This window comes from Salvelinus alpinus, chromosome 13, assembly GCF_045679555.1.
Source record: "Salvelinus alpinus chromosome 13, SLU_Salpinus.1, whole genome shotgun sequence".
In the NCBI taxonomy this organism is placed as follows: Eukaryota; Metazoa; Chordata; class Actinopteri; order Salmoniformes; family Salmonidae; genus Salvelinus; species Salvelinus alpinus.
The window spans coordinates 57,445,177-57,517,265 of record NC_092098.1 but is presented as its reverse complement, the minus strand read 5'-3'; the positions used below and the strand labels follow the sequence as shown (position 1 = coordinate 57,517,265).

General features: G+C 42.3%; 1 protein-coding gene across 4 annotated transcripts; it reads right to left on the bottom strand.

Annotated features, from left to right (window-relative positions):
• Positions 1–24,427: 24,427 nt before the first annotated feature.
• Positions 24,428–64,724, bottom strand: slc47a1 (solute carrier family 47 member 1). 4 transcript variants are annotated; one of them, XM_071339885.1, is made up of 18 exons: positions 64,663–64,724; positions 61,708–61,911; positions 59,220–59,335; positions 58,778–58,846; positions 57,618–57,766; positions 57,404–57,446; positions 55,242–55,286; positions 52,976–53,073; positions 50,342–50,439; positions 50,120–50,233; positions 49,166–49,233; positions 48,457–48,565; positions 43,277–43,352; positions 41,087–41,156; positions 39,443–39,575; positions 34,819–34,913; positions 33,724–33,837; positions 24,428–25,262 (listed from the first exon to the last, which is right to left on the bottom strand). In XM_071339885.1, exons 1-18 carry the CDS (start codon positions 64,670–64,672, stop codon positions 24,951–24,953), a joined length of 1,923 nt encoding a protein of 640 aa, XP_071195986.1. In that variant the 5' UTR covers positions 64,673–64,724; the 3' UTR covers positions 24,428–24,950. The 4 variants fall into 4 exon arrangements, with proteins under 4 accessions (XP_071195986.1, XP_071195985.1, XP_071195987.1 ...); XM_071339884.1 differs by lacking the exon at positions 64,663–64,724 and having other exon boundaries at positions 61,708–62,071; XM_071339886.1 differs by lacking the exon at positions 64,663–64,724 and having other exon boundaries at positions 59,220–59,321; positions 61,708–62,069.
• Between the last annotated feature and the right edge of the window lie 7,365 nt (positions 64,725–72,089).

The following is a 72,089-nucleotide window of genomic DNA, read 5'->3' as shown; positions in this document are numbered from 1 at the left end:
TGCAGGTGTAGAAGCACGGTGGCTCGGAAAAACTCCCTAGAAAGGCCAAAACCTAGGAAGAAACCTAGAGAGGAACCAGGCTATGAGGGGTGGCCAGTCCTCTTCTGGCTGTGCCGGGTGGAGATTATAACAGAACTATGCCAAGATGTTCAAAAATGTTCATAAGTGACAAGCATGGTCAAATAATAATCATGAATAATTTTCAGTTGGCTTTTCATAGGCGATCATCAAGAGTTGAAAAACAACAGGTCTGGGACAGGTGGCGGTTCCATAACCGCAGGCAGAACAGCTGAAACTGGAATAGCAGCAAGGCCAGGCAGACTGGGGACAGCAAGGAGTCACCACGGGCGGCAGTCCCGACGCATGGTCCTAGGGCCCAGGTCCTCCGAGAGAAAGAAAGAGAGAAGGAGAAAATTAGAGAGAGCCAAGATTTTCAAAATGTTCATAAATGACAAGCATGGTCAAATAATAATCAGGAATAAATCTCAGTTGGCTTTTCATAGCCGATCATTAAGAGTTGAAAACAGCAGGTCTGGGACAGGTAGGGGTTCCATAACCGCAGGCAGAACAGTTGAAACTGGAATAGCAGCAAGGCCAGGCGGACTGGGGACAGCAAGGAGTCACCACGGCCGGTAGTCCCGACGTATGGTCCTAGGGCTCAGGTCCTCCGAGAGAAAGAAAGAGAGAAGGAGAAAATTAGAGAGAGCCAAGATTTTCAAAATGTTCATAAATGACAAGCGCATGGTCAAATAATAATCAGGAATAAATCTCAGTTGGCTTTTCATAGCCGATCATTAAGAGTTGAAAACAGCAGGTCTGGGACAGGTAGGGGTTCCGTAACCGCAGGCAGAACAGTTGAAACTGGAATAGCAGCAAGGCCAGGCGGACTGGGGACAGCAAGGTGTCATCATGCCCGGTAGTCCTGACGTATGGTCCTAGGGCTCAGGTTCTCAGAGAGAAAGAGAGAACGAGAGAATTAGAGAGAGCATACTTAAATTCACACAGGACACTGGATAAGACAGGAGAAGTACTCCAGGTAACCAACTGACCCTAGCCCCCCGACACATAAACTACTGCAGCATAAATACTGGAGGCTGAGACAGGAGCGGTCAGGAGACACTGTGGCCCCATCCGAAGAAACCCCCGGACAGGGCCAAACAGGAAGGATATAACCCCACCCACTTTGCCAAAGCACAGCCCCCGCACCACTAGAGGGAAATCCTCAACCACCAACTTACAATCCTGAGACAAGGCCGAGTATAGCCCACAAAGGTCTCCACCACAGCACAAACCAAGGGGGGGCGCCAACCCAGACAGGAAGATCACGTCAGTAATTCAACCCACTCAAGTGACGCACCCCTCCTAGGGACGGCATGAAAGAGCACCAGCAAGCCAGTGACTCAGCCCCTGTAACAGGGTTAGAGGCAGAGAATCCCAGTGGAGAGAGGGGAACCGGCCTGGCAGAGACAGCAAGGGCGGTTCGTTGCTCCAGAGCCTTTCCGTTCACCTTCACACTCCTGGGCCAGACTATACTCAATCATATGACCTACTGAAGAGATAAGTCTTCAGTAAAGACTTAAAGGTTGAGACCGAGTCTGCGTCTCTCACATGGGTAGGCAGACTGTTCCATAAAAATGGAGATCTATAGGAGAAAGCCCTGCCTCCCGCTGTTTGCTTAGAAATTCTAGGGACAATTAGGAGGCCTGCGTCTTGTGACCGTAGCGTACGTATTGGTATGTACGGCAGGACCAACTCGGAAAGATAGGTAAGAGCAAGCCCATGTAACGCTTTATAGGTTAACAGTAAAACCTTGAAATCAGCCCTTGCCTTAACAGGAAGCCAGTGTAGGGAAGCTAGCACTGGAGTAATATGATCAAATTTCTTGGTTCTAGTCAGGATTCTAGCAGCCGTATTTAGCACTAACTGAAGTTTATTTAGTGCTTTATCCGGGTAGCCGGAAAGTAGAGCATTGCAGTAGTCTAACCTAGAAGTAACAAATGCATGGATAAATTTTTCTGCATCATTTTTGGACAGAAAATGTCTGATTTTTGCAATGTTACGTAGATGGAAAAAAGCTGTCCTTGAAACAGTCTTGATATGTTCGTCAAAAGAGAGATCAGGGTCAAGAGTAACGCCGAGGTCCTTCACAGTTTTATTTGAGACGACTTTACAACCATCAAGATGAATTGTCAGATTTAACAGAAGATCTCTTTGTTTCTTGGGACCTAGAACAAGCATCTCTGTTTTGTCCGAGTTTAAAAGTAGAAAGTTTTCAGCCATCCACTTCCTTATGTCTGAAACACAGGCTTCTAGCGAGGGCAATTTTGGGGCTTCACCATGTTTCATTGAAATGTACAGCTGTGTGTCATCCGCATAGCAGTGAAAGTTAACATTATGTTTTCGAATAACATCCCCAAGAGGTAAAATATATAGTGAAAACAATAGTGGTCCTAAAACGGAACCTTGAGGAACACCGAAATGTACAGTTGATTTGTCAGAGGACAGACCATTCACAGAGACAAACTGATATCTTTCCGACAGGTAAGATCTAAACCAGGCCAGAACTTGTCCGTGTAGACCAATTTGGGTTTCCAGTCTCTCCAAAAGAATGTGGTGATCGATGGTGTCAAAGGCAGCACTAAGGTCTAGTAGCACGAGGACAGATGCAGAGCCTCGGTCTGACGCCATTAACTTTTACTGCCTCAGAAACCCGGATCCGGGAGCACCCCCCACCCCCCACACACTGATTAGCATAGATAGCATAGCTTCAGAAGTAGATAGTAGCATCTAAATATCATTAAATCACAAGTCCAAGACACCAGATGAAAGATACAGATCTTGTGAATAAAGCCACCATTTCAGATTTTTAAAATGTTTTACAGGGAAGACAAAATATGTAAATCTATTAGCTAAACACGTTAGCAAAATACACCACTATTCTAACTCCATCAGTTTCTTACTCCTTCAGGTGCTATCACCAATTCGGCTCAACTAAGATATTGATAGCCAATAACCTATAAAAAAAACCATCAGATGACAGTCTGATAACATATTCATGGTATAGGATAGTTTTTGTTAGAAAAAAGTGCATATTTCAGGTAGAAATCACAGTTTACAATTGCACCGACCATCACAAATCCACTAGAATTACTAGATAGAGCAACGTGTATGACCAATTTACTCATCATAAAACATTTCATAAAAATAGACAAAGCATAGCAATGGAAAGACCCAGTTCTTGTGATTTCAGACCATATTTCAGATTTTCTAAGCGTTTTTCAGCGAAAACACAATAAATCGATAAGTTAGCATACTACATGTTCCAACGTTACCAGAGCATCGATTCCAGCCAAAGAGCGCTATAACGTAACCACCGCCAAAAGATATTAATTTTTTCACTAACCTTCTCAGAATTCTTCCGATGACACTCCTGTAACATCATTTTACAACATACATATACAGTTTGTTCGAAAAGGTGCATATTTAGCCATACAAAACCGTGGTTACACAATGAAAATACTAGGAAATCAAGCCTCAATATGTCTGACGTCATCTATCAGAGTGATCTAGTTTAATTAAAAGCTAATCATATACTTGACTAAAAAATACAGGGTTGACAGGAATCGAAAGACAAATTAGTTCTTAATGCAACCGCTGATTTACATTTTTTAAATTATCCTTACTTTTCAATACAGGGTTGGCCAAGTGAAGCTATACCAAACAAAATGGCGATGTATGCGTTTAAAATATTTCGACAGAAACACGGTTTATCATATTAAATATTGCTTACTTTGAGCTGATCTTCCATCATATTCTTGGGCAATGTATCCTTTCTATGTTATAAACGTCTTTTGGTCGATAGATGTCCTCTGTCCTTCGAAATGTCCATCACCAACGACCGACACCCTAAAGCGTGTCCAAACTTTCAGAGTGCACGACAAAGAAATTCCTCAAAATCGCACTAAACGGATATAAATTGATATAAAACGGTTAAAATTCACTACATTATGATGTTTTTAACAACTATAACGACTGAAAACATGACCGGAGAAATACTGCTGGTTAGAAAACGATTTGGAACGAGGCAGGTCCGATGGCCTTCACGCTTGAGGCGCACGTTGAGAAAGAGGGGTCTCTGTACATTTTTGTCATTTATAATGGCTGTGAACGTCCCATAGACTTCATTGAAAACGTGATGACGTACAGACACCCAGAGGAAGACGTAGGTAGTGTCGGTTTCTTCATAGCATTCACTGTGGCCTTATAAACAGACCCCAGATCAGAGGTAAAAATTTCTGAAATCTGAACCCTGTCATGAAAAGTGCTGTAGAAATTGTTCTGTACCACTCAGAGACAAAATTTCAACTCCTATAGAAACTATAGACTGTTTTCTATCCAATAATAACAATAATATGCATATTGTACGATCAAGAATTGAGTACGAGGCAGTTTAATTTGGAAATGTAAAAAAAAAAATAATGCTAACAGCTCCCCCTATTGACAAAAGGTTAAAAGGTCATTTACCACCTTCACAAGTGCAGTCTCAGTGCTATGATGGGGTCTAAAACCAGACTGAAGCATTTCGTATACATTGTTTGTCTTCAGAAAGGCAGTGAGTTGCTGCGCAACAGCTTTTTCAATTTTTTTTGAGAGGAATGGAAGATTCGATATAGGCCGATAGTTTTTTATATTTTCCGGGTCAAGGTTTGGCTTTTTCAAGAGAGGCTTTATCACTGCCACTTTTAGTGAGTTTGGTACACATCCGGTGGATAGAGAGCTGTTTATTATGTTCAACATAGGAGGGCCAAGCACAGGAAGCAGCTCCTTCAGCAGTTTAGTAGGAATAGGATCCAGTATGCAGCTTGAAGGTTTAGAGGCCATGATTATTTTCATCATTGTGTCAAGAGATATAGTACTAAAACACTTAAGTGTCTCTCCCGATCCCAGGCCTTGGCAGAGCTGTGCAGATCCAGGACAGCTAAGCCCTGGAGGAATACGCAGATTCAAAGAGGAGTCCGTAATTTGCTTTCTAATGGTCATGATCTTTTCCTCAAAGAAGTTCATGAATTTATTACTGCTGAAGTAAAAGCCATTCTCTCTTGGGGAATGCTGCTTTTTAGTTAGTTTCGCAACAGTATCAAAAAGAAATTTTGGATTGTTCTTATTTTCCTCGATTAAGTTGGAAAAGTAGGATGATCGAGCAGCAGTGAGGGCTCTTCGGTACTGCACGGTACTGTCTTTCCAAGCTAGTCGGAAGACTTCCAGTTTGGTGTGGCGCCATTTCCGTTCCAATTTCCTGGAAGCTTGCTTCAAAGCTCGGGTATTTTCTGTATACCAGGGAGCTAGTTTCTTATGACAAATCTTTTTCGTTTTTAGGGGTGCAACTGCATCTAGGGTATTGCGCAAGGTTAAATTGAGTTCCTCAGTTAGGTGGTTAACTGATTTTTGTCCTCTGACGTCCTTGGGTAGGCAGAAGGAGTCTGGAAGGGCATCAAGGAATTTTTGTGTTGTCTGAGAATTTATAGCACGACTTTTGATGCTCCTTGGTTGGGGTCTGAGCAGATTATTTGTTGCGATTGCAAACGTAATAAAATGGTGGTCCGATAGTCCAGGATTATGCGGAAAAACATTAAGATCTACAACATTTATTCCATGGGACAAAACTAGGTCCAGAGTATGACTGTGGCAGTGAGTAGGTCCAGAGACATGTTGGACAAAACCCACTGAGTCGATGATGGCTCCGAAAGACTTTTGGAGTGGGTCTGTGGACTTCTCCATGTGAATATTAAAATCACCAAAAATTAGAATATGATCTGCTATGACTACAAGGTCTGATAGGAATTCAGGAAACTCAGAGAGGAACGCTGTATATGGCCCAGGAGGCCTGTAAACAGTAGCTATAAAAAGTGATTGAGTAGGCTGCATAGATTTCATGACTAGAAGCTCAAAAGACGAAAACGCCATATTTTTTTTTGAAAATTGAAATTTGCTATCGTAAATGTTAGCAACACCTCCGCCTTTGCGGGATGCACGGGGGATATGGTCACTAGTGTAACCAGGAGGTGAGGCCTCATTTAACACAGTAAATTCATCAGGCTTAAGCCATGTTTCAGTCAGGCCAATCACATCAAGATTATGATCAGTGATTAGTTCATTGACTATGACTGCCTTTGAAGTGAGGGATCTAACATTAAGTAACCCTATTTTGAGATGTGAGGTATCACGATCTCTTTCAATAATGGCAGGAATGGAGGAGGTCTTTATCCTAATAAGATTGCTAAGGCGAACACCACCATGTTTAGTTTTGCCCAACCTAGGTCGAGGCACAGACACAGTCTCAATGGGTATGGCTGAGCTGACTACACTGACTGTGCTATTGGCAGACTCCACTAAGCTGGCAGGTTGGCTAACAGCCTGCTGCCTGGCCTGCACCCTATTTCATTGTGGGGCTAGAGGAGTTAGAGCCCTGTCTATGTTTGTAGATAAGATGAGAGCACCCCTCCAGCTAGGATGGAGTCCGTGACTCCTCAGCAGGTCAGGCTTGGTCCTGTTTGTGGGTGAGTCCCAGAAAGAGGGCCAATTATCTACAAATTCTATCTTTTGGGAGGGGCAGAAAACAGTTTTCAACCAGCGATTGAGTGCTGAGACTCTGCTGTAGAGCTCGTCACTCCCCCTAACTGGGAGGGGGCCAGAGACAATTACTCGATGCCGACACATCTTTCTAGCTGATTTACACGCTGAAGCTATGTTGCACTTGGTGACCTCTGACTGTTTCATCCTAACATCGTTGGTGCCGACGTGGATAACAATATCTCTATACTCTCTACACTTGCCAGATTTAGCTTTAGCCAGCACCATCTTTAGATTAGCCTTAACGTCGGTAGCCCTGCCCCCTGGTAAACAGTGTATGATCGCTGGGTGATTCGCTTTAAGTCTAATACTGCGGGTAATGGAGTCGCCAATGACTAGGGTTTTCAATTTGTCAGAGCTAATGGTGGGAGCCTTCGGCGTCTCAGACCCCGTAACGGGAGGAGTAGAGACAAGAGAAGACTCGGCCTCAGACTCCGACTCGCTACATAATGGGGAAAACCGGTTGAAAGTTTCTGTCGGCTGAATGAGCGACACCGGTTGAGCATTCCAACAGCATTTCCCTCCAGAAGCCATGAGAAAGTTGTCCGGCTGCGGGGATTGTGCGGGGGGATTTATACTAACGTTACTATCTGTACTTACTGGTGGCACAGACACTGTTTCTTCCTATCCTACACTGAAATTACCCATGCCTAACGATTGCGTCTGAAGCTGGGCTTGTAGCACAGCTATTCTCGCCGTAAGGCGATCGTTCTCCTGTATATTATGAGTACAGCGACTGCAATTAGAAGACATCATGTTAATGTTACTACTTAGCTTCGGCTGTTGAAGGTGTTGACGAACCATGTCCAGATAAAGCGTCCGGAGTGAAAAAGTTGAATGAGGGAAAAAAGTTGCGATGGAAAAACTAAAAATATAAACGGTAATTAAAAACAAAACAAAAAAAACGTATGTTGTCAGCTAGCAAAGTAAAGTAAAGTTGGCAGCAAAACGCACAGCAACTGCAGATTCAACAGGAAGTGACTTAGGTGAGCTGGTTGTAATGTCCCTAGCATGGGTTTATATATGATGCTAATGTCCCTAGCATGGGTTTATATAGGATGCTAATGTCCCTAGCATAGGTTTATATATGATGCTAGTCCCTAGCATGGGTTTATATAGGATGCTAATGTCCCTAGCATGGGTTTATATAGGATGTTATTGTCCCTAGCATGGGTTTATATAGGATGCTAACGTCCCTAGCATAGGTTTATATAGGATGCTAATGTCCCTAGCATAGGTTTATATAGGATGCTAATGTCCCTAGCATGGGTTTATATAGGATGCTAATGTCCCTAGCATGGGTTTATATAGGAAGCTAATGTCCCTAGCATGGGTTTATATAGGATGCTAATGTCCCTAGCATGGGTTTATAGGATGCTGATGTCCCTAGCACGGGTTTAAAGGATGCTAATGTCCCTAGCATGGGTTTATATAGGATGCTAATGTCCCTAGCATGGGTTTATATAGGATGCTAATGTCCCTAGCATGGGTTTACAGGATGCTGATGTCCCTAAAACGGGTTTATAGGATGCTAATGTCCCTAGCATGGGTTTATATAGGATGCTAATGTCCCTAGCATGGGTTTATATAGGATGCTAATGTCCCTAGCATGGGTTTATATAGGATGCTAATGTCCCTAGCATGGGTTTATATAGGTTGCTAATGTCCCTAGCATAGGTTTATAGGATGCTAGTCCCTAGCATAGGTTTATATAGGATGCTAATGTCCCTAGCATAGGTTTATATAGGATGTTAATGTCCCTAGCATAGGTTTATATAGGATGTTATTGTCCCTAGCATGGGTTTATATAGGATGCTTATGTCCCTAGCATGGGTTTATATAGGATGCTAATGTCCCTAGCATGGGTTTATATAGGATGCTAATGTCCCTAGCATAGGTTTATATAGGATGTTAATGTCCCTAGCATAGGTTTATATAGGATGCTAATGTCCCTAGCATGGGTTTATATAGGATTGTAATGTCCCTAGCATGGGTTTATATAGGATGCTAATGTCCCTAGCATAGGTTTATCAAGGATGCTAATGTCCCTAGCATGGGTTTATATAGGATGCTAATGTCCCTAGCATGGGTTTATTTAGGATGCTAATGTCCCTAGCATGGGTTTATATATGATGCTAATGTCCCTAGCATGGGTTTATATAGGATGCTAATGTCCCTAGCATGGGTTTATATAGGATGCTAATGTCCCTATCATGGGTTTATATAGGATGCTAATGTCCCTAGCATGGGTTTATATAGGATGCTAATGTCCCTATCATAGGTTTACATAGGATGCTAATGTCCCTAGCATGGGTTTATATAGGATGCTAATGTCCCTAGCATGGGTTTATATAGGTTGCTAATGTCCCTAGCATAGGTTTATATAGGATGCTAATGTCCCTAGCATAGGTTTATATAGGATGTTAATGTCCCTAGCATAGGTTTATATAGGATGTTATTGTCCCTAGCATGGGTTTATATAGGATGCTAATGTCCCTAGCATGGGTTTATATAGGATGCTAATGTCCCTAGCATGGGTTTATATAGGATGTTAATGTCCCTAGCATAGGTTTATATAGGATGCTAATGTCCCTAGCATGGGTTTATATAGGATTTTAATGTCCCTAGCATGGGTTTATATAGGATGCTAATGTCCCTAGCATAGGTTTATCAAGGATGCTAATGTCCCTAGCATGGGTTTATATAGGATGCTAATGTCCCTAGCATGGGTTTATTTAGGATGCTAATGTCCCTAGCATGGGTTTATATATGATGCTAATGTCCCTAGCATGGGTTTATATAGGATGCTAATGTCCCTAGCATGGGTTTATATAGGATGCTAATGTCCCTATCATGGGTTTATATAGGATGCTAATGTCCCTAGCATGGGTTTATATAGGATGCTAATGTCCCTATCATAGGTTTACATAGGATGCTAATGTCCCTAGCATGGGTTTATTTAGGATGCTAATGTCCCTAGCATGGGTTTATATAGGATGCTAATGTCCTTAGCATGGGTTTATATAGGATGCTAATGTCCCTAGCATAGGCTTGTATGTATGTATGTATGGTATTATTATTATGAACAAAACAAATACAAAAACAGAAATATACAAACAGGTGTATAATAATCCTATTACATATCGAGATATATTTTCAATTTGTCAAAACGTTTTATGGTATGTATGACTTTTGTCTTCACACTTACTGATCATTTCAAAGTAATATTCCAATATCTTCAACAATGTGAGGGGTTTGTTTTACATTTACATTTAAGTCATTTAGCAGACGCTCTTATCCAGAGCGACTTACAAATTGGTGCATTCACCTTATGATATCCAGTGGAACAACCACTTTACAATAGTGCATCTAACTCTTTTAAGGGGGAGGGGGGGGGTTAGAAGGATTACTTTATCCTATCCTAGGTATTCCTTAAAGAGGTGGGGTTTCAGGTGTCTCCGGAAGGTGGTGATTGACTCCGCTGACCTGGCGTCGTAAGGGAGTTTGTTCCACCATTGGGGTGCCAGAGTAGCGAACAGTTTTGACTGGGCTGAGCGGGAACTGTACTTCCTTAGAGGTAGGGAGGCGAGCAGGCCAGAGGTGGATGAACGCAGTGCCCTTGTTTGGGTGTAGGGCCTGATCAGAGCCTGAAGGTACGGAGGTGCCGTTCCCCTCACAGCTCCGTAGGCAAGCACCATGGTCTTGTAGCGGATGCGAGCTTCAACTGGAAGCCAGTGGAGAGAGCGGAGGAGCGGGGTGACGTGAGAGAACTTGGGAAGGTTGAACACCAGACGGGCTGCGGCGTTCTGGATGAGTTGTAGGGGTTTAATAGCACAGGCAGGGAGCCCAGCCAACAGCGAGTTGCAGTAGTCCAGACGGGAGATGACAAGTGCCTGGATTAGGACCTGCGCTGCTTCCTGTTTGAGGCAGGGTCGTACTCTGCGAATGTTGTAGAGCATGAACCTACAGGAACGGGTCACCGCCTTGATGTGAGTTGAGAACGACAGGGTGTTGTCCAGGATCACGCCAAGGTTCTTAGCACTCTGGGAGGAGGACACAATGGAGTTGTCAACCGTGATGGCGAGATCATGGAACGGGCAGTCCTTCCCCGGGAGGAAGAGCAGCTCCGTCTTGCCGAGGTTCAGCTTGAGGTGGTGATCCGTCATCCACACTGTTCTCCGACATCTTCATTTTATGGATAAAGAACTTGTCATGAAAGATAAACAAATGAAACAATGAAAAGTTAAATCAGGGTCCATATCATTTGGATCAAAATAAAACATAATATCAGAGTCTTTCAAATGAACAATAAAAGTAGTTTCTTTTAAAATAAAATGTTCTAACTCCAAAATCTTCTGACATAAGAGCAGTCCCAAAATAAATGGTCAAGAGTCTCTGGGTCACAACCACAAGATACACATTTGTTATCAATAGCTATTTTGAATCTGTGTATAATAAAGGTCTTTACAGGGTAAATGCATGAGTTTGTATGATACTTCTTTCCCCCTTATTAGATTTAAAATATTTGCCAGACAACAACAAAACTTTGTTCCAGTTCACTTGTCCTAGGGCTGCATTCCAGTACATTCTAGCAGAGGGAATAGTAACATCTTGACATAGTATTTATATATGTTCTTACATTTATAGTTTATAAAATGCCTTCTAATTGTATTGAGGCTACAAAATCCTCAACAGTTGGAGTATTGTTATATTCTCCTAAGAGAAGAATAGCACCTTTAGGCACAGATCTAACAACTATTTGATACTCCTATATTCTATATTCTATATTCCTATATTCCAAATGCAATCCTTATTTCTTCAATTCGTTTTGTATCCATTTCATTTTAAATATTATATTAGAGGTTTTAAAATCCAGAGCATTCAACCCTCCCTCACTTTGGGTACTACATATTACCATTTCAAAAAATATATAAATATGTTTATTCCTCCATAATTGAATATCAACCATTTTAGTTCCTGATAGAGGAACAAGACAAGGGAGGTAATACACTAATCTGGACCTTCAGATTGTAACGGTAGCTCTCCTCCTATTCGTCTGAAGAGGAGAAGCAGGGATCGGACCAATACGCATCGAGGTATTCTGACATAATGAATTTATTGACAAGACGAACACTGATGTAACGGATGTGAAATGGCTAGCTAGTTAGCGGGTATGCGCTAGTAGCATTTCAATCAGTTACGTCACTTGCTCTGAGACTTAAGTAGGGTTTCCCCTTGCTCTGCAAGGGCCGCGGCTTTTGTGGAGCGATGGGTAACGATGCTTCGTGGGTGTCAGTTGTTGATGTGTGCAGAGGGTCCCTGGTTCGCGCCCGTGTCGGGGCGAGGGGACGGTACTAAAGTTATACTGTTACACTGACACGATCTACACTTGAATGATACAAAATAACAAAACGACGTAGACTGACCTAAACATGAGAACTTACATAGACACGAAGAACGCACGAACAGGAACAGACTACATACACGAACGACAACCGAAACAGTCCCGTGTGGTGCGACATACACAGACACGGAAGACAATCACCCACAAACAAACAGTGAGAACATCCTACAGGTTAACCTGTCTAGCCCCTGCGTTCCGCTAGCGGAACTCCTCCCACATTCCACTGAAAAGCCAGAGCGCGAAATTCAAAAAATATTTTTTGAGAAATATTTAACTTTCACACATTAACAAGTCTAATACAGCAAATGAAAGATACACCTCTTGTGAATCCAGTCAACATGTCCGATTTTTAAAATGTTTTACAGGGAAAACACAATATATATTTATGTTAGCTCACCAACAAATAGAAAAAAAGCACAGACATTTTTCACAGCACAGGTAGCATGCACAAAATCAACCAAACTAACCTAGAACAAACCAAAGAAACCAAGAAACAACTTAATCAGATGACAGTCTTATAACATGTTATACAATAAATCTATGTTTTGTTCGAAAAATGTGCATATTTCAGGTATAAATCATAGTTTACATTGCGGCTACAATCAGAAATTGCACCGAAAGCAGCCAGAATAATTACAGACACCAACGTGACATACCGAAATACTCATCATAAAACTTTTCTGAAAAATACATGGTGTATAGCAAATGAAAGACAAAGATCTTGTGAATACAGCCAATATTTCCGATTTTTTAAGTGTTTTACAGCGAAAACACAATATAGCATTATATTAGCTTACTACAATAGCCTACCACACTACCGCATTCATTCATCAAGGCACGTTAGCGATAGCAATAGGCACGTTAGCGTTAGCGAATAAACCAGCAAAAGATATTAAATTTCACTAACCTTCATAAACCTTCCTCAGATGACAGTCCTATAACATCAGGTTATACATACACTTATGTTTTGTTCGAAAATGTGCATATTTAGAGCTGAAATCCGTGGTTATACAACGTAGCATAACGTAGCATAACGTGCTAACGTAGCATCTTTTTCCCAGAATGTGCGGATATTTCTATTAGACTCTCACCTATTCTGACCAAATAGCTATTCATAAACATTACAAAAAAATACATGTTGTATAGAAAACGATAGATCCATTAGTTCTTAATGCAATCGCAGTGTTAGAATTTCTAAAAATATCTTCATTACGACATAAGACTTAGTTATGGTAAGGGAATAACCAAAACCTGAGCGCAAAGCTACTAGTACACAGTTCGACAGATATATGAAATAGCATCACAAAATGGTTCCTACTTTTGCTGATCTTCTATCAGAATGTTGTACAAGGGGTCCTTTGTCCAGAACCGTCGTTGTTTTGGATTCAGAACGTCCTCTTTCCCTCTTGAATTAGCAAGCACACTGGCCATGCAGCGCTAAGCTCTCCAACGTCAACAAAGTCGAACAACGCAACACGCCGAACGTCCCGAATAAAGTTCAATAATCTAATGAAACTATATTGAAAAAACATACTTTAGGATGATATTGTAACATGTATCAAATAAAATCAATGCCGGAGCTCATATTCGCACATAACGACAGGTTTCCAGTAGGCAATAACAGGTCCCCCCACGCGCCTTGCAGAAAACAGAAAATGGGTGACACGTTGTTCCAAGAGGGCTTATTCAACGTCAGACAGAGATAATCAACTCATTTTTCCTCTCACTTCCTCTTGACATCCAGGGGAAGGTGTATGACGTGCACGTATAGTCATACGTATAATGCCCATTTATAGGCAGCCACTTGAACACAGCATCGATTTCAGACTTTCCACTTCCTGGTCACAAAGTGTACTGCCAAATGAGTTGTGTTTGACCCACAGACAAAATTCAAACGGTTTTAGAAACTAGAGAGTGTTTTCTATCCAATAGTAATAATAATATGCATATTGTACGAGCAAGAATTGAGTACGAGGCCGTTTAAATTGGGAACGATTTTCCCCAAAAGTGAAAACAGCACCCCCTATCCTCAACAGGTTTTAAAATGGTTCTCAATCAGAGGAAATGTAAAACACCTGCCTCTAATTGAGAACCATATCAGGCAACCCATTTAAATCAACATAGAAACACATAACATAGAATGCCCACCCCAACTCACGCCTTGACCAACTAAACACATACAAAAATAAGAGAAAACAGGTCAGGAACGTGACACAGATTTTGATTAACGCACACGTCCAGATAAAGAAAGATCTCGTAATAACCAGGAATTAAATCTCTTTCCAATTTTCTCGACAGTAGGAGAGACATTTAAATTGCCCCTTTATTGCTGATCTTTGCTCACTTTAATACCAAAGATATGTTAAACTTGAGTTTAAGTCACATCTTTTCAATGCAAATAATTCACATGTCCTAACATTCAGAGATAAACCTGATACATGTGAGAAGGCATTAATACACTCAACAGCTTTCCTGACGTCATTATGATTTTAAAAATGGTGATGTCGTCAGCCAATTGTGAACATTTTATCTATTTCTCTTGTCTCTGAATACCTCTAAAACTATCCTTATGATAGGAAGTGCCATAACTTGTGTGACCAATAAGAAAGGAGAAATTGGGCATTCTTGTTTAATTACGCGTCTAATGTTGAATCTCTGAAGTTCCATAGGATACTTTAACAGAGCTGTTACTATTACTGTAAAGTGTCTTAATTACACTGTAAAGGAGTGTGTAACCAGCTGCAGGGAAGACAGGCGCAGGAGAGCAGAAATGGGTAGCAAACAGAGCCCTTTATTGAGGCGAACAAAACACGGCACTCAGAAAACTACACACACAGGTTACAATAACCCGGCGCAAACCAGCCTGGAGTACACATACATTTACACAAAACAATTCCACACACAGACCCAATGAGGAAGAGACTGATTCTCTCCTTGTGACCCCCCTGCGTCACCATGCCCAGGAGAGCGGTGGCCTCCCTAATTAAGCCTGACCCTATTGGTTGACTGTCTAAGGCGTGAACTGGGAAGGGTATAGCCACTGGAACAATGGGGATCCCAACACTATGGGTGAATGATCTGTCTATGAAATTCCCAGCCGCGCCTGAATCGACGAGCGCTTTATGCTGGGAATGCGGGGAAAACTCAGGAAAAGTAACATACAAAAACAGGTGTGCAACAGAGGGCTCTGGGTGAGAATGGTGCCTTCTCACCTGGGGTGATGCCAGAGTGCACTGCCTGCTGCCTCGACCCCCAGAGGAACCAACCCGACACCGACCCTCTGCGGCCACAGATGGTGCATGTGAAGGAACCTCCTCCGGTCCCCCTGCGCACCGTCCCTCCCAACTCCATGGCTATAGGAGAGAGGGTACGGGAGGATGGAACAACCAGACCTCGATCTAGACGTCCACGAGTAGCCAGCATGTTGTCTAGCCTGATGGACAGGTCCACCAGCTGGTCGAAGGTGAGGGTGGTGTCTCTGCAGGCCAGCTCCCGACGGACGTCCTCACGTAGACTACAGCGGTAATGGTCGATCAGGGCCCTGTCGCTACATCCAGCAAAGCAGCCAGGGTCCTAAACTCCAGAGCAAACTCCTGGGGGCTCCTCGTCTCCTGCCTCAGATGGTAGAGGCGCTCACCCGCCGCTCTGCCTTCGGGTGGGTGGTCGAATACTGTCCTGAAATGGCAGGTGAACTCCTCAAAATGGTCCAACGCCGCATCCTCCTCTCTACACACAGCGCTGGCCCACTCCAGGTTCTTTCCCGGTGAGGCACGAGACTAGGGCGCAACTCTTGGAGCTGAGTGGACCGTGGCCAGATATAAGCTTAGTTTGAGGAGGAAACCCTGGCAGCCGGCAGTATCTCCGTCGTACCCCTGTGGCAGGGATAAATTGATCCTGCTGTGTTCAGGCGGGGAAGGGGCGCTCAGAGGAGACCCCGGTTGTGCTGGTGGAGGTGCTGGAAAAACTCCCTGTGTCTCCCAGCGGTCCATATTCTGGACAACGCGATCCATGGTGGCGCTCAGATTGTCAATCATCTCCGTTTGTTCCATGACGCGTTCCTCCACCTCCATGGCCGGGGTACTTTCTCCTGCTGACTTCATGTTTGGTCAGAGATTCTGTCAGAGTCGTGTGTATAGATGGCAGGGAAGTCAGGCGCAGGAGAATCAAACTTAATGAAATGGAGTTGTTTAAAAGAGCAGAGGTAAATTCAGATTTTTTTTTTCTCTCTAAATTGTAAAGGTATTTTGTGTATTTTTCACCTTCCTCCAACCATCTCCTTGATTTTACAAATGCCCCTTTTGCTCTCTCTTCATACATTTGGTCCATTTCTAGAAAATAACTGACCCTTTCCTTCTTCATCAAGGTCCTCCATAGAGATTAGAGAAAGTTTTTCCTTAACAAGTTTATCTTCCCTCAATCTTTTAAGTTCAGCAATTTCATTACCTCTCTTCTTGGCTGTTTGTCTTATTTCATACTTCATTAATTCCCAATATTTCCCATAAGATTTAAATAGTTGGACTGTCCTCCAATTGTTTTGTATAATATCTTTGGCATCCATCTTGAAATGATCATCTTCCAACAGTCTCCAATTGAGTTTCCAATAACTCTGATTTGGTTAATTAAGTTCAGATCCATTCATATTTATTGATACGAATATAACTTTATGATCAGTAAGAATTGATGGTTTAATGGATACCTTGACTACAGTATTATCTAATGAATTAGAAATCAACCAGAAGTCAGTTCTTGACTGTCTGGACATGTCCTTGTTACTCCAAGTCCTTTTTAATCAGGATATTGATTAAATATCGACTAATCCAAGACGAAGACATAGGTTATTAAACTCAGGATTAACTGGATCTGTTAGGAGGGGGATATCTGTCAATCAGCACATTAGATACAGAATTAAAATCTCCACATCATTTTGATATCCTGAAATACACCTATAATCTCTTTTTTCAAATTATTGAAAAAATATCCTGCTGTTTTGTTTGTTGTTGGATGCATAGATATTCCCTAATAAAAAACATTTCACTGTTCAAATTTACTCTTCAAATTAACCAACGTCCAGAGTGGTGAGTCTTACTACTGATGACCTTCCCTCTTAAAACTGCTACACCTGCAGAGTGGTTGTTGCCATATGATAACCAGATATCGTTACCCCATTGATTTTTCCAAAAAAGCTAGATCGGAAGAACAAGCATGAGTCTCTTGTAGAAAGTAGACGTCTGCGTTAAACCGCATGCAATAGAGGAAAATAACGTTAAATAATAAATAAATAATAAATAAAATAAAATAAATAATAAAATAAAAAATAAATAAATAACGTTTGAGTAAATTACAAATATCCCTGACATTAATTGAACAAAGAGATAAAGACATAAGCTTCATCCATCAATCTTGTTATGCTAATATCAGCTTTTCCTAAGGATATGTAACTCTAAAGGATTCCATCCCATTATTAACCCCTCCAACAAAAAACTAAGAAATACTGGTCATAAAGTAAACAAAGTATTCTTACCCCCACAAGAGGGAGACATTGTGTAGACCTTACAATAAGCAGTTATTCACCCACAGTTAGTTTTTAGTTTAACAGTTTTCAGATCAGCCTTTTCTCATTCAAGGATGCTTTACACCTGGCAATTAGGCAGTTTTTTGGCCTGACAGTTCTGTCCGAGTTAGAATCTGTCTCTCTCTCAATTGTTCTGATTTTGCCGCATTTCTTTCACTTCGATGATCACTCTTGCACAGATAAAAAAATTATGTTTCCCCTGCCTTTCGAGCTACAGCCACCATCGGCCATAGTTTCTCCCGTGTCACTTTGTCCGTTGAGGTCAAATCCTCCGTGAACCTCAATTTTTGCTTGATGAGTTCTTTGCTCGCTCGTTCTTTGCTAGTTGAGTTATTTGTTCTTTGCTCAGTTCTGTGCACGCCTCCAGAGAAGATCCCGTGTAGATCTGTTGTCTTCTGTGTCTTGAGTTTTCCCAAACGATGAACGATGTCCACATTTTCCTGAAGTTTGGCTTTTGATTCGGGAATAACAGCTCCACAGATGTCAACTACTCTGCGTTTGATGTCCTCACCCACCAGCTCTGGAATTCCATGGAGCCTCAGGTTCCACCTGCGCTGGTATCTCTCCACCACATTCACCTTTTGCTCGAGTTCAGCCACCTTCTTTTCATTTTCCTGGCAGATAACTTGCACTTTCTTCCTGTCACTTTTGAGGGATTTCACATCTCCATAGACAAAGTCAACAGATATGTTTATGGCCTCAACTTTCATCGTATTCTCCCTAACCATGTCCTCCAAACCATTTGCCGTTTATTCTCTCTTTGCTGTCAAAAGCTTCACAAAATTGTTTTGTATCTCAAGAAGTGAAATACCCTCTTGCCCTCTCATCTTTTTCCCCTGGGGCTTGAATGGAGTGTCTTGGTTGTAGAGTAACGGCCTGAGCTGGGGACAAGTCCAAGTTGTCAGCATTGTTGTCCGTGCTCACCAAATTTTCATCACCCACAACAGTATTTCCCCCCCACAGTTACAGTGCCTTGCAAAAATATTCATCCACCTTGGCATTACCAATTTTTTTGCATTTACAACCTGTAATTTAAATTGATTTTTATTTGGATTTCATGTAATGGACATACACAAAATAGTAAAAATTGGTGAAGTGAAATGAAAAAAATAACTAGTTTCGAAAAATATGAACAAATTAAATACAGACAAGTGGTGCGTGCATATGTATTCACCCCCTTTGCTATGAAGCCCCTGAATAAGATCTGATGCAACCAATTACCTTCAGAAGTCACATAATTAGTTAGCTTGCACACAGGTGGACATTATTTAAGTGTCACATGATGTGTCACATGATCTCAGTATATATAAATCTGTTCTCAAAGGCCCCAGAGTCTGCAACACCACTAAGCAAGGGGAAACACCAAGCAAGCAGCACCATGAAGACCAATGAGCTCTCCAAACAGTTCAGGGATAAAGTTGTGGAGAAGTACAGATCAGGGTTGGATTATAAAAAATATGAGAAACTTTGAACATCCCACGGAGCACCATTAAATCCATAATTAAAAAATTGAGAGAATATGGCACCACAAAAAACCTGCCAAGAGAGGGTCGCCCACCAAAACTCACAGACCAGGTAAAGAAGGCATTAATCAGAGAGGCAACAAAAAGACCTAAGATAACCCTGAAGGAGCTGGAAAGCTTTAATTGGCTACCTGCCGCCCGACTAGGTACCTGCCACTACCTGCCACAATGTCTGATTTACAATAGGCTTTACAGCGAAAGCTTGCCATGCGATTGTTTGAGGATGGTGCCCCACATCAACATATTTATCCATCGGAACAGGTTTCATAAAATCACAAAGAGCGATTAAATATTCAATTACTTTTTTGAAATCTTCCTCTGATTTGTCATCCAAAGGGTCCCAGCTATAACGTGAAGTGTCCTTTTGTTAGATAAAATCCTTTATGTAGCGACCCGCACAGACAACTGTGTTATGTGTTATGCGTTAGGCTATTAGTTGGTTGTGTTGTACTTACCAGTACCCAGTGTTCGCGGGGTCCGCAATGCCAATCAACCTGCTATCTGCCAATCATGGGAATGCCTGGAATGTTCTGATGCCGGGCATCCTGGTGGTTGGCAGAGTGGCGTGTGGGGGGGTTGGGTAGGGGGATGGAGCATTGGAGGTTAAGACCAGGTTTAGCCTTTGTCCTCTCTCTTACGTCTGGGCTTCACAAGAGAAGGTCACGGTTGTTTTATAGGGTATCATTCATTTATTTGGCGTGGGCTATGGCCAAACAGTAGCCTGTGTGAAGTTGGGTTAATAAACCGTAAATTCGAAAAACTCAATCCTCTGACTGGACAATTGTTCCTTTATGATCTAGTCAGGTCATTACATTTATATCCCAAAAAGTCAATTTAGTTGGCGCCATCGATTTGAGTAATCCACTCGTTCAACCTGCAAAGAATCCGAAAAACTACACCTAAACTTTGTTTCAACAAGTCAAAATACGTTTCTAATCATTCCTCAGGTACCCTAAAATGAATTAAACTATAATATTTCATACAGAAAGAAGTATGTTCAATGTTCAATAGAAAAACAAAATAAGCAGGTGTGCGTCCTCTTCACAGCACGCGCACAGACTGATTTCCAACTCTCCCAGTACCAAAACTCATATTTCTTCTTCATTATTCAAGTTACAAGCCTGTTGACATAGGAATTGAAGCCATAGGAATTGCAATCTGGGAGCTGGAATTGCATATGCTCCATAGCTTTCCATTATAACAGCATGGGCTCTCAAAAAACAATGTTCCGGGTGTCTTTTCTTTGGATTTTCTCCTACCATATCAATTGTGTTATAGTCTCATACATCATTTTAACATTTCTACAAACTTCAAAGTGTTTTCTATTCAATGGTACAAATTATATGTATAAAGTACAAAGTAACAGGCAGTTTACTCTGGGCACGTCAGTCAGGTGAAATTCTTAATAGTTTTAGAGGTGAATTACTTGCTGAAAGTAATCATTTACTTTGGTAAACAAACTAAAACATATTCACAAGGGGTTTTATGACCTTATAAATAACCAAGTGGTCATATTTGGGTGAGAAAATCCAATAATTCCTTCAGTTACCAAAAAACAAATCTGCACTGACTGGCATCTTGCACGCGCCTCCTGGCAAAGGTTTATATATGATGCTAATGTCCTTAGCATGAGTTTATATAGGATGCTAATGTCCTTAGCATGGGTTTATATAGGATGCTAATGTCCTTAGCATGGGTTTATATAGGATGCTAATGTCCTTAGCATGGGTTTATATAGGATGCTAATGTCCTTAGCATGGGTTTATATCGGATGCTAATGTCCTTAGCATGGGTTTATATAGGATGCTAATGTCCTTAGCATGGGTTTATATAGGATGCTAATGTCCTTAGCATGGGTTTATATATGATGCTAATGTCCTTAGCATGGGTTTATATATGATGCTAATGTCCTTAGCATGGGTTTATATATGATGCTAATGTCCTTAGCATGGGTTTATATATGATGCTAATGTCCCTAGCATGGGTTTATATATGATGCAAATGTCCTTAGCATGGGTTTATATATGATGCTAATGTTCCGAGCATGGGTTTATAAAATATGCTAACGGCCCCAGCATGGGTTAATATACAATGCTAACTCTCTCCCTAACATGGGTGTATGTACAATGCTAATGTCCCCAGCATTGGTTTATATTATATACGATACTAATGTCCCTAGCATGGGTTTACTTTATATAAGATGCTAATGCACCCAGCATCGGTGTATATACAATGCTAACTCTGTCCCTACCATGGGTTTATATATGATGCTCATGCTAACGCCCCTAACATGGGTGTATATATATATATATCCACTACCGTTCAAAAGTTTTTAGAAATATCCTTGTTTTCTTTTAAATAGCAAAAGAAATTGTCCATTAAAATAACATCAAATTGATCAGAAATACAGTTTAGACATTGTTAATGTTGTAAATGACTATTGTTGCTGGAAACGGCAGATTCTTTATGAAATATCTACATAGGCGTACAGAGGCCCATTATCAGCAACCATCACTCCTGTGTTTCAATGGCACGTTGTGTTAGCTAATCCAAGTTTATAATTATTATGATGCTAATAATTTTAAAAGGCTATTTGATCATTAGAAAACCTTTTTTGCAATTATGTTAGCACAGCTAAAATCTGTTGTCCTGATTAAAGAAGCAATAAAACTGGCCTTCTTTAGACTAGTTGAGTATCTGGAGCATCAGCATTTGTGGGTTTGATTACAGGCTAAAAATGGCCAAAAACAAAGACCTTTCTTCTGAAACTCGTCAGTCTATGCTTGTTCTCAGAAATGAAGGCTATTCCATTTGAGAAATCCCAAGAAACTGAAGATCTCGTACTGCGCTGTGTACTACTCCCTTCACAGAACAGCACAAACTGTCTCTAACCAGAATAGAAAGAGGAGTGGGAGGCCCCGGTGCACAACTGAGCAAGAGGACAAGTACATTAAATCAAATCAAGTTTATTTTATATAGCCCTTCGTACATCAGCTAATATCTCGAAGTGCTGTACAGAAACCCAGCCTAAAACCCCAAACAGCAAGCAATGCAGGTGTAGAAACTCCCTAGAAAGGCCAAAACCTAGGAAGAAACCTAGAGAGGAACCAGGCTATGAGGGGTGGCCAGTCCTCTTCTGGCTGTGCCGGGTGGAGATTATAACATAACTATGCCAAGATGTTCAAAATATTCATAAGTGACAAGCATGGTCAAATAATAATCATGAATAATTTTCAGTTGGCTTTTCATAGCCGATCATTAAGAGTTGAAAATAGCAGGTCTGGGACAGGTGGCGGTTCCATAACCGCAGGCAGAACAGTTGAAACTGGAATAGCAGCAAGGCCAGGTGGACTGGGGACAGCAAGGAGTCATCATGCCCGGTAGTCCTGACGTATGGTCCTAGGGCTCAGGTCCTCCGAGAGAGAGAAAGAAAGAGAGAATTAGAGAGAGCCAAGATTTTCAAAATGTTCATAAATGACAAGCATGGTCAAATAATAATCAGGAATAAATATCAGTTGGCTTTTCATAGCCGATCATTAAGAGTTGAAAACAGCAGGTCTGGGACAGGTAGGGGTTCCATAACCACAGGCAGAACAGCTGAAACTGGAATAGCAGCAAGGCCAGGCGGACTGGGGACAGCAAGGAGTCATCATGCCCGGTTTGCCGTGACGTATGGTCCTAGGGCTCAGGTTCTCCGAGAGAGAGAAAGAAAGAGAGAACGAGAGAATTAGAGAGAGCATACTTAAATTCACACAGGACACTGGATAAGATAGGAGAAGTACTCCATGTATAACCAACTGACCCTTGCCCCCCGACACATAAACTATTGCAGCATAAATACTGGAGGCTGAGACAGGAGGGGTCAGGAGACACTGTGGCCCCATCAGAAGAAACCCCCGGACAGGGCCAAACAGGAAGGATATAACCCCACCCACTTTGCCAAAGCACAGCCCCCACACCACTAGAGGGATATCTTCAACCACCAACTTACAATCCTGAGACAAGGCCTAGTATAGCCCACAAAGATCTCCACCACAGCACAAACCAAGGGGGGGCGCCAACCCAGACAGGAAGATCACGTCAGTAACTCAACCCACTCAAGTGACGCACCCCTCCCAGGGACGGCATGAAAGAGCACCAGTAAGCCAGTGACTCAGCCCCTGTAATAGGGTTAGAGGCAGAGAATCCCAGTGGAGAGAGGGGAACCGGCCAGGCAGAGACAGCAAGGGCGGTTCGTTGCTCCAGAGCCTTTCCGTACGAAGGGCTATATAAATAAATAAAATAAACTTGATTTGATTTGATTTGACATTAGAGTGTCTAGTTTGAGAAACAGAGAGCCTCACAAGTCCTCAACTGGCAGCTTCATTAACTAGTACCCACAAAACACCAGTCTCAACGTCAACAGTGAAGAGGCGACTCCGGGATGCTGGCCTTCTAGGCAGAGTTCCTCTGTCCAGTGTCTGTGTTCTTTTGCCCATCTTAATCTTTTCTTTTTATTGGCCAGTCTGAGATATGGCTTTTTCTTTGTAACTCTGCCTAGAAGGCCAGCATCCCAGAGTCACCTCTTCACTGTTGACGTTGAGACTGGTGTTTTGCGGGTACTAGTTAACAACGTCTACACTGTATTTCGGATCAATTTGATGTTATTTTAATGGACCCAAAAAATGTGCTTCTCTTTAAAAACAAACATTTCTAAGTGACCCCAAACTTTTGAACTGTAGTGTATATATATACAGTACCAGTCAAATGTCTGAACACATCTACTCATTTAAGGGTTTTTCTTTATTTTACTATTTTCTACATTGTAGAATAAAAGTGGAGACATCAAGACTACGAAATAACACATATGGAATGATGTTTCACCCCAAAAAGTGTTAAATAATTCAAAATATATTTTATATTTTGCACACTCTTGGTATTCAAATGCCCCTAGCATGGGTGAATACTGTATATGATGCTAATGCTATATGATGCTAATGCCCCTTGCATGGGTTTATACTGTATATGATGCTAATGCTATATGATGCTAATGCCCCTTGCATGGGTGAATACTGTATATGATGCTAATGCTATATGATGCTAATGCCCCTTGCATGGGTGAATACTGTATATGATGCTAATGCTATATGATGCTAATGCCCCTTGCATGGGTGAATACTGTATATGATGCTAATGCTATATGATGCTAATGCCCCTTGCATGGGTGAATACTGTATATGATGCTAATGCTATATGATGCTAATGCCCCTAGCATGTTTCCAGTGAATACTTAGACAGACAATGTACCTGACATCTCACCCATATAGAATTTTTTTTATTGATCTGACCGCCGGTCATTTGGCTGGACATTTCATTGAGAACTCAATGTTAGTCTTTTTTTTGACAATTTGAAAGCACTGTTTCAACTGGTAATAGGCCAAGTGCAGTGACTTTACACAGTAGAAACAAGTACACTCACATCAACATACAATAGGAAATAATCTCATAAATTGGAAATCAGACATTTACACTAATTTCACACTTCCAGATTAAAACTGTTCTACATTAGACTGAGTAGACATCGCAGTGAAAGACAAATATAATGGAAACATGTTAGGAGACTAAAAATGTATCTTCAGAAGGAACAGTAGTATAGAAGCAGAGAGGACAGCAGTGCAGACGGCCACGGGGGGAGAGGAGATGGGGGCAGCTGTTCCTCTGATCAGGAGAGTCTCAGGACCCCAGCACTGTGCTGTTCAGTTCATACAGACACCATTGGTCCCTGCAGAGAGACTCAACCCAGAGCCTCTACCCCTCTCCTCTCTCCCCTCCTTCTCCTGTCTCAGAGGGGTGAGGTGAGCTCCAGGGGGGTTGTGGGGGTAGAAGAGTTGGTCCAGTCCAGGGTGAGGTTGGAGAGGCTGTGGATGGAGGGTGCAGGAGGGGGACAGGCCAGGTGAACAGCGACCCCTGTGGCCAGGAGGAATAATGCAGTCAGCAGAGTGAAACCTCTCCTCAGGACCAGCTGGGAGGCAGACAGCAGACCTTTGGACTGGACACCTGGGCCCTCCTGCTGTTCCTCTCCACTTGCTACTCCTCCCTGGGTGCTGACTGGCGTGTAACCAGGCGGTTTGGATTCATCGCTCTCTGGCTGGGCCTGGAGATGTACACAAAACACAGCATTAACACAGCATACCACCCTGCATACCACTGCTGGCTTGCTTCTGAAGCTAAGCAGGGTTGGTCCTGGTCAGTCCCTGGATGGGAGACCAGATGCTGCTGGAAGTGGTGTTGGAGGGCCAGTAGGAGGCACTCTTTCCTCTGGTCTAAACAAAGATCCCAATGCCCCAGGGCAGTGATTGGGGACACTGCTCTGTGTAGGGTGCCGTCTTTCGGATGGGACGTTAAACGGGTGTCCTGACTCTCTGAGGTCATTAAAGATCCCATGGCACTTATCGTAAGAGTAGGGGTGTTAACCCCGGTGTCCTGGCTAAATTCCCAATCTGGCTTCAACCATCACGGTCACCTAATAATCCCCAGTTTACAATTGGCTCATTCATCCCCCTCCTCTCCCCTGTAACTATTCCCCAGGTTGTTGCTGCAAATGAGAACGTGTTCTCAGTCAACTTACCTGGTAAAATAACGGATAAATAAATAAAAAATAAAAGGTGATACAGGACACATGGCATTAAGATGAGATACAGGACACATGGTATTAAGATGAGATACAGGACACATGGTATTAAGATGAGATACAGGACACATGGTATTAAGATGAGATACAGGACACATGGCATTAAGATGAGATACAGGACACATGGTATTAAGATGAGATACAGGACACATGGCATTAAGATGAGATACAGGACACATGGCATTAAGATGAGATACAGGACACATGGTATTAAGATGAGATACAGGACACATGGTATTAAGATGAGATACAGGACACATGGTATTAAGATGAGATACAGGACACATGGTATTAAGATGAGATACAGGACACATGGTATTAAGATGAGATAAAGGACACATGGTATTAAGATGAGATACAGGACACATGGTATTAAGATGAGATACAGGACACATGGCATTAAGATGAGATACAGGACACATGGCATTAAGATGAGATACAGGACACATGGTATTAAGATGAGATACAGGACACATGGTATTAAGATGAGATACAGGACACATGGTATTAAGATGAGATACAGGACACATGGTATTAAGATGAGATACAGGACACATGGTATTAAGATGAGATACAGGACACATGGTATTAAGATGAGATACAGGACACATGGTATTAAGATGAGATACAGGACACATGGTATTAAGATGAGATACAGGACACATGGCATTAAGATGAGATACAGGACACATGGCATTAAGATGAGATACAGGACACATGGTATTAAGATGAGATACAGGACACATGGTATTAAGATGAGATACAGGATACATGGCATTAAGATGAGATACAGGACACATGGTATTAAGATGAGATACAGGACACATGGCATTAAGATGAGATACAGGACACATGGCATTAAGATGAGATACAGGACACATGGCATTAAGATGAGATACAGGACACATGGCATTAAGATGAGATACAGGACACATGGCATTAAGATGAGATACAGGACACATGGTATTAAGATGAGATACAGGACACATGGTATTAAGATGAGATACAGGACACATGGTATTAAGATGAGATACAGGACACATGGTATTAAGATGAGATACAGGACACATGGTGTTAAGATGAGATACAGGACACATGGCATTAAGATGAGATACAGGACACATGGTATTAAGATGAGATACAGGACACATGGTATTAAGATGAGATACAGGACACATGGCATTAAGATGAGATACAGGACACATGGTATTAAGATGAGATACAGGACACATGGCATTAAGATGAGATACAGGACACATGGCATTAAGATGAGATACAGGACACATGGTATTAAGATGAGATACAGGACACATGGCATTAAGATGAGATACAGGACACATGGCATTAAGATGAGATACAGGACACATGGTATTAAGATGAGATACAGGACACATGGTATTAAGATGAGATACAGGACACATGGTATTAAGATGAGATACAGGATACATGGCATTAAGATGAGATACAGGACACATGGCATTAAGATGAGATACAGGACACATGGTATTAAGATGAGATACAGGACACATGGTATTAAGATGAGATACAGGACACATGGTATTAAGATGAGATACAGGACACATGGCATTAAGATGAGATACAGGACACATGGCATTAAGATGAGATACAGGACACATGGTATTAAGATGAGATACAGGACACATGGTATTAAGATGAGATACAGGACACATGGTATTAAGATGAGATACAGGACACATGGCATTAAGATGAGATACAGGACACATGGTATTAAGATGAGATACAGGACACATGGTATTAAGATGAGATACAGGACACATGGCATTAAGATGAGATACAGGACACATGGCATTAAGATGAGATACAGGATACATGGTATTAAGATGAGATACAGGATACATGGCATTAAGATGAGATACAGGATACATGGCATTAAGATGAGATACAGGACACATGGTATTAAGATGAGATACAGGACACATGGTATTAAGATGAGATACAGGACACATGGTATTAAGATGAGATACAGGATACATGGCATTAAGATGAGATACAGGACACATGGTATTAAGATGAGATACAGGACACATGGCATTAAGATGAGATACAGGACACATGGCATTAAGATGAGATACAGGACACATGGTATTAAGATGAGATACAGGACACATGGCATTAAGATGAGATACAGGACACATGGCATTAAGATGAGATACAGGACACATGGTATTAAGATGAGATACAGGACACATGGTATTAAGATGAGATACAGGACACATGGCATTAAGATGAGATACAGGACACATGGTATTAAGATGAGATACAGGACACATGGTATTAAGATGAGATACAGGACACATGGTATTAAGATGAGATACAGGACACATGGTATTAAGATGAGATACAGGACACATGGCATTAAGATGAGATACAGGACACATGGTATTAAGATGAGATACAGGACACATGGTATTAAGATGAGATACAGGACACATGGCATTAAGATGAGATACAGGACACATGGTATTAAGATGAGATACAGGACACATGGCATTAAGATGAGATACAGGACACATGGTATTAAGATGAGATACAGGACACATGGTATTAAGATGAGATACAGGATACATGGCATTAAGATGAGATACAGGACACATGGTATTAAGATGAGATACAGGACACATGGCATTAAGATGAGATACAGGACACATGGCATTAAGATGAGATACAGGACACATGGCATTAAGATGAGATACAGGACACATGGCATTAAGATGAGATACAGGACACATGGCATTAAGATGAGATACAGGACACATGGTATTAAGATGAGATACAGGACACATGGTATTAAGATGAGATACAGGACACATGGTATTAAGATGAGATACAGGACACATGGTATTAAGATGAGATACAGGACACATGGTGTTAAGATGAGATACAGGACACATGGCATTAAGATGAGATACAGGACACATGGTATTAAGATGAGATACAGGACACATGGTATTAAGATGAGATACAGGATACATGGCATTAAGATGAGATACAGGACACATGGTATTAAGATGAGATACAGGACACATGGCATTAAGATGAGATACAGGACACATGGCATTAAGATGAGATACAGGACACATGGTATTAAGATGAGATACAGGACACATGGCATTAAGATGAGATACAGGACACATGGCATTAAGATGAGATACAGGACACATGGTATTAAGATGAGATACAGGACACATGGTATTAAGATGAGATACAGGACACATGGTATTAAGATGAGATACAGGACACATGGCATTAAGATGAGATACAGGACACATGGTATTAAGATGAGATACAGGACACATGGTATTAAGATGAGATACAGGACACATGGTATTAAGATGAGATACAGGACACATGGTATTAAGATGAGATACAGGACACATGGCATTAAGATGAGATACAGGACACATGGCATTAAGATGAGATACAGGACACATGGTATTAAGATGAGATACAGGACACATGGTATTAAGATGAGATACAGGACACATGGCATTAAGATGAGATACAGGACACATGGTATTAAGATGAGATACAGGACACATGGTATTAAGATGAGATACAGGACACATGGCATTAAGATGAGATACAGGACACATGGTATTAAGATGAGATACAGGACACATGGCATTAAGATGAGATACAGGACACATGGTATTAAGATGAGATACAGGACACATGGTATTAAGATGAGATACAGGATACATGGCATTAAGATGAGATACAGGACACATGGTATTAAGATGAGATACAGGACACATGGCATTAAGATGAGATACAGGACACATGGCATTAAGATGAGATACAGGACACATGGCATTAAGATGAGATACAGGACACATGGCATTAAGATGAGATACAGGACACATGGCATTAAGATGAGATACAGGACACATGGTATTAAGATGAGATACAGGACACATGGCATTAAGATGAGATACAGGACACATGGCATTAAGATGAGATACAGGACACATGGTATTAAGATGAGATACAGGACACATGGCATTAAGATGAGATACAGGACACATGGCATTAAGATGAGATACAGGACACATGGCATTAAGATGAGATACAGGACACATGGCATTAAGATGAGATACAGGACACATGGCATTAAGATGAGATACAGGACACATGGCATTAAGATGAGATACAGGACACATGGTATTACGATGAGATACAGGACACATGGTATTAAGATGAGATACAGGACACATGGTATTAAGATGAGATACAGGACACGTGGTATTAAGATGAGATACAGGACACATGGCATTAAGATGAGATACAGGATACATGGCATTAAGATGAGATACAGGACACATGGTATTAAGATGAGATACAGGACACATGGCATTAAGATGAGATACAGGACACATGGTATTAAGATGAGATACAGGACACATGGTATTAAGATGAGATACAGGACACATGGCATTAAGATGAGATACAGGACACATGGTATTAAGATGAGATACAGGACACATGGCATTAAGATGAGATACAGGACACATGGTGTTAAGATGAGATACAGGACACATGGCATTAAGATGAGATACAGGACACATGGTATTAAGATGAGATACAGGACACATGGCATTAAGATGAGATACAGGACACATGGCATTAAGATGAGATACAGGACACATGGTATTAAGATGAGATACAGGACACATGGTATTAAGATGAGATACAGGACACATGGTATTAAGATGAGATACAGGACACATGGCATTAAGATGAGATACAGGACACATGGTATTAAGATGAGATACAGGACACATGGTGTTAAGATGAGATACAGGACACATGGTATTAAGATGAGATACAGGACACATGGTGTTAAGATGAGATACAGGACACATGGTATTAAGATGAGATACAGGACACATGGCATTAAGATGAGATACAGGACACATGGCATTAAGATGAGATACAGGACACATGGTATTAAGATGAGATACAGGACACATGGTATTAAGATGAGATACAGGACACATGGTATTAAGATGAGATACAGGACACATGGCATTAAGATGAGATACAGGATACATGGTATTAAGATGAGATACAGGACACATGGCATTAAGATGAGATACAGGACACATGGTATTAAGATGAGATACAGGACACATGGCATTAAGATGAGATACAGGACACATGGTATTAAGATGAGATACAGGACACATGGTATTAAGATGAGATACAGGACACATGGTATTAAGATGAGATACAGGACACATGGTATTAAGATGAGATACAGGACACATGGTATTAAGATGAGATACAGGACACATGGTATTAAGATGAGATACAGGACACATGGCATTAAGATGAGATACAGGACACATGGTATTAAGATGAGATACAGGACACATGGTATTAAGATGAGATACAGGACACATGGTATTAAGATGAGATACAGGACACATGGTATTAAGATGAGATACAGGACACATGGTATTAAGATGAGATACAGGACACATGGTATTAAGATGAGATACAGGACACATGGCATTAAGATGAGATACAGGACACATGGTATTAAGATGAGATACAGGACACATGGCATTAAGATGAGATACAGGACACATGGTATTACGATGAGATACAGGACACATGGCATTAAGATGAGATACAGGACACATGGTATTAAGATGAGATACAGGACACATGGCATTAAGATGAGATACAGGACACATGGCATTAAGATGAGATACAGGACACATGGCATTAAGATGAGATACAGGACACATGGCATTAAGATGAGATACAGGACACATGGCATTAAGATGAGATACAGGACACATGGCATTAAGATGAGATACAGGACACATGGTATTAAGATGAGATACAGGACACATGGCATTAAGATGAGATACAGGACACATGGCATTAAGATGAGATACAGGATACATGGTATTAAGATGAGATACAGGACACATGGTATTAAGATGAGATACAGGACACATGGTATTAAGATGAGATACAGGACACATGGTATTAAGATGAGATACAGGACACATGGTATTAAGATGAGATACAGGACACATGGTATTAAGATGAGATACAGGATACATGGTATTAAGATGAGATACAGGACACATGGTATTAAGATGAGATACAGGACACATGGCATTAAGATGAGATACAGGACACATGGCATTAAGATGAGATACAGGACACATGGCATTAAGATGAGATACAGGACACATGGTATTAAGATGAGATACAGGACACATGGTATTAAGATGAGATACAGGACACATGGTATTAAGATGAGATACAGGACACATGGTATTAAGATGAGATACAGGACACATGGTATTAAGATGAGATACAGGACACATGGCATTAAGATGAGATACAGGACACATGGTATTAAGATGAGATACAGGACACATGGCATTAAGATGAGATACAGGACACATGGTATTAAGATGAGATACAGGACACATGGTATTAAGATGAGATAAAGGACACATGGTATTAAGATGAGACACAGGACACATGGTATTAAGATGAGATACAGGACACATGGTATTAAGATGAGATACAGGACACATGGCATTAAGATGAGATACAGGACACATGGTATTAAGATGAGATACAGGACACATGGCATTAAGATGAGATACAGGACACATGGTATTAAGATGAGATACAGGATACATGGCATTAAGATGAGATACAGGACACATGGTATTAAGATGAGATACAGGACACATGGCATTAAGATGAGATACAGGACACATGGTATTAAGATGAGATACAGGACACATGGTATTAAGATGAGATACAGGACACATGGTATTAAGATGAGATACAGGACACATGGCATTAAGATGAGATACAGGACACATGGTATTAAGATGAGATACAGGACACATGGCATTAAGATGAGATACAGGACACATGGTATTAAGATGAGATACAGGACACATGGCATTAAGATGAGATACAGGACACATGGTATTAAGATGAGATACAGGACACATGGTATTAAGATGAGATACAGGACACATGGTATTAAGATGAGATACAGGATACATGGTATTAAGATGAGATACAGGACACATGGCATTAAGATGAGATACAGGACACATGGCATTAAGATGAGATACAGGACACATGGCATTAAGATGAGATACAGGACACATGGTATTACGATGAGATACAGGACACATGGTATTAAGATGAGATACAGGACACATGGTATTAAGATGAGATACAGGACACGTGGTATTAAGATGAGATACAGGACACATGGCATTAAGATGAGATACAGGATACATGGCATTAAGATGAGATACAGGACACATGGTATTAAGATGAGATACAGGACACATGGCATTAAGATGAGATACAGGACACATGGTATTAAGATGAGATACAGGACACATGGTATTAAGATGAGATACAGGACACATGGTATTAAGATGAGATACAGGACACATGGCATTAAGATGAGATACAGGACACATGGTATTAAGATGAGATACAGGACACATGGTATTAAGATGAGATACAGGACACATGGTATTAAGATGAGATACAGGACACATGGCATTAAGATGAGATACAGGACACATGGTATTAAGATGAGATACAGGACACATGGTATTAAGATGAGATACAGGACACATGGCATTAAGATGAGATACAGGACACATGGCATTAAGATGAGATACAGGACACATGGTATTAAGATGAGATACAGGACACATGGCATTAAGATGAGATACAGGACACATGGTATTAAGATGAGATACAGGACACATGGTATTAAGATGAGATACAGGACACATGGTATTAAGATGAGATACAGGACACATGGCATTTAACACAGACTACAGAGCACACACACACACATATATTCCCTCACCGTGTCAGTGCTTCGAGAACCTTCTGGAAGCAGAGTTTTAATCAGCGGCTGTCCAATAGGAGGCTTCGCTGGAACACACGTTACCAGCCCACTCTTCCCAGCACGCACCTGGGCCTGAGGAATCACATGGTTGTTAGTCAGTAGAACTGCTTTGTTTTTGTTTTTTTTAGGTGGTCAGCGTTTTTATTGCAGATAGATTGTATTTTCAATCAATGTAATTGACTGCATCATTTCCAATGCCCCATATATATATAAAAAATATGTATATTTTCCATCTTTATTATTGTCCCCCTAACCCTACCACCCCTAATTGGAGTAAACTAATGAACAATGCCACTTAGGCTTCTACTTCCAGTTTATACATACTATATACATTTTACAGACACAATGTATTTTACAATAGTTAACTTATGTTTGTTTTTTTAATCCCATCCTACAGCTATCATCAACCCCTTCCATCCATATCTGAAGACCATCCAGTTTGATTTATATTTGCCATATATGTTTAACTGTACTCTTTCACAAAAGTTCTGAACCTATATACATTTTACGGACACAATGAATTTTACAAAAGTTATCTTGATTTTTTTAGTCTCATCCTTCAGCTCCCCTCAATCCCTCCCATCTATCTCTGAACACCATCCAGTTTGGACTTTTATTTGCCATATATAGACAGACAGACAATACCAACAACAAGAGAAAAATAGACAGACACAGACAGACAGACAGACAATACCAACAACAAGAGAAGAACAGACAGACAGACAGACAGACAGACAGACAGACAGACAGACAGACAGACAGACAGACAGACAGACAGACAGACAGACAGACAGACAGACAGACAATACCAACAAGCAGAGAACAACAGACAGACAGACAGACAGACAGACAGACAGACAGACAGACAGACAGACAGACAGACAGACAGACAGACAGACAGACAGACAGACAGTACCAACAAGCAGAGAACAACAGACAGACAGACAGACAGACAGACAGACAGACAGACAACAAGAGAACAGACAGACAGACAGACAGACAGACAGACAGACAGACAGACAGACAGACAGACAGACAGGGAGGTCAGGGTACCTCCTTGGCGACCTGCTGCCAGTTGAGTTTGAAGATGATGACAAGGAAGAACCCAGTCTGGAGGATGACACAGAAGAAGAGACCTACCCACAAACCTGACAGGGAGAGCACACACACACACACAATCACAGAGTTGTCACACACTAGATCAGTGTCTAACAAAGACTGAGGTAGTAATAGAGATAGAGAGATGGAGGTCAAATAACATTTTATAGAGAGATGGAGGTAGTGATAGATGTAGAGATAAAGGTAGAGCTAGAGATTAAGATGGAGGTAGTGATGTATTTATTATGGATCCCCATTAGCTGCTGCCAAAGCAGCAGCTACTCTTCCTGGGGTCCAGCAAAATTAAGGCTGATTATACCATTTTAAAACATTACAATACATTTCCAGATTTCACAACACACTGGGTTCCCTCAGGCCCCTACTCCACCACTACCACATATCTACATTACTAATTTACAGTCTAGCCAGACACCTAGGTATTTGTCGTTGTCCACATATTCCATGTCCGAACCGTCCAGAGTAGTGATGCTAGTCTGGCGGGCGGATGCGGGCAGTGAACGGTTGAAAAGCATGCATTAGGTTTTACTAGTGTTTAAGAGCAGTTGGAGGCCATGGAAGGAGTGTTGTATGGCATTGAAGATCGTTTGGAGGTTAGTTAACACAGTATCCAAAGAAGGGCCAAATGTATACAGAATGGTGTCGTCTGCGTAGAGGTGGAACAGGGAATCACCCGTTATATACAGAGAAAAGAGTCCGCCTGAGAATTGAACCCTGTGGTACCCCCATAGAGACTGCCAGAGGTCCGGACAACAGGCCCTCCGATTTCACACACTGAACTCTGTCTGAGAAGTAGTTGGTGAACCAGGCGAGGCAGTCATTAGTGAAACCAAGGCTGTTGAGTCTGCTGATAAGAATACGGTGATTGACAGAGTCGAAAGCCTTTGCCAGGTCGATGAAGACGGCTGAACAGTACTGTCTTTAATTGATGGAGGTTGCATCAGTTACTTGATGTGGAATAGAGTTCCATGTAGTCATGGCTCTATGTAGTACTGTGTGCCTCCCATAGTCTGTTCTGGACTTGGGGACTGTGAAGAGACCTCTGGTGACCTGTCTTGTGGGGTATGCATGGGTGTCTGAGCTGTATTCCAGTAGCTTAGACAGATAGCTCGGTGCATTCAACATGTCAATACCTCTCATAAATAAAAGTAGTGATGAAGTCAATCTCTCCTCCACTGTCAGCTAGGAGAGATTGACATGCATATTATTAATGTTAGCTCTCTGTGTACATCCAAGGGGCCAATCGTTCTGCCCTGTTCTGAGCCAATTGCAATTTTCCTCAGTCCTTTTTTGTGGCACTTGACCACACGACTGAACAGTAGTCAAGGTGCGACAAATCTAGAGCCTGTAGGACCTGCCTTGTTGATAGTGTTGTTAAGAAGGCAGAGCAACGCTTTATTATAGACAGACCCATCTTCAGCTACTACTGCATCAATCTCTTTTGACTATGACAGTTTACAATCTAGTGTTACTCCAAGCAATTTAGTCTCCTCAACTTGCTCAATTTCCACATTATTTATTACAAGATTTAGCTAAGGTTTAGGGTTTAGTGAGTGTTTCGTTCCAAACTCAATGCTTTCAGTTTTAGAAATATTTAGGGCTAACTTATTCCTTGCCACCCACTCTGAAACTAACTGCAGCTCTTTGTTGAGTGTTGCAGTCATTTCAGTAGCTGATGTGTATAGTTTTGAGTCATCCGCATACATAGACACTCTGGCTTTACTCAAAGTTAGTGGCAAGTCGTTAGTAAAAATTTAAAAAAGCAAGGGGCCTAAACAGCTACCCTGGGGAATTCCTGATTCAACCTGGATTATATTTGATAGGCTTCCATTAAAGAACACCCTCTGTGTTCTGTTAGACAAGTAAGTCTTTATCCACATTATAGCAGGGGGTGTAAAGCCATAACACATACGTTTTTCCAGTAGCAGACTATGATCAATAATGTCAAAAGCTGCACTGAAGTCTAACAAAACAGCCCCCACAATTATTTTAGCATCAATTTCTCTCAGCCAATCATCAGTCATTTGTGTAAGTGCTGTGCTTGTTGAGTGTCCTTCACTATAAGCGTTCTGAAATTCTGTTGTCAATTTGTTTACTGTAAAATAGCATTGTATCAGGTCAAACACATTTTTTCCCAGAAGTTTACTAACGATTGGTAACAGACTGATTGGGCGGTTATTTTAGACAGTTAAGGGAGTTTTACTATTCTTGGGTAGCGGAATGACTTCAGCTTCCCTCCAGGCCTGAGGGCACACGCTCTCTAGTAGGCTTGAGGTAGAGGTTGAGATTGAGGTAGAGGATGAGGTAGAGGTTGAGGTAGAGGTTGAGATAGAGTTTGAGGTAGAGGTTGAGATACAGGATGAGGTAGAGGTTGAGATACAGATAGAGGTTTAGGTAGAGGTTGAGATAGAGGTTGAGATTGAGGTAGAGGATGAGGTAGAAGTTGAGGTAGAGGTTGAGATAGAGTTTGAGGTAGAGGTTGAGATACAGGATGAGGTAGAGGTTGAGATAGAGGTTGAGATAGAGGTTGAGGTAGAGGTTGAGATTGAGGTAGAGGTTGAGGTAGAGGTTGAGGTAGAAGTTGAGTGGTTGAGTTAGAGGTTGAGATGTTGAGTTACAGGTAGATATGTTGAGTTAGAGGTAGAGATAGAGGTAGGTATAGAAGTACAGATAGAGGTACAGATAGAGGTAGAGATTGAGGTAGATGTAGAGATGTTGAGGTAGAGGTAGAGGTAGAAATGTTCAGGTAGAGATAGAGACAGAAGTTGAAATGTTGAGGTAGAGGTAGATATAGAGGTATAGGTAGAGAGAGTGTGAGATAGAGGTACAGATAGAGATAGAGATGTTGAGTTACAGGTAGAGATAGAGGTTGACATGTTGAGGTAGAGAGATAGAGAAAGAGATAGAGTTAGAGGTACAGATAGAGGGAAAGATAGAGGTAGACATAGAGATAGAGGTTGAGCTCTTAAGGTTAAGGTAGAGGTGGAGATAGAGACAGAGATTTTGAGGTAGAGATATATGTTGAGATGTTAAGGTAGAGGTGGAGATAGAGATAGAGGTAAGCTAGAGGTAGAGATAGAGGTTGAGATGTTGAGGTAGAGATAGAGGTAGAGTTTAGAGATGTTTAGGTAGAGATGTAGAGGCAGAGATAGAGGTAGAGATGTTGAGGTAGAGATATAGATAGAGGTATAGATAGCGGTAGAGTAGGAGGTATAGAGATATAGATAGTGGTAGAGATAGAGGTTGTGGTAGAGGTAGAGATAGAGATAGAGGTAGAGATAGAGGTAGAGATAGAGGTAGAGATAGAGGTAGAGGTAGAGGCAGAGATAGAGGTAGAGATGTTGAGGTAGAGATATAGATAGCGGTAGAGTAGGAGGTATAGAGATATAGATAGTGGTAGAGATAGAGGTTGTGGTAGAGGTAGAGATAGAGGTAGAGATGTTGAGGTAGAGATAGAGGTAGAGGTAGAGATGTTGAGGTAGAGATAGAGATGTTGAGGTAGAGATGTTGAGGTAGAGGTGGAGGTAGAGGTAGAGATGTTTAGGTAGAGATGTTGAGGCAGAGATGTTGAGGTAGAGGTAGAGGTAGAGATGTTGAGGTAGAGATGTTGAGGTAGAGATAGAGGTAGAAGTAGAGGTAGAGGTAGAGATGTTTAGATAGAGATGTTGAGGCAGAGATAGAGGTAGAGATAGAGGTAAAGTTTAGAGATGTTTAGGTAGAGATAGAGATGTTGAGGTATAGATAGTGGTAGAGTAGGAGGTATAGAGATATAGATAGTGGTAGAGATAGAGGTTGTGGTAGAGGTAGAGATAGAGGTAGAGATAGAGGTAGAGATAGAGGTAGAGGTAGAGATGTTGAGGTAGAGATGTTGAGGTAGAGATGTTGAGGTAGAGTTTAGAGATGTTTAGGTAGAGATTTTGAGGCAGAGATAGAGGTAGAGATAGAGGTAGAGATAGAGGTAGAGGTAGAGGCAGAGATAGAGGTAGAGATGTTTAGGTAGAGATAGAGGTAGAGATAGAGGTAGAGGTAGAGGTAGAGATAGAGGTAGAGATAGAGGTAGAGATAGAGGTAGAGATAGAGGTAGAGATAGAGGTAGAGATAGAGGTAGAGGTAGAGGCAGAGATATAGATAGAGGTATAGATAGCGGTAGAGTAGGAGGTATAGAGATATAGATAGTGGTAGAGATAGAGGTTGTGGTAGAGGTAGAGATGTTGAGGTAGAGATATAGATAGAGTTTAGAGATGTTTAGGTAGAGATTTTGAGGTAGAGATAGAGGTAGAGTTTAGAGATGTTTAGGTAGAGATTTTGAGGCAGAGATAGAGGTTGAGATGTTGAGGTATAGATAGCGGTAGAGTAGGAGGTATAGAGATATAGATGGGGGTAGAGATAGAGGTTGTGGTAGAGGTAGAGATGTTGAGGTAGAGATATAGATAGAGGTAGAGGTAGAGGTAGAGTAGGAGGTATAGAGATATAGATAGTGGTAGAGATAGAGGTTGTGGTAGAGGTAGATTTAGAGGTAGAGATAGAGGTCAGGATAGACGTAGTTGTAGAGGTAGAATACCTAGTATCCTGAGTTTAGCAGCGAACATCAAAGCGATGCCGACCGGAAGGCCAACGCAATAGTATGAGACCAGGTTAGACAGCGCAGCTATCTTCTGTTTACCTGCTCCAACCAGGATACCTGAACAAACACACTACACACACACACACACACACACACACACACACACACACACACACACACACACACACACACACACACACACACACACACACACACACACACACACACACACACACACACACACACACACACACACACACACACACACACACACACACACACACACACACACACACACACACACACACACACACACACACACACACACACACACTAACTGGTTAGACTCACCAGTAGAGATAACTGTATGAATGTGTAGAGACCCAGGTACTCACCAGTAGAGATAACTGTACGACTGTGTAGAGACCCAGGTACTCACCAGTAGAGATAACTGTACGACTGTGTAGAGACCCAGGTACTCACCAGTAGAGATAACTGTACGACTGTGTAGAGACCCAGGTACTCACCAGTAGAGATAACTGTACGACTGTGTAGAGACCCAGGTACTCACCAGTAGAGATAACTGTACGACTGTGTAGAGACCCAGGTACTCACCAGTAGAGATAACTGTACGACTGTGTAGAGACCCAGGTACTCACCAGTAGAGATAACTGTATGAATGTGTAGAGACCCAGGTACTCACCAGTAGAGATAACTGTACGACTGTGTAGAGACCCAGGTACTCACCAGTAGAGATGACTGTATGAATGTGTAGAGACCCAGGTACTCACCAGTAGAGATAACTGTATGAATGTGTAGAGACCCAGGTACTCACCAGTAGAGATAACTGTATGAATGTGTAGAGACCCAGGTACTCACCAGTAGAGATAACTGTATGAATGTGTAGAGACCCAGGTACTCACCAGTAGAGATAACTGTATGAATGTGTAGAGACCCAGGTACTCACCAGTAAAAGGTACTCACCAGTAGAGATAACTGTATGAATGTGTAGAGACCCAGGTACTCACCAGTAAAAGGTACTCACCAGTAGAGATAACTGTATGAATGTGTAGAGACCCAGGTACTCACCAGTAGAGATAACTGTATGAATGTGTAGAGACCCAGGTACTCACCAGTAGAGATAACTGTATGAATGTGTAGAGACCCAGGTACTCACCAGTAAAAGGTACTCACCAGTAGAGATAACTGTATGATTGTGTAGAGACCCAGGTACTCACCAGTAGAGATAACTGTATGAATGTGTAGAGACCCAGGTACTCACCAGTAGAGATAACTGTATGAATGTGTAGAGACCCAGGTACTCACCAGTAGAGATAACTGTATGAATGTGTAGAGACCCAGGTACTCACCAGTAAAAGGTACTCACCAGTAGAGATAACTGTATGAATGTGTAGAGACCCAGGTACTCACCAGTAGAGATAACTGTATGAATGTGTAGAGACCCAGGTACTCACCAGTAAAAGGTACTCACCAGTAGAGATAACTGTATGAATGTGTAGAGACCCAGGTACTCACCAGTAGAGATAACTGTATGAATGTGTAGAGACCCAGGTACTCACCAGTAGAGATAACTGTATGAATGTGTAGAGACCCAGGTACTCACCAGTAAAAGGTACTCACCAGTAGAGCATCAAAGAACTGTATGAAGGTGTAGAGACCCAGGTTCACTGACACGTTGTCCACTATGGCTCTGGAGATGACAGGACAGGACTCAGGAGGAGGTCTATTAACTACTGAGAGATCACTTAGGTCCTGTCTACACTTGACACTTACATGCGACTTCATTATATCAGAACATGAAGATCACATTTGGAAAGACGGGTCTAGACGCTCAAACGTCACTTTGTGGTCTGATTGTGTTCAGATCTGCTGACCACTTCAGGTGCTGGTCAGGGATGCATCGTGTGCAGGATTTCTTCTCAGTCTGGACACAATCAGGCTACCAAAAGCTCTCAGTCTGGACACAATCAGGCTACCAAAAGCTCTCAGTCTGGACACAATCAGGCTACCAAAAGCTCTCAGTCTGGACACAATCAGGCTACCAAAAGCTCTCAGTCTGGACACAATCAGGCTACCAAAAGCTCTCAGTCTGGACACAATCAGGCTACCAAAAGCTCTCAGTCTGGACACAATCAGGCTACCAAAAGCTCTCAGTCTGGACACAATCAGGCTACCAAAAGCTCTCAGTCTGGACACAATCAGGCTACCAAAAGCTCTCAGTCTGGACACAATCAGGCTACCAAAAGCTCTCAGTCTGGACACAATCAGGCTACCAAAAGCTCTCAGTCTGGACACAATCAGGCTACCAAAAGCTCTCAGTCTGGACACAATCAGGCTACCAAAAGCTCTCAGTCTGGACACAATCAGGCTACCAAAAGCTCTCAGTCTGGACACAATCAGGCTACCAAAAGCTCTCAGTCTGGACACAATCAGGCTACCAAAAGCTCTCAGTCTGGACACAATCAGGCTACCAAAAGCTCTCAGTCTGGACACAATCAGGCTACCAAAAGCTCTCAGTCTGGACACAATCAGGCTACCAAAAGCTCTCAGTCTGGACACAATCAGGCTACCAAAAGCTCTCAGTCTGGACACAATCAGGCTACCAAAAGCTCTCAGTCTGGACACAATCAGGCTACCAAAAGCTCTCAGTCTGGACACAATCAGGCTACCAAAAGCTCATACAGTAGGCGACTCATCAGCACTCTTCCCACAAGTCTCCAGAAAATGTGCGTTTTCAATCAAATCAAATCAAATGTATTTATAAAGCCCTTCTTTACATCAGCTGATGTCACAAAGTGCTGTACAGAAACCCAGCCTAAAACCCCAAAACAGCAAGCAATGCAGGTGTAGAAGCACGGTGGCTGGGAAAAACTATTATCTATCCTTTACCCTTACCTACAGTATACTGCTGTTACTGTCTATTATCTATCCTTTACCCCTACCTACAGTATACTGCTGTTACTGTCTATTATCTATCCTTTACCCCTACCTACAGTATACTGCTGTTACTGTCTATTATCTATCCTTTACCCCTACCTACAGTATACTGCTGTTACTGTCTATTATCTATCCTTTACCCCTACCTACAGTATACTGCTGTTACTGTCTATTATCTATCCTTTACCCCTACCTACAGTATACTGCTGTTACTGTCTATTATCTATCCTTTACCCCTACCTACAGTATACTGCTGTTACTGTCTATTATCTATCCTTTACCCCTACCTACAGTATACTGCTGTTACTGTCTATTATCTATCCTTTACCCCTACCTACAGTATACTGCTGTTACTGTCTATTATCTATCCTTTACCCCTACCTACAGTATACTGCTGTTACTGTCTATTATCTATCCTTTACCCCTACCTACAGTATACTGCTGTTACTGTCTATTATCTATCCTTTACCCCTACCTACAGTATACTGCTGTTACTGTCTATTATCTATCCTGTTGTCTGGTCCCTTTACCCCTACCGATATGTGCATATCTCCATTACCCTGTAGACCTTCACATCCACATATTCCTCCTGTCTCTGTTTACATGTTTTTTTATTTTCTCTCTCTCTGCATTGTTGGAAAGGGCTGTAAGCATTTCGCTGTTTGTTTACACCTGTTATTTACCAATCATGTGATTAATAACGTTTGATTTAAAAATACTATAATCTCCCACATTTTTTGGTGCATACTATATAGCTAAGTAATTGAATTCTAGATTTTAAATAATGAGTTTTTACTCATCTTTCTCAAAGGTTTCAATCCTTTCATACCACACTGTCTATTAATAATAAATGATATATTGTCCAACACTCACTGGTCTGAGGTGAAGATGTAGCCTAACACATGCCTGGAGCTACCGATGGCAATACCCTGGAACACAGCCAGCACTCCTGCAGCACAAACAACACATACAACTAAATTAATAATATATATAACAATATATAAAACAATATACAGTACCAGTCAAAGGTTTGGATACACCTACTCATTCAAAGTTTTATTTTTACTATTTTCTATATTCTGGAATACTAGTGAAGACATGAAATAACACATATGGAATCATTTAGTAACCAAAAAAGTGTTAAACAAATACAAATATATTTTATATTTGAGATTCTTCAAGTAGCCACCCTTTGCCTTGATGACAGCTTTGCACACTCGTGGCATTCTCTCAACCAGCTTCATGAGGTAGTCACTTGGAATGCATTTCAATTAACAGGTGATAAAAGTTAATATGTGCAATTTCTTTACTTCTTAATGCATTTGAGCCAATCAGTTGTGTTGTGACAAGGTAGGGGTGGTATACAGAAGATAGGGCTATCTTTTTTTGGTAAAAGACCAAGTCCATATTATGGCAAGAACAGCTCAAATAAGCAAAGAGAAACGACAGCCCATCATTACTTTAAGACTTGAAGATCAGTCAATACGGAACATTTCAAGAACTTTGGAAGTTTATTCAAATGCAGTAGCAAAAACCATCAAGCGCTACGATGAAACTGTCTCTCATGAGGACCGCCACAGGAAAGGAAAGACCCAGAGTTCATTAGAGTTACCAACCTAAGAAATTGCAGCCCAAATAAATGCTTCACATAGTTCAAGTAACAGACACATGTCAACATAAACTGTTCAAAGGAGACAGCGTGAATCAGGCTTTAATAAATATATATTTTTTAAACCTTTATTTAACTAGGCTAGTCAGTTATTAAACAAATCTTATATACAACGACAGCCTACTGGGGAACAGTGGGTTAACTGCCTTGCTCAGGGGCAGAATGACATATTTTTACCTTGTCAGCTCAGGGATTCGATCCAGCAACCTTTCAGTTACTGGCCCAATGCTCTAACCACTAGGTTACCTGCCACCCCCTTTCATGGTCGAATTGCTGCTAAGAAACCACTACTACGGGACACCAATAAGAAGAAGAGACTTGCTTGGGCCAAGAAACCTGAGCAATGGACATTAGACTGAAGGAAATCTGTCCTTTGGTCTGATGAGTCCAAATTTGAGATTTTTGGTTCCAACCGCCGTGTCTTTGTGAGACGCAGTGTAGGTGAATGGATGTTCTCCGCATGTGTGGTTCCCACCATGAAGCATGGAGGAGGAGGTGTGATGGTGCTTGGCTGGTGACACTGTCAGTGATTTATTTAGAATTCAAGACACACTTAACCAACATGGCTACCACAGCATTCTGCAGTGATACGCCATCACATCTGCTTTGCGCTTAGTGGGACTAAAGTTTGTTTTTTCAACAGGACAATGACCCAAAACACACCTCCAGGCTGTGTAAGGGCTATTTGACCAAGAAGGAGAGTGATGGAGTGCTGCATCAGATGACCTGGTCTCCACACGCACCCAAATTCAACCCAATTGAGATGGTTTAGGATGAGTTGTACCGCAGTGAAGGAACAGCAGCCAACAAGTGCTCAACATATGTGGGAACTACCTCAAGACTGTTGGAAAAGCATTCCAGGTGAAACTGGTTGAGAGACTGCCAAGAGTGTGCAAAGCTGTCATCAAGGCAAAGGGTGGCTACTTTGAAGAATCTAAAATCTAAAATATTAACACTTTATTGGTTACTAAATGATTCCATATGTGTTATTTCATGGTTTTGATGTCTTCACTATTATTCTACAATGTAGAAAATAGTAAAATAAAGAAAAACCCTTGAATGAGTGGATGTGTCCAACTTTTGACTGGTGCTGTATATAACTATATCAATAATATATACAATAATATATAAAACCACATATAACTATATTAATAATATATACGACAATATATAACACAATATATAACTATATTAATAATATATACGACAATATATAAAACTATATACATAACTATATTAATAATATATACAACAATAATAACTATATTAATAATATATACAACAATATATAAAACAATGTATACATATACATACACTACCGGTCAAAAGTTTTAGAACGCCTTGTTAAAAGTTAGTTTGTGGAATTTCTTTCCTTCTTAATGCATTTGAGCCAATCAGTTGTGTTGTGACAAGGTAGGGGTGGTATACAGAAGACAGCCCTATTTGGTAATAGACAAAGTCCATATTATGGCAAGAACAGCTTAAATAAGCAAAGAGAAGCGACAGTCCATCATTACTTTAAGACATGGTCAGTCAATACGAAAACTGTTTTGTGCTGGGGACAATACAAGGCCACTTTAAAATGTGCAGTTTTGTCACACAACACATTGCCACAGATGTCTCTAGATTTGAGGGAGCGTGTAATTGGCATACTGACTGCAGGAATGTCCCCCAGAGCTGTTGCCAGAGAATTAAAACGTTAATTTCACCACCATAAGTTGTTTTAGAAAAGTTGTTAGTACGTCCCTGTTTCAGCATGATAATGCACAGCCCCATGTTGCAAGGATCTGAACACAATTCCTGGAAGCTGAAAATGTCCCAGTTCTTCCATGGCCTGAATAGTCACCAGACATGTCACCCATTGAGCATGTTTGGGATGCTCTGGATCGACGTGTATACGGCAGCGTGTTCCAGTCCCTGACAATATTCGCTTTTAACAGTACCAAGAATTAGAACAGGTCATGGTAGAAATAGTTTAAGTTACTCAGCTCTGTGGTCCTGGAATTCTCTCCTGAACATGTTTAAATGTTATGATCTAGTCACGTTGGTGCAGTTTAAACACTTGATTGATGTATATATTATAGAAGAGTGTCTTTAGGACAGCTGTTTTTAAGTCATGACATTCGTGTTTTTTTAACGTGATATGTAATTGTTGTGTGTCTATGGTTTTGTTTAATATTGTGTTAGTGTATGTAAATTGTTTTGTCTGAAACCTTGTTCCCCCTGCTGCTTTTAGACCAGTTCTCTCTTGGAAAAGAGGTGTTATCTTAATAAGAAACACCTGTATAAAAAAGGTTCAAAAAAGTATATATAAAAAAATTATATCCAGCAACTTAATAATATAATCCTAAGCATGGTCTGACCTGAGAGCACCAGAGCTATAATGCTAAGCATGGTTTTACCTGAGAGCACCAGAGCTATAATGCTAAGCATGGTCTGACCTGAGAGCACCAGAGCTATAATGCTAAGCATGGTTTTACCTGAGAGCACCAGAGCTATAATGCTAAGCATGGTTTTACCTGAGAGCACCAGAGCTATAATGCTAAGCATGGTCTGACCTGAGAGCACCAGAGCTATAATGCTAAGCATGGACTGACCTGAGAGCACCAGAGCTATAATGCTAAGCATGGTTTTACCTGAGAGCACCAGAGCTATAATGCTAAGCATGGTTTTACCTGAGAGCACCAGAGCTATAATGCTAAGCATGGTTTTACCTGAGAGCACCAGAGCTATAATGCTAAGCATGGTTTTACCTGAGAGCACCAGAGCTATAATGCTAAGCATGGTTTTACCTGAGAGCACCAGAGCTATAATGCTAAGCATGGTTTTACCTGAGAGCACCAGAGCTATAATGCTAAGCATGGTTTTACCTGAGAGCACCAGAGCTATAATGCTAAGCATGGTTTTACCTGAGAGCACCAGAGCTATAATGCTAAGCATGGTCTGACCTGAGAGCACCAGAGCTATAATGCTAAGCATGGTTTTACCTGAGAGCACCAGAGCTATAATGCTAAGCATGGTTTTACCTGAGAGCACCAGAGCTATAATGCTAAGCATGGTCTGACCTGAGAGCACCAGAGCTATAATGCTAAGCATGGACTGACCTGAGAGCACCAGAGCTATAATGCTAAGCATGGTTTTACCTGAGAGCACCAGAGCTATAATGCTAAGCATGGTTTTACCTGAGAGCACCAGAGCTATAATGCTAAGCATGGTTTTACCTGAGAGCACCAGAGCTATAATGCTAAGCATGGTTTTACCTGAGAGCACCAGAGCTATAATGCTAAGCATGGTTTTACCTGAGAGCACCAGAGCTATAATGCTAAGCATGGTTTTACCTGAGAGCACCAGAGCTATAATGCTAAGCATGGTTTTACCTGAGAGCACCAGAGCTATAATGCTAAGCATGGTCTGACCTGAGAGCACCAGAGCTATAATGCTAAGCATGGTCTGACCTGAGAGCACCAGAGCTATAATGCTAAGCATGGACTGACCTGAGAGCACCAGAGCTATAATGCTAAGCATGGTTTTACCTGAGAGCACCAGAGCTATAATGCTAAGCATGGTCTGACCTGAGAGCACCAGAGCTATAATGCTAAGCATGGTTTTACCTGAGAGCACCAGAGCTATAATGCTAAGCATGATTTTACCTGAGAGCACCAGAGCTATAATGCTAAGCATGATTTTACCTGAGAGCACCAGAGCTATAATGCTAAGCATGGTTTTACCTGAGAGCACCATACATTTACATTTAAGTCATTTAGCAGACGCTCTTATCCAGAGCGACTTACAAATTGGTGCATTCACCTTATGACATCCAGTGGAACGGCCACTTTACAATAGTGCATCTAAATCTTTTAAGGGGGGGGGGAGTGAGAAGGATTACTTTATCCTATCCTAGGTATTCCTTAAAGAGGAACCAGAGCCAGAGCTATAATGCTAAGCATGGACTGACCTGAGAGCACCAGAGCTATAATGCTAAGCATGGACTGACCTGAGAGCACCAGAGCTATAATGCTAAGCATGGTTTTACCTGAGAGTACCAGAGCTATAATGCTAAGCATGGTTTTACCTGAGAGCACCAGAGCTATAATGCTAAGCATGGTCTGACCTGAGAGCACCAGAGCTATAATGCTAAGCATGGTTTTACCTGAGAGTACCAGAGCTATAATGCTAAGCATGGTTTTACCTGAGAGTACCAGAGCTATAATGCTAAGCATGGTTTTACCTGAGAGCACCAGAGCTATAATGCTAAGCATGGTTTTACCTGAGAGCACCAGAGCTATAATGCTAAGCATGGTCTGACCTGAGAGCACCAGAGCTATAATGCTAAGCATGGTTTTACCTGAGAGCACCAGAGCTATAATGCTAAGCATGATTTTACCTGAGAGCACCAGAGCTACTTTGCAGGTGAGTAGAGCCCTGGAGGTGTCTCCTGCTCCCAGAGCGTTCCCTACCCGCACACAGGCAGCTGCATGGACACCTAGAGGGAACTGGACAAGGACCCCACAGTTAGTTATCATACAGGCAGCCACATGGACACCTAGAGGGAACTGGACAAGGACCCCACAGTTAGTTACCATACAGGCAGCCACATGGACACCTAGAGGGAACTGGACAAGGACCCCACAGTTAGTTACCATACAGGCAGCCACATGGACACCTAGAGGGAACTGGACAAGGACCCCACAGTTAGTTACCACACAGGCAGCCACATGGACACCTAGAGGGAACTGGACAAGGACCCCACAGTTAGTTACCACACAGGCAGCCACATGGACACCTAGAGGGAACTGGACAAGGACCCCACAGTTAGTTACCACACAGGCAGCCACATGGACACCTAGAGGGAACTGGACAAGGACCTGGCTGTGTGCTCGATTTTATACACCTATCAGCAACAGGTTTGGCTGAAATTGCCGAATCCACTAATTTGAAGGGGTGTCCACATACTTTTTGTATATATGGTTGTATCACACTGAGACAGAAGGGCAGTGGGAGGTGGGGGGAGGAGGTGATCTTGGAGTTCAGGGTGAGGAAGGGGTGAGAAGAGTTATGGGGAAGAGGTAACTAGGCAGGCGTGTGTTTCTCACCATGTAGGTAATGGCTCCTATCTCCAACAACACATGCTGTGCTGCAAGATCCACCTCTCCAAGCACACCTAGAGAGAGAGAGAGAGAGAGATGTGCACTCCTAGAAAAAAGGGTTCTTCCCTATAGGATAACCCTTTTTGCTTCCAGGTAGAACCCTTTTGGATCCCATGTAGAACCCTTTGTGGAAAGGGTTCAACATGGAACTCAAAAGGGTTCTACCTGGAACCAAAAAGAGTTCTTGGAAGGGTTCTCCCATGGGGACAGCCGAAGAACCCTTTTAGATTCTATGGTGTGGGGAGAGAGCACGTCTTTTTAACCCTTTTACCACACGGAATTAACCCTTTAACCACACAGAATTAACCCTGTAACTACACGGAATTAACCCTTTAACCACACAGAATTAACCCTTTAACCACACAGAATTAACCCTTTAACCACACAGAATTAACCCTTTAACCACACAGAATTAACCCTTTAACCACACAGAATTAACCCTGTAACTACACGGAATTAACCCTTTAACCACACAGAATTAACCCTGTAACCACACGGAATTAACCCTTTAACCACACGGAATTAACCCTGTAACCACACGGAATTAACCCTGTAACCACACGGAATTAACCCTGTAACCACACGGAATTAACCTGAATGCATCAAAAATAGATGTTCATCCATGATATATCGAATTTCAAAGGGAAACAATGAGGGGTTGTTGGAGAGAGGGGAAAAAGGATCGGAATTGTTTTGAATTCCTATTAGTTTAGTGTAATTGTCGACCCACACACACACACACACACACACACACACACACACACACACACACACACACACACACACACACACACACACACACACACACACACACACACACACACACACACACACACACACACACACACACACACACACACACACACACACACACACACACACACACACACACAGACTGACCAGCGAGGAAGCCTCCTATCTCCCAGACCCACCACTCGAAGCAGACCATCAGGGTACTGGGGATGGCCAGCTGCATGTAGGAACCCCACTCCTGGAGGGCCTCCCTGGACCAGCCTGGAGGAGCACCCACACATCAGTCATCGCTAAAAAAAAACTAATATCTATTGACATCAATAACCACATTTGGCCAGCAGAGGGAGGGACAAAGCGTGTGTGTCTGACCTGCCCATGTGTTCTTGTGGAGGCCTCTCCAACAGATGTATAAGTAGAGGAGCAGACAGATGGTGATCTGAGACAGGCTGTTCGCTATAGCAGAGCCTCTACACAACACAACAACACAGACACAGGATCAATAACACACACACTCAGACATTATAACACACACACACACACACACTCAGACATTACAACACACACACACACACACACACACTCAGACATTATAACACACAACACATCTACTGTAATTGAGAGGAGGAAGGGGAGAGAAGGAGGAGGGGAGGGAAGGGGGGGAGAAGGAGGAGGGGAGGAAGAGAAGGTGGAGGGGAGGAAGAGAAGGAGGAGGGTGAGAGAAGGAAGAGGGGAGGAAGAGGAGGGAGGAAGAGAAGGAGGAGGGGGAGAGAAGGAGGAGGGGAGAGGGGGAGGAAGAGAAGGAGGAGGGGGAGAGAAGGAGGAGGGGAGAGAAGGAGGAGGGGAGGAAGAGAAGGAGGGAGGAAGAGAAGGAGGAGGGTGAGAGAAGGAGGATGGGCGGAAGAGGATGGAGGAAGAGAAGGGGGAGGGGGAGAGAAGGAGGAGGGGAGAGAAGGAGGAAGGGGAGGAAGAGAATGAGGAGGGGAGAGAAGGGGGGAGAATGAGGAGAGAAGAGGGAGGGGAGAGAAGAGGAGAGAAGGAAGAGAAGGAGGAGGGGGGACGAGAATGAGGAAGGGGAGAGAAGGAGGAGAGAACGGGGAGGAAGAGAAGGAGGAGGGGGAGAGAAGGATGAGAGGGGAAGAGAAGGAGGAGGGGGAGAGAAGGAGGAGGGGGGAAGAGAAGGAGGAGGGGGAGAGAAGGAGGAGGGGGGGGGAGATAAGGAGGAGGGGGAGAGAAGGAGGAGAGGGGAAGAGAAGGAGGAAGGGAGGAAGAGAAGGAGGAGGGGGAGAGAAGGAGGAGAGGGGAAGAGAAGGAGGAGGGGGAGAGAAGGAGGAAGGGAGGAAGAGAAGGAGGATGGTGATAGAAGGAGGAGGGGAGTGAAGGAGGAGAGTAAGAGAATGAGGAGAGTAGAAGAGAAGAAGGGGAGAGAAGGAGGAGGGGAGGAAGAGAAGGAGGAGGGGAGAGAAGGAGGAGGGGGAGGAAGAGAAAGGGGAGAGGGGGAGGAAGAGTACGAGGAGGGGAGAGAAGAGGGGAGAACGAGGAGAGAAGAGGGAGGGGAGAGAAGAGGAGAGAAGGGAGAGAAGGAGGAAGGGGAGAGGAGGAAGGGGTGAGAAGGAGGAGAGAAGGGGGAGGGGAGAGAAGGGGAGAGAAGGAGGAGAGAAGGGGGAGGGGAGAGAAGGGGAGAGAAGGAGGAGAGAACTGGGAGGAAGAGAAGGAGGAGGGGAGGAAGAGAAGGATGAGAGGGGAAGAGAAGGAGGAGGGGGAGAGAAGGATGAGAGAGGAAGAGAAGGAGGAGGGGGAGAGAAGGAGGAGGGGAGGAAGAGAAGGAGGAAGGTGAGAAAAGGGGGAGGGGAGAGAATGAGGAGAGGGGAAGAGAAGGAGGAGGGGGAGAGAAGGAGGAAGGGAGGAAGAGAAGGAGGAGGGGAGAGAAGGAGGAGGGGAGTGAAGGAGGAGGGGAAGAAGAGAAGGAGGAGGGTGAGAAAAGGGGGAGGGGAGAGAAGGAGGAGGGTGAGAAAAGGGGGAGAGAAGGAGGAGAGAAGGGCAGGAGAAGAAGAGGGGGTAGAGAAGGAGGAGGGGGGGGTGAAGATAGAAGAGGAAGAAGAAGAGGATATGAAGAAGAGGATAGGAGCAGGAGAGGAAGAAGAGGATAGGAGCAGGAGAGGAAGAAGAAGAGGATAGGAGCAGGAGAGGAAGAAGAAGAGGATAGAAGTAGGAGAGGAAGAAGAGAATAGGAGCAGGAGAGGAAGAAGAGGATAGGAGCAGGAGAGGAAGAAGAAGAGGATAGGAGCAGGAGAGGAAGAAGAAGAGAATAGGAGCAGGAGAGGAAGAAGAGGATAGGAGCAGGAGAGGAAGAAGAAGAGGATAGGAGCAGGAGAGGAAGAAGAAGAGAATAGGAGCAGGAGAGGAAGAAGAGGATAGGAGCAGGAGAGGAAGAAGAAGAGGATAGGAGCAGGAGAGGAAGAAGAGGATAGGAGCAGGAGAGGAAAAAGAGGATAGGAGCAGGAGAGGAAGAAGAAGAGGATAGGAGCAGGAGAGGAAGAAGAAGAGGATAGGAGCAGGAGAGGAAGAAGAGAATAGGAGCAGGAGAGGAAGAAGAAGAGGATAGAAGTAGGAGAGGAAGAAGAGAATAGGAGCAGGAGAGGAAGAAGAAGAGGATAGGAGCAGGAGAGGAAGAAGAAGAGAATAGGAGCAGGAGAGGAAGAAGAGGATAGGAGCAGGAGAGGAAGAAGAAGAGGATAGGAGCAGGAGAGGAAGAAGAAGAGGATAGAAGTAGGAGAGGAAGAAGAGAATAGGAGCAGGAGAGGAAGAAGAGGATAGGAGTAGGAGAGGAAGAAGAGGAGGATAGGAGCAGGAGAGGAAGAAGAGGAGGATAGGAGCAGGAGAGGAAGAAGAGGATAGGAGCAGGAGAGGAAGAAGAGGAGGATAGGAGCAGGAGAGGAAGAAGAGGATAGGAGCAGGAGAGGAAGAAGAAGAGGATAGGAGCAGGAGAGGAAGCTAGTGCAGTACATGACTCCCATCTCCAGGCTGATGAGCAGGATGTAGTTGACAGCCAGGTTAATGAGGTTAGCTGCTGCTGCTGTGTACATCTGAGGGAGGATGATCCCCTGGGAGACACAGTTAAATCAAATCCATTTCTATTTGTCATATGCACCGAATTCAACAGCTGTAGAATTTACAGTGAATTGCTTACTTACAAGCCCTTAAAACTTCTTCTGGCTGCAATCCCGTTAACGGGATGTTATGACAACAGCCAGTGAAAGTGCAGGGCGCCAAATTCAAACAACAGAAATCTCATAATTAAAATTCCTCAAACATACATGTATTTTATACCATTTTAAAGGTAATCTTGTTGTTAATCCCACCAAAGTGTCTGATTTCAAATAGGCTTTTCAGCGAAAGCACCACAAACGATTATGTTAGGTCACCACCAACTCAAAGAAAAATTCAGACATCTTTCCAGCCAAAGAGAGGAGTCACAAAAAGCACAAATAGAGATAAAATTAATCACTAACCTTTGATGATCTTCATCAGATGACACTCATAGGACATCATGTTACACAATACATATATGTCTTGTTCGATTAAGTTCATATTTATATCCAAAAACCTCAGTTTACATTGGCGCCATGTTCAGAAATGCCTCCAAAATATCCGGAGAAATTGCAATCCGTCTGGCCCCGCAGCCTTGTGAATGTTGACCTGTTTAAAAGTCTTACTGACATCGGTTACAGAGAGTGTGATCACACAGTCGTCTGGAACAGCTGATGCTCTCATGCATGCTTAAGTGTTGCTTGCCTCGAAGCGAGCATAGAAGTAATTTATCTCATCTGTTCGGCTCGTGTCACTGTGCGGCTCTCGGCTGTGCGTCCCTTTGTAGTCTGTAATAGTTTGCAAGCCCTGCCACATCCGACGAGCGTCGGAGCCGGTGTAGTATGATTCAGTCTTAGTCCTGTATTGACACTCTGCCTGTTTAATGGTTCGTCGGAGGGCGAGCGGGATTTCTTATAAGCGTCCGGGTTAGAGTCCCGCTCCTTGAAAGCTCTACCCTTTAGCACAGTGCGGATGTTGCCTGTAATCCATGGCTTCTGGCTGTTGTATGTACCTGTGGTCACTTTTGGGAACGATGTCATCTAAGCACTTATTGATGAAGCCATTGACTGATGTGGTGTACTCCTCAATGCCATCGGAAGAATCCCGGAACATGTTCCAGTCTGTGCTAACCAAAACAGTCCTGTAGTTTAGCATCTGCTTCATCTGACCACTTCTGGTACTTCCTGCTTTAGTTTTTGCTTGTAAGCAGGAATCAGGAGGATATAATTATAGTCAGTCTCTGTGTGTGGAGTAAAGGTGGTCTAGAGTTTTTTTCCCCTTCTGGTTGCACATTTAACATGATGGTAGAAATGAGGTAAAACGGATTTAAGTTTCCCTGTATTAATGTCCCCGGCCACTAGGAGCACCACCTCTGGATGAGTGTTTTCCTGTTTGCTTATGGCCGTATACAGCTCATTGAGTGCAGTCTTAGTGTGGTCTACAATTTATCATGAGATACTCCACCTCATGATAGAGCACCAGCTGTTGTTTACAAATATACACAGACCGCCACCCCTTGTCTTACCGGAGGCAGCAGTTCTATCGACGAGGCGAAAACCCCATCAACTGTATGTTACCCATGTCGTCGTTCAGCCACGACTCAGTGGAACAGAAGATAATTAATGTCCCGTTGGTAGGATATTTGTGATGATAGCTCGTCCATTTTGTTATCCAACGATAGTACGTTGGGTAATAAGACTGATGGTAGAGGCAGATTTACCACTCGCCGTCGGATCCTTACAAAGCACCCCGACCAACGTCCCCGATATATCTGTCTCTCCTTCATGAGAATGACGGGGATTTGGGCCTTGTCGGGTGTCTGAAGTAAATCCTTTGCGTCCAACTCATTAAAGAAAACATCTTTGTCTAGTACGAGGTGAGTAATCGCTGTTCGGATATCCAGAAGCTCTTTTCAGTCAAGCTCTTTTTGGTAGCAGAAACATTATGTACAAAATAAGTTACAAATCACGCAAAAAAGCACACACAGTAGCACACACACACACACACAAACACACACACACACACACACACACACACACACACACACACACACACACACACACACACACACACACACACACACACACACACACACACACACACACACACACACACACACACACACACACACACACACACACACACACACACACACACACACACACACACACACACACAATACCTGGTTCTGTAGGTAAGCTGTTTGCAACTGGTGCAGGAACATAGCCTGTGAAAGGAGGAGAGGGGTGGAAGAGTAATGATGTCAGTCGTTTTGAACTAACCGGACGGATCAGTCAGACTCCAGACGGAACACTCAGACCCCAGACGGATCAGTCAGACTCCAGACGGAACACTCAGACCCCAGACGGATCAGTCAGACTCCAGACGGAGCACTCAGACCCCAGACGGATCAGTCAGACTCCAGACGGAACACTCAGACCCCAGACGGATCAGTCAGACTCCAGACGGAACACTCAGACCCCAGACGGATCAGTCAGACTCCAGACGGAGCACTCAGACCCCAGACGGATCAGTCAGACCCCAGACGGAACACTCAGACCCCAGACGGATCAGTCAGACTCCAGACGGAACACTCAGACCCCAGACGGATCAGTCAGACTCCAGACGGAACACTCAGACCCCAGACGGAACACTCAGACCCCAGACGGAACACTCAGACCCCAGACAGAACACTCAGACCCCAGACGGATCAGTCAGACTCCAGACGGAACACTCAGACCCCAGACAGAACACTCAGACCCCAGACAGAACACTCAGATCCCAGACAGAACACTCAGACCCCAGATGGATCAGTCAGACTCCAGATGGAACACTCATACCCCAGACGGAACACTCAGACCCCAGACAGAACACTCAGATCCCAGACAGAACACTCAGACCCCAGATGGATCAGTCAGACTCCAGATGGAACACTCAGACCCCAGTCGGAACACTCAGACCCCAGACGGATAGGTCAGACCCCAGACGGAACACTCAGACCCCAGACGGATAGGTCAGACCCCAGACGGATCAGTCAGACCCCAGTCGGAAGACTTAGACCCCAGATGGATCAGTCAGACCCCAGACGGATCAGTCAGACCCCAGTCGGAAGACTTAGACCCCAGATGGATCAGTCAGACCCCAGATGGAAGACTTCGACCCCAGATGGATCAGTCAGACCCCAGTCGGAAGACTTAGACCCCAGATGGATCAGTCAGACCCCAGATGGAAGACTTAGACCCCAGATGGATCAGTCAGACCCCAGATGGAAGACTTAGACCCCAGATGGATCAGTCAGACCCCAGATGGAAGACTTAGACCCCAGATGGATCAGTCAGACCCCAGATGGAAGACTTAGACCCCAGATGGATCAGTCAGACCCCAGATGGAAGACTTAGACCCCAGATGGATCAGTCAGACCCCAGATGGAATACTTTGACCCCAGATGGATCAGTCAGACCCCAGATGGAATACTTTGACCCCAGATGGATCAGTCAGACTCCAGACAGATCCCTCGTATTACAGATGCAACACTGAGACAGACTGAGATAGAACATGTGTGGGGACAAATGACAGTCTTGCTAGAGTTCGGTGGGACAGAGGACTGACATACAGTCTGGGTGGGGACAGAGGACTGACATGTAGCCTGGGTGGGGACAGAGGACTGACATGTAGCCTGGGTGGGGACAGAGGACTGACATACAGTCTGGGTGGGGACAGAGGACTGACATACAGCCTGGGTGGGGACAGAGGACTGACATACAGTCTGGGTGGGACAGAAGACTGACGTACAGCCTGGGTGGGGACAGAGGACTGACATACAGTCTGGGTGGGGACAGAGGACTGACATACAGCCTGGGTGGGGACAGAGGACTGACATGTAGCCTGGGTGGGGACAGAGGACTGACATACAGTCTGGGTGGGGACAGAGGACTGACATACAGCCTGGGTGGGGACAGAGGACTGACATACAGTCTGGGTGGGACAGAAGACTGACGTACAGCCTGGATGGGGACATTCATTCTTAGTCCTCTATCTCCACCCAGATCTATCTCAGTCCTCTTTCAGTATTCTGCCCCCACCCAGACTCTATCTAGTCTGTCATCTGTCTCCACCTAGACCATATATACACTGTCCTTTGTCCCCACCCAGACTAAACCGCAGTTCTCTGTCCCCACCCAAGATCTGTCTCGACTGGTCTCTGTCCCAACCCAGGCTCTATCTCAGTCCTCTGTCCTCAACCAGGCTCTATCTAGACTGTCCACAATCAGGCTGTGTCTAGACTGTTCTATGTCCCTGTTCAGGCTCTATCTCAGTCCTCTGGTTGGAGACAGTGTTACTCACAGGAACAGCAGGCAGGTAAAGCGTCACATAAAGCTGGGCGATCCTGACGGGGAGACAACAGAACAAACAGTCAGCTCTTTACGAACCACAATGCACAGACATTTATGTTTGAGCCAACATCCACATCGTGCGTGTGTGTGTGTGTGTGTGTGTGTGTGTGTGTGTGTGTGCATGTTTGTTAGTGTGTGTGTGTATCTGTGTGAGTGTTTCCCACCGGGCCACCTCCTGCTCCTGATTCATGGCTAGTAGGATGTTGTGGGCGTTGATGAGGAGGCCCCAGCAGGGCAGACAGAACAGCAGCAAGATCAACACTGCCCTCTGCAGGATCACCCCCACACGGTGCAGGTTACTGCTGCCAAATGTCTACACACACACACACACACACACACACACACACACACACACACACACACACACACACACACACACACACACACACACACACACACACACACACACACACACACACACACACACACACACACACACACACACACAAAAGAGAGAAAAAGAGAGACTGGGAAAAGCAGGAGCTGAGAACAAAAGCGCTGGTTGACTTGACAAAGCAAGACGAACTGGCAACGGACAAACAGAGAACACAGGTATAAATACACTGGGGATGATGGGGAAGATGGGCGACGCCAGGAAGAGGGTGGAGATAATCAGACAGGCGAAACAGATCAGGGTGAGGCAGTAAAGGAACAACATCATTAAACAGTAAATAAAACACACTGAGGATAACAGGCCTTTCAACCACACAAACTATATACACCTCTCTGACACACACACACCTTGTGGGGACCACATTTTTGATTCCCATGAAATGTTTTCTCGAACCATAACCTAAACCCCCAAACCCCTAACCCTAACCTCTAAACCTAAAATAGCCTTTTTCCTTGCGTGAAATGACCCCACTTGTCAGAATTTTCCTTTTTTTACTATCCTTGTGTGAACTTCTGGTCCTCTCAAGCAAAACCAACACACGCAAGCACGCACGCACGCACGCACGCACGCACGCACGCACGCACGCACGCACGCACGCACGCACGCACGCACGCACACACACACACACACACACACACACACACACACACACACACACACACACACACACACACACACACACACACACACACACAGAGAGAGGGCCTAACCCACACACAGAGGACCTAACCCACACACAGAGGGCCTAACCCACACACAGAAAGCCTAACCCACACACAAAGGGCCTAACCCACACACAGAGGGCCTAACCCACACACAGAGAGCCTAACCCACACACAGAGGGCCTAACCCACACACAGAGGGCCTAACCCACACACAGAGGGCCTAACCCACACACAGAGGGCCTAACCCACACACAGAGGGCCTAACCTGAGAGACGAGTGTATCACAGGCCAGAGCCAGTCCATAGCCCGTAGAGGTCGTGGTCACATTGATCACCTGACAGGAAGAACAACAACAAATCTTATTATGAAGTCACAATATTATAGAGTCTGTCTGTCTGTCTGTCTGTCTGTCTGTCTGTCTGTCTGTCTGTCTGTCTGTCTGTCTGTCTGTCTGTCTGTCTGTCTGTCTGTCTGTCTGTCTGTCTGTCTGTCTGTCTGTCTGTCTGTCTGTCTGTCTGTCTGTCTGTCTGTCTGTCTAACTGCAACATGTTTTTTTCAAATCTTTATTTATAAAATAATAATAATTTCAACTTAAATTCATGTCAGTCCAACATGCAACGTGTTTAGAGATCACACCAAATCTATCATGTGATTGGTTATACACGCCAGTCAGAGAACTACTCAGAGTAGATAATTGTGGGTAATACCGCAGAGCCCAGTGCGTATCCCGCCAGCTCTGCGTTGCCAAGGTGACCACAGAATATGGTGATGACAAACGGGAGCAAGAAGTTCAGGATCCGAGCCACCAGCTGTAACAGACGCGCTTGCTCGCATACACACAACACACACACAACACACACACACATGCACCAAGAGTGAGTTCTGTCCTGCGGCACCAATCGTATTTCATGTGAGGCTAACAGTGTATTCTCTGCCAAGACAAGACTGAAACATGATCTCATGGGTAACACTGGTTTTATAACAATGTTATGACTGGTTTTATGAAGGTGCTATGACTGGTTTTATAAAGGGGCTATGACTGGTTTTATAAAGGGGCTATGACTGGTTTTATGAAGGTGCTATGACTGGTTTTATGAAGGTGCTATGACTGGTTTTATGAAGGTGCTATGACTGGTTTTATAAAGGGGCTATGACTGGTTTTATGAAGGTGCTATGACTGGTTTTATGAAGGTGCTATGACTGGTTTTATGAAGGTGCTATGACTGGTTTTATGAAGGTGCTATGACTGGTTTTATAAAGGGGCTATGACTGGTTTTATGAAGGTGCTATGACTGGTTTTATGAAGGTGCTATGACTGGTTTTATGAAGGGGCTATGCCTGGTTTTATGAAGGTGCTATGACTGGTTTTATGAAGGTGCTATGACTGGTTTTATGAAGGTGCTATGACTGGTTTTATGAAGGTGCTATGACTGGTTTTATGAAGGTGCTATGACTGGTTTTATGAAGGGGCTATGCCTGGTTTTATGAAGGTGCTATGACTGGTTTTATGAAGGTGCTATGACTGGTTTTATGAAGGTGCTATGACTGGTTTTTATGAAGGGGCTATGACTGGTTTTTATGAAGGTGCTATGACTGGTTTTATGAAGGGGCTATGACTGGTTTTATGAAGGTGCTATGACTGGTTTTATAAAGGGGCTATGACTGGTTTTATTAAGGTCTTATGACTGGTTTTATAAAGGTCTTATGACTGGTTTCATAACAATGATATGACTGGTTTTATAAAGGTCTTATGATTGGTTTAATGAAGGTGCTATGACTGGTTTTATGATGGGGCAATGAATGTGTTACTGATTTGATTCTGTGTTGCATCTATAAGTGACAGTGACTCCAGACAAACACTACATAACCAACAGTATGTGGACACCTGCTCATCGAACATCTCATTCCAAAATCAATGCCATTAATATGGAGTTTGTCCCCACTTTGCTGCTATAATAGCCTCCACTCTTCTGGGAAAGCTTTACACTAGATGTTGGAACATTGCTGCTATAACAGCCTCCACTCTTCTGGGAAGGCTTTCCACTAGATGTTGGAACATTGCTGCTATAACAGCCTCCACTCTTCTGGGAAGGCTTTCCACTAGATGTTGGAACATTGCTGCCATAACAGCCTCCACTCTTCTGGGAAAGCGTTCCACTACATGTTGGAACATTGCTGTGGGGACTTGCTTCCATACAGCCATAAGAGCATTAGTGAGGTTGGGCACTGATGTTGGGAGATAAGGCCTGGCTCGTAGTCGGCATTCCAATTCATCCAAAAGGTGTTCGATGGGGTTGAGGTCAGGGCTCTGTGCAGGCCAGTCAAGTTCTTCAATGCCGATCACGACAAACCATTTCTGTATTGACCTCGCTTTGTGCATGGGGGCACTGAAACAGGAAAGGGCTTTCCCCAAACTGTTGCCACGAAGTTGGAAGCACAGAATCATCTAGAATATCATTGTCTGCTGTAACGTTAAGATTTCCCTTCACTGGAACTAAGGGGCCCGAACCATGAAAAACAGCCCCAGACCATTATTCCTCCTCCACCAAACTTTACAGTTGGCACTACGCATTTGGGCAGGTAGCGTTCTCCTGGCATCCGCCAAACCCAGATTTGTCCGTCGAGCTGCCAGAAGGTGAAGCGTGATTCATAACTCCACAGATCTCGTTTCCACTGCTCCAGAGTCCAATGGCGGCGAGCTTTATACCACTCCAGCCGACGCTTGGCATTGCGCATGGTGATCTTAGGCTTGTGTGCGGCTGCTCTGCCATGGAAACCCATTTCATGAAGCTCCTGACAAACAGTTCTTGTGCTGACGTTGCTTCCAGAGGCAGTTCGGGAACTCGGTAGTGAGTGTTGCCACTGAGGACAGAACATTTTGAGTGACTTGTTGGAAAGGTGGCGTCCTGTGAAGGTGCCACGTTGCAGGTCACTGAGCTCTTCAGTATGGACCATTCTACTGCCAGTGTTTGTCTATGGAGATTGCATGACTTTGTGCTCGATTCCACTGATTTGGGGGTGTCCAGATACTTTTGGCCATGTAGTGTATCTATAACAACAGTCCATTACAATAACTCTAGTTGCTGGGAGGAAAGGTTGTTCAGTCAGACAGTGACTGAACTACGCTGAACATGCGCGTGCGCACACACACACAAACACAAACACACACACACACACACACAGTTTGTGTCTCACCAGAGGTCCTGTGAGTCTCAGTACATGGTAGAGTTCCTCTCTGTAGGCCAGGGGTATCCAGCGTCGGACACACACACAGCGGAACAGTCTGGAACTGACCACTGCCTCCGCCGGCTCCTCGCCTGTACCCCGCAACACCTCCGACAAGGCAACTACATCCCCAGCAACCAGGCCAGGCCCCGGCAACGAACCTACAAATTCTGCCTTCTCCATTCAGCCAAGAGAAAGAGACAGAGGGAGAGAGAGAGAGGGAGCGTGAGAAAGGGAGCATAAGAGAGGGAGACGGAGAGTGAGAAAGTAGGGAGAGAGAGAGAGAGAGAGAGAGAGAGAAAAGGGCAGCGAGAGGGGGACAGAAAGAGAGATTACGTGCCCTGTGAGGTAACATAGCACAGTCAGTCAGTTCATAGAGGCAGAGAAACACACACACACACACACTCACTCACTCACTCACTCACTCACACACACACACACACACACACACACACACACACACACACACACACACACACACACACACACACACACACACACACACACACACACACACACACACACACACACACACACACACTCACACACACACACACACACACACACACACACACACACACACACACACACACACACACACACACACACACACACACACACACACACACACACACACACACACACACACACACACACACACACACACACACGTCCCTGTAACTGATTAAATAGTCTACTACCTCCCAGAGGAACACAGGGGGAGAGAGAGAGAGAGAGAGAGAGAGAGAGAGAGAGAGAGAGAGAGAGAGAGAGAGAGAGAGAGAGAGAGAGAGAGAGAGAGAGAGAAGAGAGAGAGAATCAAAGAGTAAGAGAGGGAGAGAGCCACAAACAGGCTCATGTTTTGTCGCTGTAAGTGGCCAAGCTAGGCTGAGGGGTTTGTGTGTTACAGGACTCAGTAATCTGTTGAGGAATGCCTAAGTGTACTCTCTGAGCCCTGGTCTGAGTTGTGGTTCACAACATCTGATTAATGAATGACTGAGAATATGGCTGTAGCAGTGTGTGTGTTGTGTTGAGCCATCGATCCGCCTCCTCTTGAATGCACTTTAACCTTTGATCTCACATGTTTTTATGTCAAATGGTTTTGTTATATTTCTACAAGTTTGGACACACCTACTCATTCCAGGGATTTTGACTATTTTCTACATTGTAGAATAATAGTGAAGACATCAAAAACTATGAAATAACACATATGAACTCATGTACTGTAGTAAACAAAAAAGTATTAAAGAAATTATAATATATTTTATATTTGAGATTCTTCAAAGTAGCCAATAAGTCTGGCTGCACAACACATTGGCAAATGTATTTTAAATAGAAACTAAACTGAGTAAAAATAAGTAGAAAGTACACTTAGAATGAAAGTAAAAAGCTTTGGAGCAGCTTAAATGAAATGTTGGGAAAAAAGCCTACTCAGCTCCACCATTCATTAAATCAGATGACTCATTAAATCAGATGACTCATTGAATCAGATGGCTCATTGAATCAGATGGCTCATTGAATCAGATGGCTCATTAAATCAGATGGCTCATTGAATCAGATGGCTCATTGAATCAGATGGCTCATTGAATCAGATGGCTCATTGAATCAGATGGCTCATTGAATCAGATGGCTCATTGAATCAGATGGCTCATTCATCACAAAGCCCACTGATATTGCCAACTGCTTTAATGACTTTTTCATTGGCAAGATAAGAAAACTTAGGGATGACATGCCAGCTTGAAACGCTGACACTACACATCCAAGTATCTCTGACCAAATTATGAAAGACAAGCATTGTTATCTTGAATTCCGTAACGTCAGTGTGGAAGAGGTGAAACAATTACTGTTGTCTATCAACAATGACAAGCCACCTGGGTCTGACAACTCGGATGGAAAATTACTGAGGGTAATAGCAGACGATATTGTCACTCCTATTTGCCACATCTTCAATTTAAGCCTACTAGAGAGTGTGTGCCCTCAGGCCTGGAGGGAAGCTAAAGTCATTCTGCTACCCAAGAATAGTAAAGCCCCTTTTACTGGCTCAAATACCCGCCCAATCAGCCTGTTACCAACCCTTAATTTGACCAGATACGATGCTATTTCACATTAAACAAATTGACAACAGACTTTCAGCACGCTTATAGGGAAGGACATTCAACAAGCACAGCACTTACACACATGACTGATGATTGGCTGAGAGAAATTGATGATACAAATATTGTGGGGGCTGTTTTGTTAGACTTCATGTTATGAGAATTATATGTTCTCAATGCTCATGAACCCAATTCAATGAACTACTCCGTCTGAAACCCAGGATATGTAAGAAACGGGTTGAAATGAATCAGACGGAGGTCCGGCTACAATAGTCAGAAAGTTTATTTACGAGAGCGCTGGTTAGTTGTACAAAAACCATTCATTTTATACTAGCTCCTTACACACATACTCTTGCACACAAACAGAATTCATACGCACATACATTTGCACACAAACAGAATTCATACGCACATACATTTGCACACAAACAGAATTCATACGCACATACATTTGCACACAAACAGAATTCATACGCACATACATTTGCACACAAACAGTAGGTATCTGTCACGCCCTGACCATACTTTGCGTTGTTTGTTTCTATGTTTTGTTTGGTCAGGGTGTGATATGAGTGGGCATTCTATGTTGTATGTCTAGTTTGTCTGTTTCTATGTGTTTGGCCTGATATGGTTCTCAATCAGAGGCAGGTGTTAGTCGTTGTCTCTGATCGGGAACCATATTTAGGTAGCCTGTTTTGTATTGTGGGTTGTGGGTGATTGTTCCTGTTTCCTGTGTTTGTGTTCATCCATACGGGACTGTTACGTTTTCGTTCGTTTGTCAGTTTATTGTTTTGTTCGTTGTTTAAGTATTCTTATTAAAATGAATACTCACCACGCTGCATTTTGGTCCTCCTCTCTTTCGCCCGACGAAGAACGTTACAGTATCCTACGCACACACTGTTCAGCTACCCAGCCGACAGAGATTAGGGGAGTCCGTGAAACTCACTCCCCGTCCTCCCTCAAGATAGGGAGACCCTGGGAGGTGCTCTCAGTGGCCCCCCCACCCAGGTCGGCACCGAATCTTGCTCAGACAGTCTGTCCTTTAAGATACTAAAATACAGATATATTGTTATACTCTAATTCTGACTAAAAACTACACTCACGGATATATAATTGACTGACTAAAACCACACACATCACTAGAATAATCCTATGGTTTCAATCAATTTCATCATGATTCTAATCAATTTCACACAATCATATGGTTTCAGGGTGGAATATTCTAATAATTCATATGAACATATAAATCCCACTAACAGTGCAGCTTTTGACATTATTGATCATAGTCTGCTGCTGGAAAAACGTATGTGTTATGGCTTTATACCCCCTGCTATAATGTGGATAAAGAGTTACCTGTATAACAGAACACAGAGGGTGTTCTTTAATGGTGTCACGCCCTGACTTTAGTTATATTTCCTTTCTTTATTATTTGGTTAGGTCAGGGTGTGACAAGGGTGGTTTGTTTAGTTTTTGTATTGTCTAGGGTTTTTGTTTATCTATGGGGATTTTGTATGGTCTAGGGGTTTGTAGGTTTATGGTGGCCTGAGTTGGTTCCCAGGGGTGTGGACTTAGTCCCCTCCTGTACTCCATGTTCACCCACGACTGCGTGTCCAAACACGACTCCAACACCATTATTAAGTTTGCTGACGACACAACTGTGGTAGGCCTGATCACCGACAACGATGAGACAGCACATAGGGAAGAGGTCAGAGAACTGGCAGTGTGGTGCCAGGACAACAACCTCTCCCTCAATGTGAGCAAGACAAAGGAGCTGTTCGTGGACTACAGGAAAAGGCGGGCAGAACAGGCCCCCACTAACGGGGAAAGTACGTCACAAGCTTCCTGCCATCCATACCAGGCGGTGTCAGAGGAAAGCCCATAAAATTGTCAAAGACTCCAGTCACCCAAGTCACAGACTGTTTTCTCTGCTACCGCAGAGAAGGTCACATTGTAAATCACATTGTAGGTGACCAAATACTTATTTTCCACCATAATTTGCAAATAAATTCATAAAAAATCCTACAATGTGATTTTCTGGATTTCTTTTTCTCATTTTGTCTGTCATAGTTGAAGTGTACCTATGATGAAAATTACAGGCCTCTCTCATCTTTTTAAGTGGGAGAACTTGCACAATTGGTGGCTGACTAAATACTTTTTTGCCCCACTGTACTGACTGACACCAATCTGTGCACCCTGCGTTCCAAAATGCCATACTCCCTAAAAGTCCAACCTCAAAACATAAATAGAAAAACCAAAAGCCTTTAACACATTCCCTCTTAAAACAACAAATATATCCTGTATCCTCACCACCATCAGAAAACAACTTCCTGTATCCTCATCACCAACAGAAAACAACTTCCTGTATCCTCACCACCAACAGAAAACAACTTCATGTATCCTCACCACCAACAGAAAACAACTTCCTGTATCCTCACCACCAACAGAAAACAACTACCTGTATCCTCACCACCAACAGAAAACAACTTCCTGTATCCTCACCACCAACAGAAAACACCTTCCTGTATCCTCACCACCAACAGAAAACAACTTCCTGTATCCTCACCACCAACAGAAAACAACTTCCTGTATCCTCACCACCAACAGAAAACATCACTATAAACTCACTGTCAACCATCAAACATAAGACAAAAACAGACACATACATTTTTCATATCACTTTTTTTTATTTAATATTTTTATATATAGCTGCCGAAAACTAAATGACGTGGGAACAATATTGCATGTCCCATGCCAATAAAGTGAGTGTGAGAGAGCGAGAGAGAGAGAGAGAGAGAGAGAGAGAGAGAGAGAGAGAGAGAGAGAGAGAGAGAGTAATTCTGGTAAAGGCTATAAATTCCTTGATATAAAGTCTTTATAGGGATCAGTCAGACCTCTACAAACTACAGATACACCACTCTAGACACAACCTACAGGAAACTAACCCAAGACTGACAAGGCAACATTAGATAACCTTTGAAATTCTGTGACTTTCTGTGAGTATTCCTCTCCGGATTGATATTTGCTTCTTCTACTGTCTCAGGGCGGAATAGTTATCTCTGTATATATGACCTCTTTCTGAAACCTGACATTAGTTTCTCCATCCTTACTACTGCCTCCTGAGTAATTAGTTACATTGAAATACATCATTTAATCCAGGACATAAAGACAACGTTTACTGTCCAGAGTAAATGTGTGTTTAGTTCATGTGTTATTAACTGTGCTCCCAAGTGATACAGCGGTCTAAGGCACTGCATCTCAGTGCAAGAGGCATCACTACAGTCCCTGGTTCGAATCCAGGCTGTCTTACATCTGGCCGTGATTGGTAGTCCCATAGGGCGGCGCTCAATTGACCCAGCATCGTCCGGGTTCGGCTGGGGTAGGCCGTAATTGTAAATAAGAATTTGTTCTTAAATGAACTGACTGACATAGTTTAATACATTTTAACGAGGTAAGGCGGACCTGTCTATGTGAGATTCAACTCTAATCAGAAACCAACAGCCGACAAAATCCCTACTCCTACAATACTGCTAAACAGTAATCAGATGTACAGTATTACTATACAGTATTCAGATGTACAGTATTACTATACAGTATTCAGATGTACAGTATTACTATACAGTATTCAGATGTACAGTAGTACTATACAGTATTCAGATGTACAGTATTACTATACAGTATTCAGATGTACAGTATTACTATACAGTATTCAGATGTACAGTATTACTATACAGTATTCAGATGTACAGTAGTACTATACAGTATTCAGATGTACAGTATTACTATACAGTAGTCAGATGTACAGTACTATACAGTATTCAGATGTACAGTATTACTATACAGTATTCAGATGTACAGTATTACTATACAGTATTCAGATGTACAGTATTACTATACAGTATTCAGATGTACAGTAGTACTATACAGTATTCAGATGTACAGTATTACTATACAGTATTCAGATGTACAGTACTATACAGTATTCAGATGTGCAGTAGTACTATGCAGTAATCAGATGTACAGTATTACTATACAGTATTCAGATGTACAGTATTACTATACAGTATTCAGATGTACAGTATTACTATAAGGTACTTTGCTGTATTCAGATGTACAGTATTACTATACGGTACTTTGCTGTATTCAGATGTACAGTACTATACAGTATTCAGATGTACAGTACTACACAGTATTTATACGTACTCTAGTACTATAGAGTATTCAGATGTACAGTACTATACAGTTTTTAGATGTACTGTAGTACTATACAGTATTCAGATGTACAGTAATATGCAGTATTCAGATGTACAGTACTATACATTATTCAGATGTACTGTAGTACTACACAGTATTCAGATGTGAAGTACTATACAGTATTCAGATGTACAGTAATATACAGTATTCAGATGTACAGTACTATACAGTATACAGATGTACTGTAGTACTACACAGTATTCAGATGTACAGTACAATACCGTATTCAGATGTACTGTAGCACTATACAGTATTCAGATGTACTGTAGTACTATACAGTATTCAGATGTACTGTAGTACTATACAGTATTCGGATGTACAGTACTATACAGTATTTAGATGTACAGTACTATACAGTATTCAGATGTACAGTACTATACCTTATTCAGATGTACTGTAGTACTACACAGTATTCAGATGTACAGTACTATACATTATTCAGATGTACTGTAGTACTACACAGTATTCAGATGTACAGTACTATACAGTATTCAGATGTACAGTACTATACAGTATTCAGATGTACAGTACTATACCTTATTCAGATGTACTGTAGTACTACACAGTATTCAGATGTACTGTAGCACTATACAGTATTCAGATGTACTGTAGTACTATACAGTATTCAGATGTACAGTACTATACATTATTCAGATGTACTGTAGTACTACACAGTATTCAGATGTACAGTACTATACAGTATTCAGATGTACAGTACTATACAGTATTCAGATGTACTGTAGTACTATACAGTATTCAGATGTATAGTACTATACAGTATTCAGATGTACAGTACTATACAGTATTCAGATGTACAGTAGTACTATACAGTATTCAGATGTACAGTAGTACTATACAGTAGTCAGATGTACAGTACTATACAGTATTCAGATGTACAGTATTACTAAACAGTATTCAGATGTACAGTATTACTATACAGTAATCAGATGTACAGTATTACTATACAGTATTCAGATGTACAGTATTACTATACAGTATTCAGATGTACAGTATTACTATACAGTAATCAGATGTACAGTATTACTATACAGTATTCAGATGTACAGTACTATACAGTATTCAGATGTACAGTATTACTATACAGTATTCAGATGTACAGTATTACTATACAGTAATCAGATGTACAGTATTACTATACAGTATTCAGATGTACAGTATTACTATACAGTATTCAGATGTACAGTATTACTATACAGTAATCAGATGTACAGTATTACTATACAGTATTCAGATGTACAGTATTACTATACAGTATTCAGATGTACAGTATTACTATACAGTATTCAGATATACAGTATTACTATACAGTATTCAGATGTACAGTATTACTATACAGTATTCAGATGTACAGTATTACTATACAGTATTCAGATGTACAGTATTACTATACAGTATTCAGATGTACAGTATTACTATACAGTATTCAGATGTACAGTATTACTATACAGTATTCAGATGTACAGTATTACTATACAGTATTCAGATGTACAGTACTATACAGTATTCAGATGTACAGTATTACTATACAGTATTCAGATGTACAGTATTACTATACAGTATTCAGATGTACAGTATTACTATACAGTATTCAGATGTACAGTAGTACTATACAGTATTCAGATGTACAGTATTACTATACAGTAGTCAGATGTACAGTACTATACAGTATTCAGATGTACAGTATTACTATACAGTATTCAGATGTACAGTATTACTATACAGTATTCAGATGTACAGTATTACTATACAGTATTCAGATGTACAGTATTACTATACAGTATTCAGATGTACAGTAGTACTATACAGTATTCAGATGTACAGTATTACTATACAGTATTCAGATGTACAGTACTATACAGTATTCAGATGTACAGTAGTACTATGCAGTAATCAGATGTACAGTATTACTATACAGTATTCAGATGTACAGTATTACTATACAGTATTCAGATGTACAGTATTACTATACGGTACTTTGCTGTATTCAGATGTACAGTATTACTATACGGTACTTTGCTGTATTCAGATTTACAGTACTATACAGTATTCAGATGTACAGTACTACACAGTATTTATACGTACTCTAGTACTATACATTATTCAGATGTACTGTAGTACTACACAGTATTCAGATGTGAAGTACTATACAGTATTCAGATGTACAGTAATATACAGTATTCAGATGTACAGTACTATACAGTATTCAGATGTACTGTAGTACTACACAGTATTCAGATGTACAGTACAATACCGTATTCAGATGTACTGTAGCACTATACAGTATTCAGATGTACTGTAGTACTATACAGTATTCAGATGTACTGTAGTACTATACAGTATTCAGATGTACAGTACTATACAGTATTTAGATGTACAGTACTATACAGTATTCAGATGTACAGTACTATACCTTATTCAGATGTACTGTAGTACTACACAGTATTCAGATGTACAGTACTATACATTATTCAGATGTACTGTAGTACTACACAGTATTCAGATGTACAGTACTATACAGTATTCAGATGTACAGTACTATACAGTATTCAGATGTACAGTACTATACCTTATTCAGATGTACTGTAGTACTACACAGTATTCAGATGTACAGTACAATACAGTATTCAGATGTACTGTAGCACTATACAGTATTCAGATGTACAGTATTACTATACAGTAATCAGATGTACAGTATTACTATACAGTATTCAGATGTACAGTATTACTATACAGTATTCAGATGTACAGTATTACTATACAGTATTCAGATGTACAGTATTACTATACAGTATTCAGATGTACAGTATTACTATACAGTATTCAGATGTACAGTATTACTATACAGTATTCAGATGTACAGTATTACTATACAGTATTCAGATGTACAGTATTACTATACAGTATTCAGATGTACAGTATTACTATACAGTAATCAGATGTACAGTATTACTATACAGTATTCAGATGTACAGTATTACTATACAGTATTCAGATGTACAGTATTACTATACAGTATTCAGATGTACAGTAGTACTATACAGTATTCAGATGTACAGTATTACTATACAGTAGTCAGATGTACAGTACTATACAGTATTCAGATGTACAGTATTACTATACAGTATTCAGATGTACAGTATTACTATACAGTATTCAGATGTACAGTATTACTATACAGTATTCAGATGTACAGTATTACTATACAGTATTCAGATGTACAGTAGTACTATACAGTATTCAGATGTACAGTATTACTATACAGTATTCAGATGTACAGTACTATACAGTATTCAGATGTACAGTAGTACTATGCAGTAATCAGATGTACAGTATTACTATACAGTATTCAGATGTACAGTATTACTATACAGTATTCAGATGTACAGTATTACTATACGGTACTTTGCTGTATTCAGATGTACAGTATTACTATACGGTACTTTGCTGTATTCAGATGTACAGTACTATACAGTATTCAGATGTACAGTACTACACAGTATTTATACGTACTCTAGTACTATAGAGTATTCAGATGTACAGTACTATACAGTTTTTAGATGTACTGTAGTACTATACAGTATTCAGATGTACAGTAATATGCAGTATTCAGATGTACAGAACTATACATTATTCAGATGTACTGTAGTACTACACAGTATTCAGATGTGAAGTACTATACAGTATTCAGATGTACAGTAATATACAGTATTCAGATGTACAGTACTATACAGTATTCAGATGTACTGTAGTACTACACAGTATTCAGATGTACAGTACAATACCGTATTCAGATGTACTGTAGAACTATACAGTATTCAGATGTACTGTAGTACTATACAGTATTCAGATGTACTGTAGTACTATACAGTATTCAGATGTACAGTACTATACAGTATTTAGATGTACAGTACTATACAGTATTCAGATGTACAGTACTATACCTTATTCAGATGTACTGTAGTACTACACAGTATTCAGATGTACAGT

Bases quoted from the DNA above. Each gene is read 5' to 3' on its own strand.
- slc47a1 (XM_071339884.1), bottom strand. From the start codon at position 61,978: ATGCTCCCTTTCTCACGCTCCCTCTCTCTCTCTCCCTCTGTCTCTTTC. The intron at 55,287-57,403 runs GTGAGTAACACT...CTCCTTTCACAG, and splicing joins TTTACCTGCCTGCTGTTCCT to GCTATGTTCCTGCACCAGTT. The intron at 53,074-55,241 runs GTATTGTGTGTG...TGTGTCTCCCAG, and splicing joins CAGCTTACCTACAGAACCAG to GGGATCATCCTCCCTCAGAT.